General features: G+C 38.3%; 5 protein-coding genes across 6 annotated transcripts; 1 reads left to right on the top strand and 4 right to left on the bottom strand.

Moving 5' to 3' along the window:
- Nucleotides 1-20,721: 20,721 nt before the first annotated feature.
- On the bottom strand, nucleotides 20,722-26,612 carry LOC126712944 (uncharacterized protein At4g13200, chloroplastic). The gene is made up of 3 exons (XM_050412497.1): nucleotides 26,272-26,612; nucleotides 22,846-23,000; nucleotides 20,722-21,178 (listed from the first exon to the last, which is right to left on the bottom strand). The coding sequence occupies exons 1-3, from the start codon at nucleotides 26,498-26,500 to the stop codon at nucleotides 20,912-20,914; spliced, it is 651 nt and encodes a 216-aa protein (XP_050268454.1). The 5' UTR covers nucleotides 26,501-26,612; the 3' UTR covers nucleotides 20,722-20,911.
- A 9,982-nt stretch (nucleotides 26,613-36,594) lies between these two features.
- LOC126712943 (DEAD-box ATP-dependent RNA helicase 15) lies at nucleotides 36,595-43,257 on the bottom strand. Of its 2 annotated transcripts, XM_050412495.1 has the most exons (12): nucleotides 43,077-43,257; nucleotides 42,855-42,973; nucleotides 41,960-42,060; nucleotides 40,994-41,166; nucleotides 40,651-40,882; nucleotides 40,416-40,534; nucleotides 39,821-39,877; nucleotides 39,552-39,736; nucleotides 38,112-38,256; nucleotides 37,944-38,027; nucleotides 37,797-37,860; nucleotides 36,595-37,215 (listed from the first exon to the last, which is right to left on the bottom strand). In XM_050412495.1, the coding sequence occupies exons 2-12, from the start codon at nucleotides 42,968-42,970 to the stop codon at nucleotides 37,205-37,207; spliced, it is 1,287 nt and encodes a 428-aa protein (XP_050268452.1). In that variant the 5' UTR covers nucleotides 42,971-42,973; nucleotides 43,077-43,257; the 3' UTR covers nucleotides 36,595-37,204. The 2 variants fall into 2 exon arrangements, with proteins under 2 accessions (XP_050268452.1, XP_050268453.1); XM_050412496.1 differs by lacking the exons at nucleotides 42,855-42,973; nucleotides 43,077-43,257 and having other exon boundaries at nucleotides 40,994-41,302.
- Nucleotides 43,258-56,341: 13,084 nt separating this feature from the next.
- Nucleotides 56,342-58,374, top strand: LOC126712942 (protein BUNDLE SHEATH DEFECTIVE 2, chloroplastic-like). The gene is made up of 5 exons (XM_050412494.1): nucleotides 56,342-56,508; nucleotides 56,617-56,711; nucleotides 57,077-57,140; nucleotides 57,490-57,586; nucleotides 57,942-58,374. The coding sequence occupies exons 1-5, from the start codon at nucleotides 56,451-56,453 to the stop codon at nucleotides 58,018-58,020; spliced, it is 393 nt and encodes a 130-aa protein (XP_050268451.1). The 5' UTR covers nucleotides 56,342-56,450; the 3' UTR covers nucleotides 58,021-58,374.
- Nucleotides 58,375-58,501: 127 nt separating this feature from the next.
- LOC126712939 (probable carboxylesterase 6) lies at nucleotides 58,502-60,720 on the bottom strand. The gene has a single exon (XM_050412492.1). It carries the CDS (start codon nucleotides 59,570-59,572, stop codon nucleotides 58,637-58,639), a length of 936 nt encoding a protein of 311 aa, XP_050268449.1. The 5' UTR covers nucleotides 59,573-60,720; the 3' UTR covers nucleotides 58,502-58,636.
- A 140-nt stretch (nucleotides 60,721-60,860) lies between these two features.
- Nucleotides 60,861-64,545, bottom strand: LOC126712940 (SPX domain-containing protein 1-like). The gene is made up of 3 exons (XM_050412493.1): nucleotides 64,116-64,545; nucleotides 62,901-63,027; nucleotides 60,861-61,559 (listed from the first exon to the last, which is right to left on the bottom strand). The coding sequence occupies exons 1-3, from the start codon at nucleotides 64,404-64,406 to the stop codon at nucleotides 61,120-61,122; spliced, it is 858 nt and encodes a 285-aa protein (XP_050268450.1). The 5' UTR covers nucleotides 64,407-64,545; the 3' UTR covers nucleotides 60,861-61,119.
- Nucleotides 64,546-71,784: the final 7,239 nt, after the last annotated feature.

Below are 71,784 nucleotides of genomic sequence, written 5' to 3'. Positions count from 1 at the left end.
AAAATTTATGATTTTTTATCCTTAAAAGATATTTGGGACCATCTTAAATTTTTTTAGGCTTAACATAATTACACTTCGGACAAAATTTAGCAATAAATTTAGTTGTAGATTAAGACTATAACTCCACTCAATTTTTTTTATTGGATGTGAATTTTGGCAAATCCACCATTAGATTACATTTTTTTTCTTTAATCCTCCATGCATGCTTGTAAAATTTCAAAAATATCAAATATCAATAGCTATGTTATCACTCAAATCTTTTAATTTTGAATTTTTGTTGTCTAAAATTATACATAAAAAATAAGTATAGATTAAATAGTAGATAATTTCTTATTGACATGAAATTTGACATGTGTTTTAAGAACATAAAAAGCATTCAATTTAACATTTGAATTTTCAAAATATGTAACTATATATGTTAATTTGTTTAGTGAAAGTTGTAACCTTAGGCTACAGCTTAGTTTGTAGTCAAACTTTTCTTTAAACTTTGATCATTTTAACAATATATGAAGTCCTTACAAACAAAAAGAAAAAGCCCAAGAAAATTTGTATGGAACTAAAATTTTGAAAAAGATGTAATTTGTAGCATTAATAATAAGACTATCGTGCAAAGATTTCAAAATAAGAAAATTCAAAAAGGAAATTGTAAGACTTTATGCCTTTGTGTGTGTATGTGGTTTTTTTTTTTTTTTTTTATGGTCAATATATGAAGTTCTATTTTTATTAAATTTTGTATAATTTAAGTTTCTTAATGATCATCCTAAAAAATATTCCTGGAACCACCACTGATCCCATCAAATAAAATCTTTATTTAGAATCGTGAATTCTGTATTCTTCATGATCCTACCATCTATGTCCAAAGAAAGAATGGTTGATCTGCATAAACTTTAAATTGTGAAGATTAAGATGTTTGATAGGTTTGTGACTTGTGAGAGTTCTTGATATAATTTAAGTTTCTTAATGATCATCCTGAAAAATATTCCTGGAGCCACCACTGATCCCATCAAGTAAAATCTTTATTCAGAATCGTGAATTCTACATTCTTCATTATCCTACCATCTATGTCCAAAGAAAGAATGGTTGATCCGCATAAACTTTAAATTGTGAAGATTAAGATGTTTGATAGGTTTGTGACTTGTGAGAGTTCTTGAAGGAGTAAAACATGTTTTAGGCCTAAAAAAAATTAGTTTCTTGTGGTGTATTAAATGTGTTAGGAGTTAGATGTTAGCTAAATTCATGATAAATTTATATATCATTGTTAGGCTTTCATATTATAATGTACAAAGTAGTAAAGGCTAAAGTTGAAGATTTTGTTCACTATGCAAGAAAGACAAGCTTGGTATTGCGAAGATTAAGCTCGATCATGCGAAACTAAAGTATTAGTCATGCAAGATCCAAATAGAAACTCTCGACAGAGTCTCAATAGAGTTTCGGTCAATTAAAACCTTGTCTCAGTAGATTCTCTTCAAGAGTCAATTTTGTGACTAGTTCAAGCCTGAATGAACCCTATAAATATAAAAATCCTATGTCAACCTTGATCTAAAAGGAAAGAAGACAACTACCAAAATACACATAAAAATCTATTGAACATATTCTTTGTCTCCCAACCCTCTCTAATTGAATTATTCTTGAGAGGGGATTTTCACACAAATTAATTCTAAGATCACCTACTAAGTATTTGTTTGGGATGTGATGAAAAGTCTGGCTTATTTGAGTTTTTAGCTTCTTTTTGGTACTATTCATAGATCTCATTACACTAAAATGGGTTCCATTGTACTATTCGGCTAGTTTTTAACCTTGTTTTTTATAGTTTTAGCAAAAAATTTTCAATTTCAGCTAAATAAATTGTTTTCAAACAGACCCTAAGTATATTAGACTCCCTTATGAAACCGCAAAGATGTCGAAAATCTTCAAGTGGCCTTAAAGTAACCAAGAAATTGGTTTTGTGATTGGTGATAGACTTGCAGCGTTGGATCATTGTGAAGACACAGGTTGGATTAGCAGTTGCAATAGGAGCAAGGAGATCAGATATAGTGTCCAATTACATGTACTGGAGGTCTTGTAAGTTTGCTTCTATAGCAACTTTTTTCTGGTGGATTTGGTGAGCTGGGCTCGGCCCATAAGTGTTTTTTCCAATTAAGTTTTCACTTCGTTGGACAATCCCTTATCTCAAATGTGTGGTTGTTCTTGTGATTTTTTTTTTTACAGCCTTATCCATATCATAATTGTAATTGGCTAATTAACTATTTGGACTACTAATTGTAAATTAATAAAATTGTTAGTAAATCATGTTTAGGGGGTCTAAAAACCGTAATTTTCAACTGGTATTAGAGCTTTCGTTCGCGTTATTTGGATTTATTTCCTCCATGTGATCCTTGACCCAAATATGTCATATACAAAGCACAATTGTTGAGTGTCCCGCCATACTTTGATGACAATAATCATTCAGATTGGAAGGTTCACATGCATGCATTCCTAAAATCCATCGATGAACGAGCTTGGTTGGCCATTGATAAAGGGTGCACCAAACCAGGAACACCCTTTAAGCAGTACTGGAACAAAGAACAAATAGCTAAATCTAAATTTAATAATAAGGCTTTGAATGTAATTTACAATGCAATCTACCTAGATGAGTTTTAAAGGATTTCTACTAACCCAATATATTCTAGAAACTTCTCTTGAAGGTACTAAAGTGGTTAAAAACTCTAAACTCCATATGTTAATCCCCAAGTTTGAAGCCTTTAAGATGGAAGAAGACAAAAGCTTTAACGAGTTTTATGCGAATTGAATGATATAGTGAATTCAACATTCAATTTAGGTGAGAAGATCGACGAGACTGAGATGGGTAGGAAAGTTTTAAGATCTTTTCCTTTATAAGATTCTGTCCAAAGTTCACTATCATAAAAGAGAGCAAAGACTTAGAATCTCTTAAATTAGACAAACTTGCCTAAAATATTTAGCCCTGTTAGAACATATGTGTTTCACTTGTTAGAAACTTTTGTCACTATTTTATGTAATTGGCTAATCCTTTGACAAAACGCACTTTACTTGTATTTGGGTAGAACTAGGATGTGTTTAATACTTCAAGAAACTTTGTTTCAAAATTAAGTGTTGAAGTCATGCAAGTTTGTCCAAGATTCAAGTCTAAAAAGTGTCTGCCATTAAAGCTCGACAACTAGCCATCTGTCAAGCTTGAAGAGCTGTTCCAGCCCCATGGCTCGACAGTAGCTCGACAAATAGGTATCTGTCGAGGTTTATGAAAAACAGAGTTTCAGATTTGTTTTGACTCCAATCTGTGATTATGTGTTTGGGTTTTCTTTTCTCACAACCCTAGACATATAAAATGATTATTTTAAGGGTCGTCAAACAAAACACAAGTTGTACAAGTGTTGAGCAAAAGTTTGTTCAAGCAAATTGTGACCAGAAACAGAGTTTACCCTAATTCATTGTTCTTGTGAAGAAGTTGTTGTGTTTGTGCACCATAGGGTTTTGTGACCAAAGCATCTTCTTAATCTTTATCGTCTAGATGAACTGAAGAACTTTGCAGCCAACAACTTTCTCTATTTGGTGATTGAAGTCGCGTACTAGGATCCACGCAATTGGTTAGTCACATACTAGGAGCTGTGCATTACAAGGAGAGATTATCACTACAGAACAAGTCCAATTGGGTATTGGGGTAAGGGTTCAACTGTAGGTTGGTATAAGGTACTGGGATTCCTTTACTTGTAACCGCTTGTTGTGATAATAGTGGATTCTCGGGAGTAGTGACCTTAAAATCACTCGGTGAAGTTTTTGTCGTGTTGGTTTTTCCCATTCATAAATAAATCACCGTGTTAATTTATTTTCCGCTGCACGTAGTTTAATTGGTGATTTGTTTGTACTACCACGCATTTGCATGTTAATTTGATTAATTAATAAACTTGGCTAATTAATCAATTAATTTATCACAAGGGGCCAATTCGTTTTTTGGCCTATTAAGCCCAAAGGTCACTACCATAAAAGAGAGCAAAGATGTAGAATCTCTTAAATTAGATGAACATGTAGGGTCTTTACAAACTTATTGTTGGGTTAAGATAACTTGACTCCGGTTAATTAATTCAATTACTCAAGTTGATTAATTAGGTTTAATTTCATGCAAATCGTGAAGGCACCAACAAATCACCAAAAATACTAAGTGCAACGAAAAATAAATTAGACACGGTGATTTGTTGACAAATAGGGAAAACCTCGTAAAGCAAAAACCCCACCGGATGATTTTAAGGTCACTCTCTCAAGAATCCACTAATCAACAATCAAGCAGTTACAAGTATAAAGAATCTTACCAACTACCCTAACCTATCCCGAAATACCAACCTATAGCTGAACCTTCGCTCCAATACCCAATTAGACTTGATCTTGTAGTAGCCTTCTTTCCTTTGATGCACAAACTTCCAATTTATGACTAACCATTTGCACAAATCCCAATGCGTGACTAACTCCAGCAACTTGAACAGATGTTGTTGGCTGCAAAGTTCTTCACTTCATCAATACTGAAGATCAAGAAGCACTTGGTTACAAAACCTTTTGGCATACAAACGCAGTAGCTTCTCACAAAGAAAATAAGTCTCTTGGTCTCTATATCCATGTGTGACGGCTCTTAAAATAAGCCTTATATATGTCTAGAGTTGTGAGAAAAGAAACCATAAACAATTGCACAAGACTAGGCCAAATTTTAGATCTAGAAATTCTGAAATCATAGTTCTCGATAAATCGAGCTACTGTTGAGCTATCTATTAAGCTTCACATTAATTCTCAATAGCAGGCTTATGTCGAGCTATCTGTCGAGACTTAATGAATAGCTTTTCTTCACTTGTTTCTTGGACCAATCTTCATGTCTTTAATACTTGACTTGAACAACATGTTTCTTGAAGTACTAAACCCATCTTAAATCTACCAAATTACAATTAAAGTGCATTTTGTCAAAGGATTAGCCAATTGCAATAAAATATGACCCTAACACTTTTGAATTTACCCTTTCCCTCAATAGGAAAAACAAGTCCATAAACCTGAAAATTGTTAAGGAATAAGACTCTTACTTATCCATTGATGATGATGCTGCTAAGAAAAACTTAGTTCTCCTAGCTAAGAATTTCAAAAAATTATTGAAGTTCAAGAAAAGTCAAAGGGATCTAAGGACAACGACAACATGCTAACAACAGCAGTTACGTAAGCGACATTAAGTCATTAAGTTACTGGGAGAAGAGAGAACGATTATTAGATTTGAAACCCAATTTTTTTCTCAATCCGAAACAACCCAATATAAACCGGGACAAAATAGAAGTATTTTTGTGCCGACTTAGGTACTGAAACGAAGAATACGGGTTGTACCGATTGATATGGTACAGAATTGACTTCTTTGATTTTGAAACATTTTTAGGGCTATTTATTGTGTGTGAAACTATTTTCTTTTAAGCTTTGGGATGGTTCCAATTTCCAAGGATATATATATCTATATATATAAGTTGGGTTCAAGTTACACCCAGTATAACTCTAAGTAATGTTACAACACCTAATAATTTATTATAGAATTCATATTTTGAAAATTTTAGCGTTGAATTACATATTCTATATGTTCTTAACATTTATGCCAATTTTCATATCAATTGAATGTTATTTACCATTTGATCCAGAAACTCATTTTTTATACATTATTTTATACTACAAAACTTGAATTTAAATTGATTGATGACATGGCTATTAATCTTTGATCACCTTGAAATTTTGCAAGCATGGAGAATATATGAAAATAATATAATCTAACGGTGGATTTGTCAAAATTCACATTCAATTAAAAAATATTGAGTGGTGTAACATTTCTTAAAGTTACACCAAATATAACTTGAACCCAACCCTTAAATTATGATGCAACTCATTCAGGGTCTCGTCATTATTCATAAAAATCAAAGTGATCACACTATTAATATAAGTTTCAAAACTACAACAAACTAACTTTCAAACTAACCCAAAAGAATTTAACTTGGAAAAGAATCTAATGCATAAATAACACATCTCGCCATTATTCATAAAAATCAAAGTAATCACACTATTAATATAAGTTTCAAAAGTACAACAAACTAACTTTCAAACTAAACCAAAAGAATTTAACTTGGAAAAGAATCTAATGCATAGATAACACATTCTCTCTCTCTGTCTCTGTCTCTCTCTCTCTCTCTCTCGTTAGACATATGGCCCAAGTTATCAGCACATAGCTACTAAAATGTAAGAAAAATTAATATTGTACTGAAATAGGTTAGAGAGTCCTGCATTTGGTGAATTTCATTTTGTCAAAATCATACTGCCCAAGATTCTCATGCCGTTGATTTATCATTGGAAGGGTAAATAGATTTATGTTTATTACTTAATTTTTGGTTCTCTCATTTGCATGCATTACATCAATGATCGTGAGGATGAAAAAAAAAACAAAAAAAGAGAACTTAAAATTATGATTTTGGGAGTTAGAATTGTTGAATCTCATACAACCTCAAGATTCTACAACGGCAGATTAACAATCACACACAAAGAGAGAATGAGAGAGAAACTATGAGAGAGCAAATGAGAAAATGCTTTTGTGTATTGATAAATATCTGCCTCTGTTCTTTATATAAGATAAATAGAGGAGCGGAAAACCATAACAGAATAACCAACTTCCTAACCAATCTAATCATGACAAGTGGCACCACTATACAACTAACTATCAACTACTCTATGCTATGTACTATACAAATGACATTCTGTTCTGTACACTAATATAATATCAATTACTAAACTATAGGTAGCTTACGCAGTAATAAACTTGCATTGTTTCATCAATCTTGCTTCAGTTTTTAACACTCCCCCTCAAGATGAATTATATATGCTAATCAAGTTCATCTTGGAAAGCAAGTGAAAGAATTGCTTCTGCCCAAGAGCTTTAGTAAAGAAATCTGCAATCTAGTGCCGTGTAGGAACATGAAATGTTTTAATAACTCCATCTTCAGTCTTTTCTCGAATGAAATGGTAGTCAATTTCAATATGCTTTGTTCTTTCATGGTACACAAGATTTGCAGCAATATAGAGGGTCGCTTTACTATCACAATAAAGGAAAGCAGGTTGTGTGTGATTTAAACCAAAAGTTTTGAGCAAAGTAATGAGCCAAACCACCTCACTAGTGACTGTTGCCATAGATCTATACTCTGACTCAGTAGAGGATCTTGACACTACCTATTGTTTCTTACTCTTCCAAGAGATCAGTGAATCACCTAAAAACACACAAAACCCTATGATTGATCTTCTGGTATTAGGGTAGGCTACCCAGTCAGCATCACAATAGGACTTCAATTGCAATTCTGATCTTGCAGACAGGAACAAGCCTTGACCTGGTGTTTTCTTCAAGTACTTAAGGATTCTATAAGCAGCTTGAAGATAAGGTACTTTAGGTGAACTCATGAATTGGCTTAACTTGTGGACTGAATAGCATATGCTAGGCCTAGTCAATGTCAAATACAGAAGTCTCCCTATTAACCTTCTATACAATGAAGCATCTGGAACTGCATCACCAACTGAACTACTGAACTTAGCTGTTCCATGGGAATGCTTGTTGGCTTACAAGCTAACATACCAGCATCAGACGAAAGCTCAAGGGTATACTTTCTCTGACATAATGAAATTTCATTGGAAGTTCTTGCTACCTCAAGACCTGGGAATGATGATCATGGAACCTCCCTTAATGCTAGTAAAGACAGAGTAGTCTACCTTGGATTGAAAAAAACCTTGATCCACAATTGTAGAGGACAACTTTGCAAACCATTGTCTACTTGCCTGTTTAAGCCCATAAAGAGACTTTGTAAGTCTACAAACCTCCCCCTTGCTGCCAAATCCAAGTGGAGGAAGCATGTAAACCTCTTCTTGTAAGTCCCCATGTAGAAAAGCATTGTTGACATCTAACTGAGTTAGATGCCAACCATGAATAGTAGCAAGAGCCAAAAGAGTTCTGACAGTAACAAACTTGACCGCATGAGAGAATGTCTCATAAAAGTCTATAGCCTTAGTTTGTGTAAAACCTTTAGCCACTAATCTGGCCTTATACCTCTCAACAGAACCACCAGCCTTTAACTTGATTTTATAAACCCATTTACACCCAATTGGTACTTACCAGGAGGAAGCTTGCACATAACCCAAGTATTGTTAGCTTGAAGAGCATCAATTTCAGCTTTCATGGCATCAAGCCATTTAGGATCATTCAAAGCTTGAGCATAAGAATCAGGTTCCTTAGCAATGGTTAAGGCAAGGGCAAAAGATTTAGGGAAAGAAGAAAGTTTGGCATAGGAAAGAGTTGAAGCAAAAGGATAAAGAATACATGAATCACCAGAAGCAATGGAATCATCTGATTGAGGAAGTGAAACTAAGGCAAACACATGTGCAAAAGCCAAGTTGCAATGATAGTCTTGAAGATAACTAGGAGGTTTTCTAACTCTAGTGGACTGCTTAACAGGTTGAACAACATGTGGAGACTGAGGAACTTCACAAGGTGTATTAGAGGAGTCAGAATCAGGGTGAACAAGGTCTGGAAACTCATCAAGAGGAATAGCCAAATCTATGGAGAATGAAGGAGTGAATTCTGTTGTAGGAAAAGAAGAACTGGAATCTAGTATGACAGGTTGACTGGAATTTGATATGACAGGTAGAGAAGGAAACATGGAAGGGCAGGAAGGAATAGAAATAGACTTAGAATGTGACATCCAATGTTTAAAAAGAAAGATAGTTTCCTTAACAACAACATCTCTAGAGACAAAACAAGTTTTAGTAGCCAAATCATAAACCTTATAACCCTTAGTACCAAAAGGATAACCAATGAACATACGAGGCTTAGCCCTGGCATCAAACTTAGTCCTATCTCTAGACAAGGTTGAAGCAAAGCATAAAAAACCAAAAATCCTTAAATGGCCATAAGAAGGTGAATGTCCTAACAGCTTCTCATAAGGAGTGATATTGTGAAGAAGTGGACTAGCTGTTCTATTAATCAAATAAGTGGCAGTAAGAACACAATCACCCCAGAACTTGAGAGGTAAATTTGCTTGAAATCTCAATGCTTAAGCCACAATAAGAAAATGTTGGTGTTTTCCCTCAACAACTGAATTTTGTTGAGGTGTTTCCACGCAAGACAGTTGGTGAATAATCCCTTTAGAAGCATAAAAGGAGTTCAAAGCAAACTCGGGTCCATTGTCTGATCTAATGACCTTAATAGGAAGTTTAAACTGAGTAAGAATGAGATTATAAAAGGATTGAAGTAATGATGAAGCCTCTGACTTATGTTTCATCAAAAAGACCCAAGTGCACCTAATATAGTCGTCCACTAAGGTGAGAAAATACCTAGAACCATTTAAAGATGGTGTGGAATATAAAGTCCCCAGATATCAACATGTATTAAATCAAAACATGCAAATGAATGAGAAACAGAAGTAGGAAATGATAATCTCCTTTGCTTGGCTAATGGACAGATAGAACAAACAAAAGCTTTATTATTGCAAGAAATGATGTTTGGTACAACAGATTGTAACAAGTCAAGTCTTTTAGCTGAGGGATGACCTAACCTACAATGCCATAAACTAGTTGTATCAACATAATTCACATTACAAGAATTGAGAGTTGTTATAGTTGGAAAAGAAGATGAAAGCTTGGAAAGAGCATCAGAAACACGTGGTGGCAAACTATCTAGCAAGCTGCTTTGCAAAGTGTATAGTCCACCTTGATTTCTACCCAAACCAATCATCTTCCAGAGTTGTAAGTCCTGAATGAAACAGTATTGTGAAAGGAAAATACAACAACAAGAAGGATGTTGGGTCAGTTTACTAATGGAAATCAGATTAAAAGAGAAACTAGGTATGCAAAGCACATTGTCAAGAATTAAGGTAGATAATAGTTGCACAATTCCAATATGTGTAAATTTAGCCATGTCTCCATTGGGAAGCCTAATAGAAATTTGTACTACAGAAGTAATTGAAGTGAAAAATGCTAAAGAATGAATCATATGATCAGTGGCTCCACTGTCAAGGATCCAATCAGTGGACTGAATATGAGAAGTACAAATAGATGAAGAAAAACTAAGTATTCAAGAGAGGGAACAGACCATATACCTGATAGCTCATGTCCTTGAAGATCAAATGAAGGCTGAGTGATGATATTTGCAACCTGATGGGCATCTGCAGCTCCCTCAGAAGGTCTTTCAGTACCAAAATGGCAATTGGAGTTCAACAAACCAAGTAACTACTGATATTCTAACTTAGTAAGGCTAACACCTTCACTTGCATCATCTTCAGAAGCAATAACATTGTTGGCAAATGGTGGTAGAGCAGCTACAGCTTTGCCTTTATTAGTCTTGAACTTATAGCCAGGAGGGTATCCATGCAACTTATAGCATTTAGGCGAAAAACACATTTTGGTCCCTACATTTTCAGCCGATTCCCGTTTTAGTCCCTAAGTTTTTTTTTTACCGCTTTTAGTCCCTCTCCTGAAAAACGGTTCCATTTTGGTCCCTACCGTTACATCATAAACGGATATTACTGATGTGACAAACGGCATGCACTGTTGGCCTGACGTGGCCATTAAAATAATAATAAAAAATGTCACGTCAGCATTTAAATTAAAAAAATTAATTTATTAATTTTAACTAAATAAAAAAAATTAAAAACGGAATTAAAAACTAAAAATCATATGAATTGAGATCAAAGTGTGTCTTGAACAAGAACACCAAGAACACAAACTCAAATCCAAGAACACAAACCCAAAAATTTAAAAAACAAACAAAAGAAAGAAGAAGGTATTTTTCACTATTTATCCACCTGACACTTCTTCTATTAACTAAAACTAGAACCGGATAATAAAAAAACTCTCCTTCCTCGAAAACTCATCTCTCAAAAACGTTAAGTCCCCAAAAACCATCTCCCCTAACACTATTGAAAAAACAATCATTAGCGTAAAAGAAAAACACAAACTGAAAAACCCTTTTGAACCCATAGCTAACGCATCAATTTCTGGGTTTGGATCGTTGAATCCGTAGATCTCAATCTCTCTATCCTTCCTCATTCTCAAATCGGAGCTTAGATTTTTTTTTTTTTTTTTTTTTTCTGGAGAACCAAACGGTCCTCACTCTCAGATCGGCATGGAGCTTAGATCAGTGTGGATTGTGAGATATCTCCATTGAGTGAAACGGAAAACAAATCAGTAAGTTGTGGTTTGGGTAAGTGATTGTTCTGATTTGGTATTTGTTGGGTGGTGGATTTCTAGGTTGATTTGAGCGTGACCAGAGCTGGGTGTGTGCTGTGATGTGTGCGTGGGTTTGGATCGGTGGGTTTGGATCGGTGGGTTTCTCAGTGGGTTTCTAGGTTGATCTGGGCGTGACCGAAACTGGGTGTGTGCTGTGATGTGTGCGTGGGTTTGGATCGGCGGAGATCGGAGTGGGTTTGAACTAATGCTTTGATGGGTTTTTTTTTTTTTTTTTTTTTTTTTTTTTTTTTTTTTTTAATTTCTGGGTTTGTGTTCTTGGATTTGAGCTTGTGTGCTGTGATGTGTGCGTAGGTTTGAATCGGCGGAGATCGGAGTGGGTTTGAACTAATGCTTTGATGGGTTTTTTTTTTTTTTTTTAAATTTCTGGGTTTGTGTTCTTGGATTTGAGCTTGTGTGCTGTGATGTGTGCGTAGGTTTGGATCGGCAGAGATCTGGGTTTGAACTAATGCTTTGATGGTTTTTTTTTTTTTTTAAATTTCTGGGTTTGTGTTCTTGGTGTTCTTGTTCAAGACACACTTAAATCTCAATTCATATGATTTTTAGTTTTTAATTCTGTTTTTAAGTTTTTTTATTTAGTTAAAATTAATAAATTAATTTTTTTAATTTAAATGCTGACGTGGCATTTATTATTATTATTTTAATGGCCACGTCAAGCCAACAGTGCATGCCATTTGCCACATTAGCAATATCCGTTTATGATGTAACGGTAGGGACCAAAATGGAACCGTTTTTCAGGAGAGGGACTAAAAGCGGTAAAAAAAAAACTTAGGGACTAAAACGGGAATCGGCTGAAAATGTAGGAACCAAAATGTGTTTTTCGCCTAGCATTTATCAACCACATGACCCATAGCACCACAGTGAGTACATTGGGACCTACCTTTCTTAGCATTCTTAACATTCTTTGTTATTAATGCTGCTGCTAAGGTAGCTGCTATGTCAAGCTACATCTTCTTGGCAGCACCTATCTTCCTTTGCTTCTCATCTTGAAGTATAAGAGAAAATACTTTGCTTAATGGAGAGATAGGATCCATAAGCAAAATTTGACCTCGAACTGCTACATAGGTATCATTTAACCCCATCAAGAGTGAGATGGTACAATCCTCTACTTAATGACCACAGGTACAAGTTCTGTAATTGACAAATCATCCCAAAGTCCCTTGAACTTAGTGTAGTAAGCATTGATGGTCAAATTGTCCTATGCCAAAGAATTCACCTCCTTTCTTAACTCAAAAACTCTAGGACCATTACCCTGTGAGTACCTATACTACAAGTCTACCCAAACTTCCATTGTTGTCTTGAAGTACACCACACTAGGTTGCAAGTCCTTAGAAATGGAGTTAAACAACCAAGCCAAAATAGTGCTGTTACACTTGCGCCATGCTGTATAGTAGGGATGATTCACAGACTGTGGCTTTGGTATTGTACCATCAATGAAGCCTAACTTGGTTTTAGCATCCAAAGAGATAAGGACTGCTCTACTCCAAGTATTATAGTTCTCCTCAATCAAGTTGGACCACAAGAGACAAATCAGGGTTATCACTACTAGACAAGAAATAGGGGCTAGATGAATTTTCCCATGGTTGCACAGTTGGTGCAGAGGCACTCGAATCACTATTAGTCATTCTTAATCCAATGAAGGTCACAATTCACAAATCAATCAGAATATCAAGACAAGAATTGATTTTGTACAAAATCAACTCAAAATTTCCCAATAACCAAACACTATGATCAAAACAAGACCTTGATGAATGAAGAAGTAGAATCACTGAATCCACAAACCCTAAATCAAGGATATCAATTTGTTATTGTGAATGAAAGAATCAAGATTTTAATCGTGTTCAAAGAAAATCAAGATTCTAGAAGAAATGAGTTGATGCAGAAATCAAAAGAAACACACAAAAAAGTATTTCTACTTGATTCGAAGAAAGCATCAAAGAAACAAGAAATTGAACTAAGAAACTTAGAGAGTACTAGATTGAAGACTCTACAACTTAGTTCGGCTCTGATACCATGTTGAATCTCATACAACCTCAAGGTTCTACAATGGCAGATTAACAATCACACACAGAGAAAGAATGAGAGAGAAACTATGAGAGAGCAAATGAGAAAATGCTTTCGTGTATTGATAAATATCTACCTCTGTTCTTTATATAAGAGAAACAAAGGATCAGGAAACCATAATAGAATAATCAACTGCCTAGCCAATCTAATCATGACAAGTGGCACTACTATACAACTAACTATCAACTACTCTATGCTATATACTGTACAAACGACATGCCGTTCTATACACTAATATAATATCAGTTACTAAACTGTAGGTAGCTTAAGCAGTAATAAACTTGTACTATAAACTTGCATTGCTTCATCAATCTTGCTTCAATCTTGCTTCAGTTTCTAACAAGAACATGGTAAGTATAGAAGGCAAGGCACAATAGGCATAGCACAACTTCATCTTTGATGGACATTATTTGTAGAGGCAAATATTACACTTTCAATATCACAATCATCAATACCATTCAATGGTAACGTTGTTGGTTAGGCAAGGCACTTCAAGTATGATGCTGCTAGACTTTCCCTCGGCATTTTTGCAAGGGGCAGATACTGGATCTCCATTGTACGATGCTATATATGATGACTCTTGGTCATCACATTATTTCTGGTGCACGTTGGAGTACAGTTTTCAAGATCAATGGTGAGTTTGGCTAAATACCCTAATACAGGGAATGGCTTGAGGATGTCCTTTCTCGATGTGAGATAATTATTCACATGGCTCATATTTTTGAAGTCATCATTGCATCTTTATACACAAGATCATAATTAATGTTGATGTCATTCGTGCATTTTGTGAGGCATGGTGTCCAAGCACCAACACTCTATATACTCCTCTAGGCAAGATGTGTATCTCTTTGGAACTTATATCAATTTAGTGACTCTTGTCATTGGCCTTTTCTTATGATGAAGTGAATCATTCCTTTTATATGAAAAATTGACTAGACATAGTGAGAGAAGTAGAGTCATCCCCAAGAGCTATGAGTACTTATTTACTGCTTTCCATCAAAAAGAAGGAAAGCCGCATGTTTTGCTGGATGATTGGATTGCCTTCTAGTTCAAAGGGAACTTAGAATACACAAAGCCAACTATTCAAAGGCAAAAGAAATCATGTCATCCTAAGCCACCTTTTTGTCTTGCTGGCTATACACGTTTGCGTTTTTGAGTGAAGATATTCACTCGAAAACACAAACATGCAAATCCAACAAGAGAGGAAGGCGGCTAAGGCAATCCAATCATCCACAAAAACACTCAGCTTCCATTCTTTCTTGCTATGATATGGAAAGCAAAAAATAAGTATTTCCATCTCTTTAGAGACTTCATCATTAATAAAAATAAAAATAAAATTTAAAAGACAATGATAAAGAGCTTGTGAAATCGATATGAGTCCCGAACAAAGATAAACATCTTGCCTAGAGGAGTAATTTAAGTGTTGGTGCTTGGACACCATACCTCATAGAATGCACGAATGACCTCGACATTATAGTCATGTGTATGAAGATGCAATGATTGCCTCAAAGATATAAGCCTTGAATAATTTTCTCACTTCAAGAAAGTACATACCCAAGCCATTCCTAGTAGTAGGGGTATGTAGCCAAACTCGCCATTGATTTTGAAAACATTACCCTAACATGTTTTACCAGAAATAATGTGACGACTCGTCAATGAACTTAACTCAGGTGTATTCTTATAAATGTGTGGTGCGCAAAGACCATTCCCTAGAAGGAGAAATTAAAATCTCTGAGATGCGTCGTACGTCCACTCTATGACGTCTTTTGTTTTCTTAAGTTCAGGCCCTTCCCTTTTCGAAACTAAACCAATAAGGAGCTTTAGGGTAAGCAAGGATAATTCTTTTTCAACCACATCATTTGAAAATAAACCAAGAATTTTCGTCTATGGTAAACTGATAGGCCAAAAACGAATTGACCCCTTGTGATAAATTAACCAATTAATTTAGTCAAGTGAATTAATTAAGTTAATTCACATGTAAATGCATGGTAGCACAAACAAATCACCAATAAACTAAGTATGCAGCGGAAAATAAATTTAACACGGTGATTTGTTTACGAATAGGGAAAACCTACATGACAAAAACCCCATCAGGTGATTTTCAAGTCACCACTCCCGAAATTCCACTATTATCAAAACAAGCGGTTACAAGTAAAGGAATCTCAGTACCTTATACCAACCTACAATTGAACTCTTACCCCAATACCCAATTGGACTTGTTCTGTAGTAACAATTTCCCCTTTTGATGCACAGCTCCCAAGTACGTGACTAACCAATGCGCGGATCCCAGTACGCGTCTTCAATCACCAATTAGAGAAGGTTGTTGGCTGCAAAGTTCTTTAGGTCATCCCAACGATGAAGATCAAGAAGATGTTTGATCACAAAACCCTACGGTGCACATACACAGCAACTTCTTCACAAGAATGATAAATTAGGGCAAAATTTTGTCTCCAATTACAAATTGCTTGAACAAACTTTGCTCAACACTTGTGCAACTTGTGAATATTTTGACGGCCCTTAAAATAATCCTTTTATATGTCTAGGGTTAGAAGAAAAGAAAGCACAAACACATAATCATGGATTAGAATCAAAACAGAACTGGAATTATGTTTTTCATAAAACTCAACAGATATCTGTTTGTCAAGATGCTGTCGAGCCACAGGGCTGGAACAGCTTCTTAAGCTCGATGGATAGCTAGTTGTCGAGCTAGCTGTCAAGCTTTAATGAACAGCACTTCTTCAGCTTGAATCTTGGACAGACTTGCATGTCTTCAACACTTGATCTTGAAACAAAATTTCTTGAAGTATTAAACACATCCTAGATCTATTCAAATACAAGTAAAATGCGTTTTGTCAAAGGATAAGCCAATTACATAAAATAGTGACATATGTTCCTAACAAGTGAATCACATATGTCCTAACATAAATGTCACTGTAAGAACATCTATGTGAAGGGGAATGTCTCTGTAAAAACATTCGAACATCACTATATGAACATTCATCTGGCAAGGAGTTTCTGAGCTAACCATTGGCAACTAGTGATGGAAATCTTGTCGCAACATTCTTGTCTTACAAGATGAAAATCGCATGCAATATCACTCCTGCATTGGAGAAAAAAATAAATTATCCATGGTTCTAGGTCCTAACACATATTGGAGGAGCTGCGAGTAAAGGAAAAAATAAAAACAAACAAACAAAAAAAGACCCTGTATAGGAAAAGTTGAGTACGAGAACATAAATTCGAGAAAATGATCAATGTTTGTTCGAAGTTGTGAAATTTGCCGTCAAAATCAGAAGGAACAAGGGGGAATCAATAACAGGCAGAGACTAGTTTCTAGTAGCAAAACAAAAACAAAACAAAATATAGGTTGCATAACAACAACAAAAATTTGTTTAGTGGAGCTGTGTCCAAGGTATGGAAAGTGACATGAAAGGACTGAACAAAGAAGGTCTAAACTTATTCTATGATGAACAGGTTTCATGTCTGTCCAGTTGACTAAGATGGAAGCAAAGATTGTATTCCACAACGTTTTTTGGGCAGAGGTGGAGTTACTCGGGCAGAAGAGGGTCTTCTTCTATAGCCAAAGAGGTGGCGACTATTGAAAAATTAATAAATAAAAAACACGAGGAAGAAGGAGTTGGCCTCACCTTGCAGCGAGTTTGATTATGGAATTCAAGCTTTTGCAAACAATGATAGATGATCAAAGCAAACCCATATAGTAAATACAAAGGTTAAGAAAATAAAAAATTTGAAACAAGGTATATTACCGAATGAAGAATAAGAGATAGATGTTGCTAATTGTGTACAAGAGGAGTCCATTGTCAGGCCTGTATTGAAGAAAACAATAATCAAGATTAGAATTTTTAATATGTAATGAAGAACATCTATTTAAGGTGTCTCTTCAAAGGTGCCTATTGAAGGGCCACACCTCCTTATCTATAAATAGTAATCCATATTTATGTTAAGAAAGACTCCCTTCACTATTACATAGAAATTCACAAGAATTCTTTCAAAAATGTTACTTGAAGAATTTTTAGTTTAGTTGTATCCTAGGAACAAATTTGCTAGAACCCTTTAAAATCATTTTAATGGGGACAAATATTGTGTAAGGAAGGAGATTCATGCCTCTAAGTTTTGGTTTATCAAACTTTTATTCATTGTTTGGATTTATTCCAACATAACAAAGTGCCAAGTGGCATACCAACTATAAAAAAAATGGTTCAAGCCAAACAGAACTAGTAAGGAAAAAAAAAATTCAAGATGTATCTGCTAATATACCAATTCAAAGCAAAAAGGCAACGAAAAGTACCTCTCCAATCACACCAAATTTTCAAGCTGAAATTGTTGTAAAAATGTTGTACTTATAGCTTTATCCGTCTTTCAAAGTTTGGGCCAATCCATTTTCTTTTCTTTTTTTTTGAGCAATTCTATTTTGGGAGAGTTATTGGTGCAAAAGATTATGTTAGTGATAGGTGTGCTATAGCGTGGAGACACCAGCCTTCACGCCATTATTTATGGATTGTCACGTCATATTATTAAGTGTGCGTTTGGATTAAGATTAAAAATTAAAATTATTTCATTATTTAGCTTATTTTTACTACTATTCATGGGCCCCACTGCACTTTTTTGGCACTATTCATGAGTCTCACTGTACTATTTCAACTAACTTTTATCTTTATCTACAGTAATTTCAGCAATAATTTTTCAATTTCAGCCAAATAAGCGATATCCAAACACACTTTAAGTGTATATATCTCACTATTGTCATTTAGAAACTAACGAAATTAAGTGTCACTGAATGAAAATTACAAAGAATATTCAAGAGTCAATCACATATCAATACATGTCGAGGTCTTAATTTAAAGTGGCACAAGCAGTCTAATTACATATTGTCATGTGTTGATGTATGGGCAAATCAAGTGATGTCTTATGTCCCTCGAAGAACAAGACTTACAAAGTCCCATCATTTAAGTTATAACACATGTCGTTAATCAAAATTAACTATCTTTAAACCTTCTCAAGACTCCTATAAATAGAGACCCTCACCAATCTCAAGGGATAGACTCAAAAGTTTTGAAATTCTACTAGAATCAAACTCTAAAGTATTCAAGAACTGTTATTTATAGGCCTAAGGCAGGTGCTATAAAAAATTTTCTTTAGTTTGTGACTTCACCATCTTCACTTTTTCTTTGGTCATTTGAAAAATCTTTTGAAGACACTCTTAATTTGATGATCTGCATTTCCTTTACTGGAGCACCGGTTTATATTCTGAAAATTTGGAATGCTCAGATACTTGCAGAGTCTTTTCCAACCCTTTGGTCTCCAACTTAGACTTGTTTGTTTGATTATCATTATACATTCGCTGTGATTTAGTTTGACTACTAGATTATTTTGAAGGGTTTGAATATAGGTAAGTTTCCGACACTGGTGACTCAGCAGGAATTCCTGGAGTCGAAGGTTAATGAAACAAAAGCAATGGTGAAGTTTAAACTTAAGAAGGTTCTTTGTATGAGTGTTGCTGTTGGGAATTGCAGAATGGAAGGAAGCAGATCTTCCAGAACGAGCAAATGAGTGTCAACTTCCTTGTTTCGTTGTTGAAGAAAAATTGACACACTGTAAGCTCAAAAAAATATAGATTATACTGCAATCTAACATCATGCAAACCAAATACCCCGTTAGTGTTTTATCTTCACATTGTCCCCGTACGTGTTTTATCTTCACATTGTTGAGCGTCGATCAATTTTGTGTATTTGGAGTGTGCTTAAATAGGTGACGTACTTGCATATGAAGAGTACCATGAGAGTTATCCAGGGGAAGAACATAAGCAAAATGTCTAATGAACACTTTTGTTATTGATAGGCCAAGAATGTATTGACCCCTTATGATTAATTAATTGATTAACTAGCCAAATTTATTAATTAATCAAATTAACATACAAATACGTGGCAGCACAAACAAATCACTAAATAACTAAGTATGTAGTGAAAAATAAATTTGATACGGGTGATTTGTTTACGAATGAGGAAAACCACCGAGACAAAACTCCACCGGGTGATTTTAAGGTCACCACTCCCAAGAATCCACTATTATCACAACAAGCGGTTACAAGTAAAGGAATCACAGTACCTTATATCAACCTACAGTTGAACTCTTACCCTAATACCCAATTGGACTTGTTCTGTAGTAACAATCTCTCCTTTTGATGCACGGCTCCTAGTACGTGACTAACCAATCTGATGCACGAATCCCAGTACGCGACTTACTCCTTTACACGAATCCAAGTACGTGACTAACTCCACAGCAACCCTTTGATGTTGTAGTGGATTTGCAGCAGCTTCACATAGAAACACCAATAAAATCTTCAATGTTGGTATAAGAAACTTTGCTTGGTTATAGAACTCAAAGGCATACAAGAAACGCAGCAAGAACTCTTTCTTCTATAGGAGGAGGCTAAAGTTTCAAAAGAAAACCTTATGAAACTCTCTAGGGTTAGGTTTTTCTTTTTTCACCTCCTTTAAATAGAAGCTTAATGGGCTCTCCTATTCTAAATAGGTTTACACAAACCTTAAGCTTTCCTAGTCCAATAAGGATTATACAAATCCACAAACCTTGGGTTTTTCTAGTCCTATAAGGATTATACAAACTCATAAACAAATAGCCTTTTAGAATAAAAACGTTGCTGGCTATAGTCTGAATCCCGTAAGCTCGATAGATCGAGACATCTGTCGAGCTTTAATGAATCTCAATAGATCGAGCTTCTATCGAGAAGGTATCGAGACCTGCAAATTGCACTTTTCTTAAGCAGTTCTTGAGCAATTCTTGAGTAATCTTCATGTCTTCAATTTAACCACTTGTAATAATCATCTTGAATCTACTTAGATTTACTCAAATACAAGTAAAGTCCGTTTTGTCAAAGGATATGCCAATTACATAAAAAAATGTCCCTAACAGTTATTATTATTTCCCTTATTAATGGTAATTGTGTTTAAGTAGCTATTAATATTTAAATCTTTATTTAGGGAAATTTATGTAAGATATATATTATAATGTATGTGAATTTTGTGCATAATTTTTTTATAACAATCCATTAATTCATTGTTACTATAGTCATCCTATTAAAAAAGTGTATTAATGTGGGAAAGCGCATTCTACACTTCTTACTAAAGTAAAACAATTTCATTTGGCATAATTATTTTTTTTAGTAAAAGTTCAAACATAATACCGAACGCAATTTATCAAAATAAATTTAAACATAATACAATCTATCAGTACACTCTGAAAAATGTATTCAACTACTAGGATGCATTCCAACAGAATACAATCTCAAAGAGTATTAAACCCAACTTAGCATGGTGAGAATTTTAGTATAAAAACCATCTAGTATAGATAGCTGATCAGATTCATGGAGTTCCTCGTGTTTGGCCCATTCTTTTGGCATAATCAAACTTGAGTAGTTATTTAGTGGACTAGACAATTATTAAAAGTGGGGTGAACTATATCACAAGACAAATTTATTGTATTATATTCTAGAATAGGTTACACTCATAAATCAGTCATCATTTGACACCCCTAAAGCAGGTTCCTGCTTATCAGCAGGACCTCTATCTGGCTGGGACATGGGGGTAGTCGGACTCGACAATGAGGATGGATTTGCAGCACTAATCTCACTGACCGTTGATGATGCAGTAACAGAATCAACACTATCAGTTGCTGGTGTTGTATCTACTATAGTAGACTTCGGAACTAGTCCTTGTGCCTCCATGGCCTCCCTTGCTGCTTTCTCCTTAGCTTTTTTGGCTCTTTCCAACACATCTTCCTGCATATCATCAATGAATGAAATATTCTCCTTTTAAAACAGTGATGGATTGAATCTACAGTACCCAAAGAACAGATATGCCATAATGAAAGGTCTTCCATTGCAAATTAAGAAAAATGTGCCCCAAGTAAATTCGATAAATCGTTGTTCATGATTCTCCTGGACAAAAGGAGTTTTAATTCCATTTATAAAATCAAAGAACTAAACATTTTCCAAATAATATATCGGCATATGGCAAATGGGGTCTAGGCAACAACTGATCATTGTTCTTCATGATTCTCCTGGACCAAGGACTTTTAATTCCATTTATAAAATCAAAGAACTTATCATTTTCCAAATAATAGATAGGCCTATGGCAAACGGGATCTATGCAACAACTACCTTTGTATTTCCCCACATATGGCTATTATCAAACATTCTGAATCCAATAGTGTTCACCAATCCCTAATGAAAGTTTTCTAGAACAATCTAGAAACTTCATATACACTGAAGATCCTATTATCAGTTAACTTTGTGCACCATCCACAGATTGAAACAAAATCCACTTACATTTTCGGCTTAAGTGCATGAACTTTGAAAGAAACCCACGAAAAAAACTTACCACCGAAAATCTGAAACCGAAGAGCTATGGGAGACTGGGAAGGGAACTGGAAATAGAGCAGCTCAGATTGGGAATGGTATTAGAGCAGTTGGATTGGGAACAAGAGGAACAAAGCAAAGAAATGCAGAGATTAGAAAGGCTGAAACTGATTTGGGAATTGGTGTGTTTTGTGGGTTTTCTTTTTCTTTTTCCTTTCTTTTTGGTGTGGATCGAATTTGGGTAATATCCACACCCGACCTCATAATTTCGAATAAAACCCACCTAATTATATTTACCCATGACATTTTGTAAAATGCCCGACAATTTTGAGTAGGGTCAGTTCGGGTACCCGTTACCGTGGGTAAAAATCCGGGTGGAAATCAAGTACAGGTGCTTAATGGGTATTGGGATCCGGGTATCCATAAGTAAAAGTTTCGGGTCAAGAACAAGTATACCTGACCCAAACCTGGTCCATGGTCATCCCTACCAACTCCTAAGAGAGAGGGACACAGAGAGCTCTTCATTTGGCATATTATAATACTAGATTTACAAACAAAGCTCCATTTGATTTGGAAAGAAGATTCTAAAAATGGTTTTAGAAAATCCTACTTTTTGCAGCACAAGAATGAGAATGAATGATAATAACAATTGAGTTCATCAAGATTATTAAAATTGGATTCTTTCATCATTTCTACATGCCACTTTTCATAATTTAGCTAAAAGTACTGATTGCTTGCCAAATAACAATATTACAGTCACCATGCTATGCAGCTTTGTCCAAAGATGGGCACAATTGTGATCTTTAATTTTGATTTACAACAATATATTTGGTGGAAAAGTGTTAAATTTCTTTAATAAAGACACAGAAGCTTTTACTTAGTTACTACCTCTTTTAACTTATCTTTTTTTATAAAGTACCTCTTTTAACTTGTCTGCAATAGAAATCAGCATATATGTGATCTTCCACAAGATTTAAACTGTAAAAGAAGCTAGTATTGAAAAGAAAGACAGTAAAATGACGTAGAAAGTAGCTTAAAACCAGAAAGAAATCTAAAGAGAATCTACTGCAGTTTGAATTGCCCACTACCTGGAAGTCCTGTATTTGCTTTTGTTGCTCAGCTTGCAGCCTACCAACTGCACTCAAAAACTCTCCAACTGTAGACTCAATACGTTCATTTAAGGCTTCTGCTAGAGCTTTTCCCAAGAAAAATGCATCCAGAACACCTCTGCTGTCACTATCACCTACAAGATTGAGAATGAGTAACTCATTAGTCATTACAGAGATAATAAAGGAAGTGACATTCTATATTAGAAATGTTATATAAAAGATCAGCAACATTTTTTAGCAAACTTTTTTCAATAAATCTAAGTTTCCTTCTTTCGTCCATCACTAACTCTCTTCATGTGAAGTGAATCACATGCTTTATCAAAGAAAAATCTCTCCATGTATGGGCTAGAGATGGTATATGTAGAATAGAAAATAACGTTCTGCATCACATCATGAAACACAAATTGGTAAGGTCTGTAACACTAACCACCCCCCCCCCCCCCCCCCCCAACCCCCCCACCCCCCAAAATAATAATAATAATAACCCAAATCCCACACACACAAATGAAAAAAAAAAAAAAAAGACTATACTGGCAAGTGAAGAAACGAAAATTGAAAAGAGAGGCAAAGGATATTGTTGTAAGATGCAAAACAATAATATAGCAAGCACCACAACAGTAACACACAATTTAATGTGGTTTGGCAAACTCTATGCCTACGTCTACAGGCAATGCCAACAAAAAATCCACTATCAATAATAAGGATTACAACCACACTCAAAAAGTCTCACTAACTGTCACAAAAACTAACCCAAACCCCTAACACACCCAAAAGCTCCCTCATACTACCTCACAAGACAAAACTTAGCCTTTAACTCTCTCACAAGACAAAGCTTTACTCGTAACTCTCACACCTTAAACAAAGATGCACTACCAGTCTACCACTATATTTATAGGGACTAGAACACCTCCCTACTTTTCTTTTCAATGTGGGACTAACTCTTTTAATAGGATTAGTGCACCTTCTTTTTATTTGACTAGCCAATGTGGGATTCCAAAACCAATAAAGAAATTTTTAAACTGCACATATCATGGATTGGACTTAACAGATATTAATTATTCATGTCATCAAAATCTGCTAGATCAGTACCTGTTTTTAATTAGAAAAGGAATGTGTAGAAATGGTCCTAGTAGGCCTCCTCACAAAGATGTCCCAAATTACTAATTCAATGAATTTCTTTCCAGCTATAATATTACATGTATAAATTCACACCGTTAAGATGATCCTTCCATCAAAAATGAGAAAGTAAGACAAAAGTTACAGAGAAGCTAGAATAACCTACAAATGACAAATGCTTTTCATGGCCCTGGCAGGTTATATAACGAAATCTTATACTGAACATCCTAGGGTTATTCCCTACAAAGGCACTTTTTAGAGAGAGAGTTTCTTGAATCATGAAAGTGAGCCACTTTGTGGTTGAGTGGAACAACAGGCCATCTTGAGACAATAACTTGTATTTTTTTGTGCCCCTGGACTCTGAAAACCAAAATGAAGATGCATTTATTCTATTAACCCCGTCAAAAGAATTCTGTTTTGGTTCAAGAAATATATTCTAAAGTAAGTCACACACTTTAGTTAAATATATACCACCTAGACTCAATCATCAGCAGACTCAGTGTTGGCAGCCCATCAACAAGTCTAGAAATGTCCAAAACTTAAAGAGTTACTTTTGCAATTTAGTTGTGCCTAGGATCAATGCCTTTAAGGTTCTACTCTCCAAGCAAGCTTCCCTCAAATCAGATAGTACATATACAATAAATTCAGCATTCATATATTCCCTTTTCATTATGATCACAAGTCACCAAAGTATCATTAGTCTGCGGACTTATCGAGCCAGAGTTGCATCATGAAAAATGCATGAACCGACCCCAGCTTCATCAGTACTAGCTTAAGGGTAATTTAAAGCCCAAATTTGTAGTAAAGCCTAAACTAACTGGTTGCTAGCAAGAATTAGTTCAAATTTATCTCACCCACAATTGCACCAAAAGAAATTCATTCACTGGAATAAGAGTTTTTTATTCACATAAGCTATGTTCAAAACACCTTAGCAGTTTCCTACTTTCCCCAGGGAGATTGCTGATTTCATGATGCGCACATTCACTACGTCTCTGTTTAAACAAAATTCCATGATTTCCCTGATGAGAAGCGATTTATGGAACTTTTGTTAGATCATTTTGAAATCCATCCATTGCCTCCATAATGATCTGCTAGACTTCCCATTTCTTATTAGCATTAGCCAATAGCCAATTTCATGACCTCGTCTACCAACTTCAAAGTTCATCTCTTTGCAACTACAAGACTTACTAGCTCCAAATTTATATGAAACTCAGTTTCCGTAAAGAAGAATACGATGAGAACCAAAGCATATTTCACATATTACACAAAAAAATTAAGCAGAAAATTAATATCAGACCTATATAGTTACAAAGGGAGGAAGAAAATTACAATGGTAGCCGAAACCAAAACTACTCTCTCAGCTGAAATTATTATATAGAGAATATATTCTAAGAGCAATTCTAAAGTGGTTGGAAGCAAATCTCAAACAATGAGGGAATGGGAAGGATGTTAAGTTGCTTAGAGGGGAAACTAGTGAAACAACTCTTCAAAATCACTTTTGGAATTTCAGTTCTAATCAGAATGATTTGTTAAATCCTCTCAAAGACCCTTTACAAATGCCTTGACTTTGCTATTTATAGATGCAAAGTTGTGTGGCTTACGCTAAACTTTTTCTAACTAATTCTTGGTAATTCTGGGCTAAAATCTTTAACAAACTAATTCTTAGCCAAGCTTTCTTAAATATGCCAATTACAATTTGTGACAAAAAGTACTCTAAACTAATTGTTACAAGAAAATTGTAGCCCAAAGGGTACCCTCCAGGTCCCCTTTAAATTTCAATCTCCAATGAAAAAAAAATGTTACAAAAAGAAGATACAAGGTGTTATACAAGTGCATTGCATCAAACTTCGATACAATCACTGAAAAGACAAAAAACACCAACTTCTCTCTATGTTGAATTATAGAAATTAGAAACAAGTTATTCATCCCTACACTTTTTCTAAGAAACCCACTGGCCACTAGATATATAAGTTTAACAAGTCACCACTTGAAGGTCATATTTAATGAGAAATGTTTTGTTCAGATAAATTAGTTTGGATTAGGATTAGTCTTATTGATAGATTATTAGTCAATCATGAATAAATTCAGATATTGACAATAAATTAAGAACAGCCATAACCCATGAATTTCTAAGTTACAAATTATTAGCTAGTCTAGCCTCCCTCAAAGTAGTCCATTTTATCAAATCAAAAGGCCTGGTCACCTCAAAGCAACCAATAAAAAATTGGGTCTTTATCATTCTACTACAAATAAAATTTGAGGAAAAGTAATGGGAATTAATAGTAATACCAGAGGCAGAACCACCATCAGCACCACCAGGTCTGTTGCTGCTATTGCTGTATATTCGACTTCCTTTGGGTCCAGAAAATCTGAGACCTTTGAGCTTGAGATTTGGGGAAGACAAGGTACGAGGAATGAGTGAGGTGGGTGCATAGGAATAACTACTATATCTGCTGGTGGTTGGTGAAAAGCAGCTTTGTAAGGAAGCTGCTGCTGAACCCAAACCCCCACTACTCATTTCTCTCTTAACTTTTCTGTCTCTTTTCTTTCTCACTTTTTCCTTTGTCTATGAACTATCAAAAGCAGTAGAAAATAGGTTTCTCTTTGTCTTTGACCTGCAATAAAAATCTGTCTCTTTTCTTGCTAAACTAAAAATCTCTGTGTTATATATAGGAGTCGGAACTCGGAAGAATGTGAGAAATGATTTCCAAAACAATACTTTTACCACAGTTTACAGGGGACAAGTTGTTACTTATTGTTATTAGTGTCAAAAATAATAATAATAATGGTACGGTTTAAATTAAAATTAATAAAAACTTATTATCTAAAAAAAATTTTGAGTAAAATATTATCTAAAATTTATTGTGAAAATATTGTAGATATAACACTTCTTAAAAAATTTAAGTAAATTTATACTTTTTTTTCATATTTATTGAGGTATCAATATGTGATCAATAAACATTAAAAGTGACGTCAATTGCAATGTCATGTAAAGTAAAAAAAATTATTAGATCTACCAGGAGGATTACTGATGTAGTCCTCTCTGACCTTCCAACCAATAAAATGCTATTATTTATACAAATATGACATCACCTAGTAATTTTTTATTTTTTATTCCTTCTGCTAATTAGGAAACTCACTTACACATTTGCACATTTGCATAAATGGCATCGTCTCATTGGTTGGAAGGACCACATCAGCAATCCTTCCTGTAGACCTAATAATTTCTTGTAAAGTAAGATCCACTACTCATGTGAAAAAAAAATATATATATTGATTATACACCCAAAATATTCTATAATTACCACTAAATTACAATATTATTGAAAAAAAAAACACTAATGAAATTTGAACATATCATATAACTTATTAAACAATTCATGTGACTAATATAGGTAGTGTGATTTATCACTTGATAATTTTATCACTCAACACGAAGTGGTTTTGATGGTATTTTCTTTTTCCTAGATTTATGGTATATGTAACATTGTTGAAAAAATCTTGTAGCTCTTTTTCTTTTCTTTTCTTTTTTTGAGTTTGGAATGTATCTCCACATATTTATTTGCTTTCTAATTAATATTTCAACAATGTTTAATAAAAATATAAACAGCTTCCAAATTTTCTAGTATAAATTCAAATAAAATAAAATACTTGTAAAGAATTTACTAGACTTAGCAGCTCCTTAATTCTTCTTCACAATATTCCTCCCATTCAATTATATCTACAGATTCAAAATCCATGAGTTGGTCCAAGCTACACCAGGTAAAATTCAAGGTGCACTTCATTGACAATGAGAGACGGTTGAGCTTGAGATATGAGATTGAGAATTTGGTTACGCTAACGAAGGGGTCACGCAAAAAACATGCACATTTTGGAGTCACGCCCAAAATGCTGATTTATTAGTGTTGTGCAAATAAGCCCAACCTTAAATCGTTTATTAGAATGAAGACTAACACTACACACTATTTCCCAATTTTTTGTCACAATTTTAATGTGGTAGACTATGAGTAGTTATCTACAACTTATCCATAAACCTACTATTTTTCCTCCACCACTTACGCTCTGTCACATAATAATTGTGGCAAAAAAGTTGTGAGGTAAGTTATAGTACTAGATTTTCTCTAAAAAGAATAATGTTTGAATGACAATTTATAAGAATATCTATGTGTATTATTTAAAGAAACATGTTTGAAACCTTGAGCTCCAACCAAAAAATAACATGTGTCTCGTCATATGCAAGTAAAATGCATTTGACTCACTTGATTGGTTATATATATATATATATATATATATATAAGTGCTTGATTGGTTAGATTAAGTGAATCATGTGAATTACACATGATGTAATACATATTGTAGGGGCACGATTTTGGGGCTCAGGCCCAACAGGCGGGTGATTCTGGCCCAAAAGTCCCTCAACAATGAATTTGTAGAGAGTAGGTTTAAGAACTAGGTCTTTGACAGAGGAAACGCAGTTACGACCAAGCCATGCAACCAGTTGGACGTAAGGATATTCCTTCAAACTATTGGAGTAATGGTCCCTGGGGCAGTTTCTTATACTTCTATCTCCTTTCTCTTTCTCTATCTTTTTCTTCCTTCTGCTTGCGATCCCCTTTCCATGGGGATCTCCCTCTCTTATATAGCATCCTTCCTAAGATCATGTCCCTACACTTGTCAACCACCTGACCCTCCACTTGAGTGCCTGTCCCATAGGTCATCCTTCCTTTTTTCTGTGAGTTGCACTGGCCAAGATGATTCTGCGTTCCTGTCCCTTCCACATTAATGCGGCTGGAAAAGTAGTTCCTTGGCATTTAATGCGGCAGTTGTGGTTGCCCCCCTTCCTGAACGTCACGCACTGTTCCTTCGTATTGGGTGACCTCTCGCCAGGTACGGAGTGCGAATTGGACACTTAATTGGCGAGTCCGAGGAGGTATTCCTCCTCGGACGCCCCTAAACAGGCCCGGCCCATCATGGTTGGGATGGGATATCCTACGCCCGTGCCTTTTCTTCTTATCGTGGCTGGGCTTGGTACATGAACTACGGCCCAACATCAACTGACAGATTTTACCCCCCACACATATCATCCAAACTTTTTCACAAAACACACCTTTGACACTGAGAGAATGAATTAATTTAGTGGTAGGCATTATTTTAATTTTGATTTTGATGTGTGAAATTTATATGTGTGTACTCTAAATTTTGGGACGCCTAATAAAGAGGTTGCAATTTGGGTGTCTTAGATATGGGTAAGATATTAAAGTTTTTAGGCATTATTTTTGAGATTATATTTGGGGTAATTGCCTTAAGGACATAGATTAAAAAAAAAATAACAAATACTCAATTATGAGTTATAGTTCACATTTTTTAAAGAATAAAATACAAGTGTTAGTTATTCATTGTCTTACACATACAAATTTATTGTAGTTGTTTAATAAAGTATTAAATATGCCTAATCAGTGTTCTTACAATATTCATTAACAAAAACCTTATTTTTTGAGATATTAAAGTTTAGCTTCATTACGTTGGAACATTCACATCTAGCTACTAAAGAAAAAAAATTAGCTCACCAAAAGATTACTTTTTCTATTTTAGATATCTACTTTAATAATACATCTCATTCTTCTCTTACCACTCTATTTAAATATTCATTTCTTATTATGTCTTTATAATTGTTCCCAATAGTCATTTTTTATTTTTATTCTTTAGTACAAAGTGGAATAAAATATGCATTTTAATTTTTACATTTACAGTAATCATCTATATTTAGATGATATTGTACCAATGTGTACAAATTTGAACTATAATGCATGATCAGATGTGATTGTATTTTTGGTAATTTTTTACTACAAAATCATCTAAAATATATTTATATGCATTTTGCTCTCCCGATGTGATACCATAAAAATATGAGGTAAATCAAACTTGTGGGGCCCGACAGCAGATGGACCAGATCCACCTGTTCACAGGAAGACTTAAGACCCAAGCCGAAGAAGATAGTAGTCCAAGCCCAATAACGCAAAGCATCCATGTGCCAGAGAAGCCGCCGAGGAGGGTATAGCCCTCGGCTGGCCCAGAACTACACTAAGGAAAGGGGCAAAAGTGGCATAGGGATAATCTTGTAAGAAATCTGAAATATCTAGGAAAGGCTGCCCATACTACCTGTCCTAGACAGAGCTTTGCCTCTCACAGAGTCGTGTTCCTTTAGCCTACTTACCACTCCCCAACAACTCAGGTCTAAAACTGATGGGACAAGTATCAGTCTTGAAAGGGTCGACCCTACACGTGGACGAAGGAAATTGAACGCATGCGAGTATAAAAGAAAAAATATGTAACCTAAAGAAGGGGCCTCCAGTCCTACGGAAAAAGGGGGAGGTGCTTCAAAGGAAAAGAAATTGGAACCATGCATAAATATCTTAAGAAATCCACAGCCGGGTAAACACGACTTAGCTTTTCGATCCCACTCTCTACAAATGATATTGTATGGGCCCATTTACGTGCGAACCCAACCCAACTGCAGTTCCGCGCAAATCGTGTGCTTACAATTGGAGCCGTCTGTGGGGATGGCTTGCGTGTTAGCTCGAGCGGTGGCGAGTTTGAGTTTCTGTCGAACAAGAGACTATGAGGATGCCCGTATCACCGGCGACGCATTGTTGTTATTCCCAACATAGGCTCCTGCTAGGGGCTACGTTCCACGGTGTCAACGACATGGGCAAGCTTAGGGGCTTCAAACATCAGGCCGACTTCTTCCACCTTATTCGAGGAGCAAAACCTTCGGAAGAAGAATCATACAAGTTTTGGACAGAACCAAGGCCTTGCATGGTCCTCGGACCCAAGCCTCTGGGGAAACCAACTACTTAAAAAGAATCAGACAAGTTTTGGATAGAACCAAGGCCTTGCATGGTCCTCGGACCCAAGCCTCTGGGGAAACCAACTACTTAAAAAGAATCAGACAAGTTTTGGACAGAACCAAGGCCTTGCATGGTCCTCGGACCCAAGCCTCTGGGGAAACCAACTACTTAAAAAGAATCAGACAAGTTTTGGACAGAACCAAGGCCTTGCATGGTCCTCGGACCTAAGCCTCTGGGGAAACCAACTACTTAAAAAGAATCAGACAAGTTTTGGACAGAACCAAGGCCTTGCATGGTCCTCGGACCCAAGCCTCTGGGGAAACCAATTACTTAAAAAGAATCAGACAAGTTTTGGACAGAACCAAGGCCTTGCATGGTCCTCGGACCCAAGCCTCTGGGGAAACCAACTACTTAAAAAGAATCAGAAAAGTTTTGGACAGAACCAAGGCCTTGCATGGTCCTCGGACCCAAGCCTCTGGGGAAACCAACTACTTAAAAAGAATCACACAAGTTTTGGACAGAACCAAGGCCCTGCATGGTCCTCGGACCCAAGCCTCTGGGGAAACCAACTACTTAAAAAGAATCACACAAGTTTTGGACAGAACCAAGTCCTTGCATGGTCCTCGGACCCAAGCCTCTGGGGAAACCAACTACTTAAAAAGAATCATAGGGGGAAACCAACTACACAAAAGCGCCATTGGAGCTCCCTAACTCCCAGTCGACTGCTCGGATGGATTATTTATAAATCATCAGCCTTGGACGACATTTACGCGCTTATCACAGAATGTCCAACTGATATCCCGGTTAGTTTCTTAAGTTTGATTCATTACAAATTATCGGTATGATGCTTGATAGTGCTGACAGATGAGATTCGATTAGATCATGCTTCAAAGTAGCTTTATCACAAATATTCTCAAAGCAACACATACATAGGGCACATTCGTTCACAAAGTCGTGTTGCTCATTAGATCAACGCTTAAAACATGTAAATCAATTTCCATTTTTATTACGATGAAGAAATAGTACAGTGTACAAATGAAAAGCTGGAATCAGCCCACGTCAAAGCTTACTACATAAGCAAGAAAAGAAAATACAAGAAAGCTGGAGAAAGCCGAGGAGGTATGTCGGAGGAAAGGTTGGCTACAGCTCCGAGACCTTATTCTTCCCCCGCACCCTTACATGCCCATAACTCAGGCAGCCAAAGAGACCCAACTTGAACCTGACACCGTTGAAGAAAAGGTGCAGGGAGTTGAAGGTGATGGGGCTTTCTCTAAATATACACCTGCCGCAAAGCAGAGGCGCTGATGGAGGAAAACCCTTCTTCTGCCATACCAAAGTGTTGGCATGAACAGAGCCTGCTTCGGATTTTGGCTAAAAGAGGGAGAGACGCCGTTCTCCCCCGGTGGAGATGGAAAACTCTCCTGAACTTGTGCTTCCTGTGCCCATACCTTACTGTTATAAGCCTCATGAAGACACGGCGCTTCTGCGGCGGAGACATTTCTTTCTTCCCAACCCTCACTTTCAACATGTTATGCCAAGAAGGGAGAACTCCGGATAGGGAAGCTGTGATGTGGGAGAAAATCTGAAGGATTTGTGCGTATATAAAGCAACTTTCTCTCCTTCCCATTTATTGGAAAAGACAAGGTGATGGCAGTCAACTCATGTGGCGTCCCGAGAAACGCTACAGACAAAACAGTCCTGGCTCAACTTCCAACATCAACTGCAACCACAAGATTAAAGAGCCTCGTAAAGGCGCACTTCGGTCATCGTGACATCAAAGAGTACCACGTGGCCAGAAGTTGCAGAAATATCTCTTAATTCATGGGCTAGGTGGATTCGTGGCCCCGGGGCCGCTTTGTGTAAGGGCCCAGGTACTTTGGCCGACGCCGAGCAGCGGCCATGACCGAGGACAATCACTGTTGGGCACCTCGGGAAATGCTCAAAGATAGGGGAAACCAAGTACTGATGCAGACATTGGTCTCAGACAGAACCTAAGGCTTGCATGGTCCTCGGACCCAAGCTAAAAGGGAAAACCCAGTACCGATAAAAACCCAAGTCTCGGACTCAAGCCTCTGGGGAAAAATCAAGTACATAAGATAAAACGCATACGTCCTAAACAAAACCCAGGTTTTACAAAGTCCTCGGACTCAGGCTGCTTGGGAAGTCAACTGCCCGAATGAAGAAATTTCTCGGCTTAAATACTGGAAAAGGTTAAGGCTCGCGTATCATGGAGATGGCAGAACGACCTAATGATTGCCAACCTAAGGAGGCCATTCATCCGGTGGGTAACGTGTCCTCGGATAACTACTTCTTACACCTTATCGAGCATTTAATGCCCATCACGGCTAATTTTAAGATAAGTCTCACTCCTCACTGGTCGGATTGTTATGTTGAATAATAATCTTGTTAAAGTTATCGTGGCATCTTTTTAGGAACGATTACCTTGTCCTTAATTATTATTGACTCAAATGCTATACTATTATGCCGAGCAGCGCTTTCACATTTGCTAAAATATATAAACAAGACATACGAAATAGAGTAACAATCACTTTTATTAATATGAAAAATTGTTACAACATACAAGGAAGGGCTTAAACAAGCCTATACAAAAAATGAACTGCTAAAACAGTAACAACATCCGTAACATAAATAAGTAAACCATCAAGTGTCTTCTGAACTCGCCTTCAAAGTCTCTCTGAAATCTATGCCTCAGAACTGTTCATATCAGGAGAAGATCCTTATACAAAAATAATGGAGGAGAAGGAAGAAGAATTAGAAGACATGGAAGCACTTCAGCAAGCTCTTGTCACTGAAGAATGCGAGGGAAAAAGAAGATGGAGGACATGAGCGGGAAGGAGGAGAAGAAGAGGGAAGCAATGAAAAGAAAGTAAAAGGAGCAAAAGAGGGAGAAGGGGAGCCATATTAGGTATGCTCATGAGAGAGCGGATGGAGATGACAAGGGAAGTTTCCGACCCAGTCACACCGGAAGTAAGGTGTGACGAGTCCCTGCTTCGGATTTTGGCTAAAAGAATGGGGAGACAAATCTTGAGTCTCCGCCATCCTTGCCCTGACCGAGCCATCTCAAGTTTTGTTAGGGCATGGCGTTTCTGGGAAAGGAAGGATTCATTCATGGCCGACTACTATGGTGGGTGTGTTATTGGATTAGGAGTAACCAAATGGAAGAAGTAAACCACAAGAAGGGCCTGAGGGATTCAGATATGCAAGAATCACCTCTGGATCTCTCTCTTTATATAAGGGAGTAAAACAGGGGCATGTAACCCGCTCTGATCCTCGAGGAAATCTGCGAATAAATGCGCATTCATTCCATTCCCCCACGTTATCAGTAACCGTAAGATTTGGGGGGCCTCGTAAAAGGAAGATATTAAAAGCTCACTACGAATAACCGAACGGTATAAACGCATCACGCGCAAATCGAGAGAAACATCTCGTGGACCGGCACATTCCTTGGGGAGGTGAAAAGTCGCCGACGTTGATCAAGGGCCGAATTTAATGAGCCGCTATAAATGCTCAGTATTATCAAAACCCTCCTATCCAACTAAGGAGTTGGACAGCATGGTTTTGAGGGGCTATTGTGGGACCCGACAGCAGATGGACCAGATCCACCTGTTCACAGGAAGACTTAAGGCCCAAGCCGAAGAAGATAGTAGTCCAAGCCCAATAACGCAAAGCATCCATGTGCCAGAGAAGCCGCCGAGGAGGGTATAGCCCTCAGCTGGCCCAGAACTACACTAAGGAAAGGGGCAAAAGTGGCATAGGGATAATCTTGTAAGAAATCTGAAATATCTAGGAAAGGCTGTCTATACTACCTGTCCTAGACAGAGCTTTACCTCTCACAGAGTCGTGTTCCTTTAGCCTACTTACCACTCCCCAACAACTCAGGTCTAAAACTGATGGGACAAGTATCAGTCTTGAAAGGGTCGACCCTACACGTGGACGAAGGAAATTGAACGCATGCGAGTATAAAAGAAAAAATATGTAACCTAAAGAAGGGGCCTCCAGTCCTACGGAAAAAGGGGGAGGTGCTTCAAAGGAAAAGAAATTGGAACCATGCATAAATATCTTAAGAAATCCACAGCCGGGTAAACACGACTTAGCTTTTCGATCCCACTCTCTACAAATGATATTGTATGGGCCCATTTACGTGCGAACCCAACCCAACGGCGGTTCCGCGCAAATCGTGTGCTTACAAAACTTATCCGATATGATGAATGAAGAAAGGTTGGAGAGATATATATATATATATATATATATTGGTTATATAAAATAAGAAAAATACTCAAGTATTCAAATGACAGACAAATTTAGGACCAAAGCAAAACTCAAAATGAAACAAATATCACCACCTAAAAGAATTTAGCTAACGATATATAACTAAATTAGCTCACCACTCAATGAGATACATATTATCACTACTCAAAGAGATACATAAACCAAAACTCATCACTCAAAGGAATCTACCCAAGGGGTAAGAGTTAATTTAGAAGAAATTCATTTTTTTAAAAGCACAAAGGCTAATTTTCTAAAAAGCCTCTATATTCTCTTCGTTCCAATAAAATAGTTTTTTATAGTGCTAAGAACAAACCTCTAAGTATAAGAAAACAAAAATAGAAATTTGACTTGTAGAAACTAGAAATAAAATAAAATACTTATATGACTATGAGAACTAAAACATAAAGGCTGAATATTTCCTAGGAAACCTAAAATAAATGATCTTTAACTTCTTAGAGAAAATGACTTATTATTCTCCAATTATCTTCTGAATTGTTGGAAAATTCTGTTCAAAATAATGACCTTTTGCCACATAATCTGCTACTTCGCTCTAGTGTTACAATTCAAATGCTCTAAAAATACCGATGGGTTGGGCAGAATGATTGGGCGGTCCGGCAACTTTGGGGTTCGGTCAAAGTAGTTGACTGATGCATTGGTTTTTAAGGAGCTGGGAGATTTTAACTGCTTGGGGCCTTAACTTCAACACGGGTCAACTTGGTGGCTAATAGAATAGGAGAGAGTCTTTAAGACAAATAATTTGACACTTGCTGATGTGATATATACTAGTAGGCAAAAAAGTAATGTTAATAATGAACAAGGATGAAAACCAGAAAATACTTGCCAACTCAATTACTCCGTGATTCTCAAGTTGGGTTTCTAGAGGTTGTACTCAAGAGGTTGTATTAAGCTTTCTTCTTGTGGGTTGAATTGCAAAAAATCTAGTGATTGGATGATTTTTGAGTTGATGGATTGGATGATTTTTGAGATGATGGCTTGTATTGTATGGTTTGGGCTTGTTGCCAGTGGCGGGTGGCTTTACAGACGATATGGGTGGGTCGTTTGACCGGTTTCAGGGTATGGTTTCATGTGTTGCTTGGCTGGGTAGATCTGATTACCGTGGCAGATCTAGATCGCAGTGACGTTTCAATAGCTCTAAATAGACCAAATTTTGCTCTAATATGCTTGGATTTGCATTTATCCAACGGGTTGTGAGATAGAAAAATGTTTACATTTTACTACAAAACAAACACTAGTTTCCTAAGCATTTTCAAGTAAGCAACAACTAGAGGACTAACAAGTTGTGTATCAAAAATTTCTTCAGGGGCTGATCATTCAAGTTCCCCAAAAGAGTTTTAGAACACAAGCCAGCACCACAACATACCTATATATATGGCCACAAGCCCAACTCAATTAAATGTGAGAACGGAAGGAAAAAAAAATGGAATAAATTTTCTTTTGTTTTGTAAAATCAAAATGAAAATAAATATAAATGATTGATTTCTATTCAACCCCACATCTTCAATCTTCCCAAAAGGTAAAGAAAAGAGAACATATTCTATCAGCATTTCTACTCCTACCAAACACTCAAAACAGAAAATCAGTCTCTCGTTTTCATTCTGTGTGTATCCTTTCCTTCTTACCTAACAAAAGCCTTGAGAGCACTCAAAAAGGATCCTGCAATTATACAGATGTATCTGATTACATGCAGCTTTTAAACGAGCAGAGGGTGGCCGATGACAAGTACTAAATGCAATCGTCATAGTGGGGCTAACAATTTTCGTAATCCTAAGATATCAAGTTTTATTCTAAGCTCCAGCTATAAATGATTAAAATGAAGCCCTGATTAATACAAAATACTTCAAATCAACGCAGCAAACAAAAAGCAACTAGTGCAAAGCCCTAATAGCATAAACTCTAAATCCTCACATGCTATGCGACCAGCAACAGTTTTTAAAGGCTACAGTAACTCCGATGCAGAGTACACCAAGTCAATTGTTTCACATCAGTTTGAAACATAACACAAAGGGTCTGCAGCACGCCCGCCAATTTTATCCAAGTGATGGTTCCAACGTGGATATGTCAACCTATGATGGCACTACAAATAACAAATTTTAAAACAGTTAGTATATGCTCCTAGCAAGACTTTTTTTGCAAAAATATAACACAAGTGTACTAACAAAATGCTATAACAAAAAAGCTAGTGTTTTCTACAGCAAAACATATGATAAGGAAAAACGCCAACATTCAATTCATAGAACTAACAAAATGGAAAATAAAACAGAAAGAATAAATTGGCTAATTCACGTATATTAAAAAAAAAGAGATACTTCTAGGTCATGAAATCAACTGGGATACACTACACGCTACTAGGGAAAGGTGTGGTGGGCAGGGTGGAGATTGATACAATGTCCATCAGCATCTTTCCCTCGTACAATGGGAAAGCACACACAAAAGGCAGAATTTCGTATAATTTATTGAAAAATACAATTCATGCTAGCAAACACGCAAACTCAACCGAAATGAAAAGACTTCTGTCACACCAAACCGCATAATTATCAAATATTTGAAATCCAAATTGCCAAATAGGTTCCAATATACCCTCATCAAATAACTAATGTAAAGCTGGGTTCAAATAAATGAAAAATGGATGGAACCATTAACACGCATGAGACTTACTGTATGTAGAGGTATCAATCTGTTCAGGAAGTTCTTTTATATCCACCTCAAACCTCATCTGAACCTGCAACCATCCAACCAAAGAAAATTAGATCCACCAACATTTGAGCAACAAAACAATAAAATGTAAAATACTGGATGCCATACATTATTGAGAACCTCCGAATCAGAAGCAGATGAAACAAACGTAATTGCAAGCCCTTTGGTGCCGAACCTACCAGCTCTACCAACCTGTTAGAAGCAGCCAGAAATCTCAGGAATGACAATGTAAAAGAAACAATATCAGATAAATGATCATAATTACTTTGTACGTACCCTGTGCAGATAAGTGTCTGCCGAATCTGGCATGTCATAATTGATGACAATGTTAACGCGTTCAATGTCTATCCCCCTACCAACCAAATCGGTGGCTACAAGAATCCTTGACTGCCCTTCCTTAAAACCTTTGTAGCGCGTCAACCTTTCAGAAAATCATGTTATTCCACATATTAGACCAACTCTTTTTTTATAAGTAACAAAAACTAATTGAAAAAAGGAAGAACCATTATGTACACATGATATATACAAAACTCCTAAAGAATTAGAATTTCGAGTTCTCAAAAACTAGGATTTCAGCTCAATAACCACGACCTCTAAACTGAAGAAACAACAGAAAAACCAGAAAAGCCAAACACATTTCAACCTAAAAGATAATAATTAAACATAGGAAAATTGAAGAAACGCAAAATAAATGTGTCAACCTGATAATATAAAAAATAAAATAAAAACATCATAAATCTATACTATTGCACAAGAAAAAATCATTTGTACTTGGGAAAAAAAAAAAAGGTGGTTTTGTGTAGTTTTGCTGCTCAACTGCTATGAACATTTCAATTTTATTCTTTTCCTTCCAATTGCAACAACGTTACAACCGGACATTTAGCAATGATTCGATGTTACCCTCTATGATTGGAGCTCTAAGAGAACCTTACAAGTTACAAGTAACACCACATAAGTAAACATGGCACCATTTTAATCCAGTTGCCGTTCTGCCACATAGAAACATTAATAAAAAATAGTTTTAAATTTTTTTTTTTCTTTGAACCCCAAATCTCTTATTTGACGATAAGAGACTATCAATTGGGCTAGCTGGACCCCACAATGTTAACTTAAATCAAACAGGTTTGGACAAAAGGACAACATTAAAAACAATGTTAAAATCTGATTACTGAATTTTAGGACAAGAACAAAATTAAAAATATCAATAGAAGTCGGAATATCAAAATTGAACTTCACCCAAAATAATATAACATTGTAGCATACTGAAGTGAAATACCCCTTAAAATTTTAAAACATAAGAGCATTAACAATCCCTTATAGTTTACTTACAAGTCTACAATAAATATGATACAAAATTAATCCATAAAGGAGTGTCTTAAGAAATAACATATCCAGGGTGCATCATAAACACCACAAAATCAAGCACAACTTCTAAGCCACACACAATAACAATGACTGCATGCAATTCTTGGAGAAAATATTAACCAAAATAGTCCAAGTACACGGAGTATACATGGAAACAAAAATATCTTGCTCTTAAAGTACAAAGATCAAGCATATCCAAAAGAGTATACATAAAGGAAATTACTTTAGACAGAGAATGGTAAAATTAGCCATATAAAGTATAAACTATGAAATACAAAGCAGAACAGCAGCATAAAATAAACAATAAAAATCAGGGTGCATTATTATAGATAAGTAGCTTCTAATACAAACCTTTCCTCCTGGGACATCCCAGAATGGATGCATATGGAGGGAAAATTGCACTCCTTCAGTAGCTTGTTCAGTTCAGCCGCTCTATTAACACTTTTGACAAAGATAACAACTTGATTGAAGTCCAGTGCATCGAGGAGGTCATTCAACTTGCGGTTTTTCTCTGACTCACTCAATTTGATGTAGTGCTGCCATTATAAGTGTCAGAGGTAAGAAATATCAGCAAAGACCAGAAAGGTGAAACTTAAAAACAACTTTAAAATATATAATACCTGAACAAGACCATGCAGGGTCAACTTGGCCTCGTCGTCAACATAAATTTCCATTGGCTGTAAGGAACAAATGTCACAGTAAATCATATTAGGGCCTTTCCTCAAGCTATGGAATCCAGAACGAAATTAATGATGGATGCACATCCTGTGAATCAAGATCCTGCTCCATCTGCTTTGTCTCCTCGCAGGTACTTTCCCAGTCATGCCAATCAAGAACCATTGGCATTCACAGAAATCTACTGCTAAACTGACAGCAAAATCCACGAAGATAACCACCCTCCCCTATTCCCCTCACTTGAAAGTCAAAGCACACACCCAACATCCGTACTCATAAAGTAAAAAGATTAAATGCGTAAGAAAAATAAGTGCAAAACAAAAAGACACTAATCCCATACGATTTTGGGACCACCTAAACATTTGCCACCTTGTTACTCAAACCTCCCCATAAAATGACTGGATATAACACAACGCCAATAACATGCTAACAGTGATGGAACCACCAGACCTCTAATTTCTATAACTTGACTCTCGGAGAAAGTGGGCATAATGAAAAATAGACTTCTAAATTCAAGTAGTACTGGCCATGGAACATTACTTCTTGCATAAATCTCTTGCAAACTGGGCGGATTTCTTTGCTGAGTGTTGCAGAAAACATCATTACTTGTTTATCATGAGGAGTCATCTTGAAGATCTCCTGCACATCTCTCCTCATGTCTGCATAAAGTATAAATCATAAAATGATTAAAGTTAATCCCATTAATACCAGAAAACTTGACATTGAAACAATAAATTTAATCAAATCAAGGTTAGAAGGTGGTTATGTCTTATACCAAGTGATTCAAGCATCTTGTCACATTCATCCAGAATAAAATGCCTCACATTCTTCAAAGAAAGGTCCTTCTCTCTTGCCAGTGCCAATATTCTTCCAGGCGTTCCAACAACAATATGAGGGCATTCGTTTTTCAGCAAATCCTTGTGAACTTTGATGTTGACACCACCGTAGAAGACAGCAACCTTTAGATCAGGCAAGTATGTGCTGAATCTCTCAAACTCATGACAAATCTACAGAGTTTTGAATGAAAAAATATGAGGGACTAGACAAACTAATAATCTTAACAATGGAAAGCAAACATGTTTTATAAGCCTTTCGAAAATGGAAGATATTAAATATACCTGGTATGCTAACTCCCTTGTATGACACAGAACAATTGCAGAAACTTGGCCGGCAACAGGTTCAATCTGCTGCAATGTTGAAAGAACAAAAACAGCAGTTTTTCCCATTCCAGACTTAGCTTGACAAATGACATCCATACCCAGAATAGCTTGAGGGATACATTCATGTTGCACTGATGAAGAACCAAAGAAAATTGGATCGAAGGAACCATCGGTAAGTAAAATATAACCTCTCTGATCCTTTTAATGGAAAGGGTAACCAAACCACATAAGTTTCCCGAAATCAAGTTTATGACAATAGTATATTACCTGAAAACAAAAATTAAAATAAATTAGGGAGCAAAAACCAAAAAATAGTAACAAATAAACACGCAATACAGGAAAAATTCACATAGGCTAAGATACAAAACAGGTGAAAGAACTGTTTATATACACAGAACTGAGCTCAAGTAAACACCAAATTAAAAAGACCAATGTGCTGGCCAAAACAGAACGGGAAATATTTCATTCAGACCAACAGTATTCACTGGAATAGAAATTACAATAAAAGAGACCAAGTCAACATATTTCCCTCTTACACACTAAAAAATATGTTTAGGGAAAAGAAAAAGGAAATCCATAATTCATCTACAGAAAATTGATATATGAATAGCATACATGAGTTCAACAAAAAAAATAGAATCCCTATAAGAGTGCTGCTAAAGCATAATTCATGCCGACCACAAAATATTTGAAAAAATAAATCTCATAATTTCTGCCAAAGCATAATTCATGCAGAAATACAGGGTCACAGGTCACAGAATATTTGATAACAAGCTCTGAATAATTAGATTTGTTGTCAGCCAACCACTAATCCCTTTTTAACCTTTTATTCCAAATTTTCCTTAAACTAGCAAAGGTTATAAGGTTATTAGACGATATAGCTTCACCAACAAAAATAGTTGAGAAAATGCTTAGATAGTTTGCCTTCAGAAGGATGCTCAAATCCCGAGTCCACAATAGCTCGAAGAAGCTCTGGCTTCAAAAGAAAGTCTCTGAATCCTGAACTGTGAATTCCAACATAGCCCCTGCAAAGAAGGAAGAATCACATTTATAACCAACCATAGACCAATATTGCTATGGGAACTTGTCATGGTTAGTATACATGACTACCAACTAAAAGAGGAAAAGAAACATCCATACATCAAGTTAAAAATGCAATAATAATCCCACCCAAATGTGAGATATGGTTCAAAATTGTACTAATAACATTTTTTTGGGTGGAAAAATACACAAAATCCCTCTGTGATTTCTCTGTAAAACACAAAACCCCCCCTGAAGTTTTGAGTTCAACCTGTGGCATTGTTTTATGGTAAACCATTAAACATCCATGAAAATCAACCATGAATTGGTCATTTGATCACACGTCCATGAGTTGATTTTCACATACAAAATAGCACAGCAGGGTTTTTTCCTCAATGGGTTAATGATTTATATGGTAACCACAGGGAGATTTTGTGTTTTCCTTTTTTTAATAAAATGAAAGCAAGAGACCATGTTAGACACAGAAACTTTTTTATCAAAAAAGGGAGACTTACTCGTTCCTCAATTTTCTGAGAAACCAAACACGGTTTACAATAGTGCCAAAAGAAACAGTTTGATTCTCCTACTCCTCCGTTTGAAACTAACTAGGTCTTAACAAAACAAAAACGAATACATTCAAAGTAACGTTTTCTGTTCCATTTTCCCATCATAGCCGAGCAAGCAAACAAACAAACAATGAGACATCTATTTCCTAAACTATCTGATAAAGCAAACAGGCAACATATAAAGCAAAATCAAAAAACGAAAACAACAGCACACAAGAGCTACTCTAACTCACTTCTTGACTGTTTCGCCGTTGACTTTGGCTGCGACGGAGGCCGGGGCATTGGCTTCTTCATCATCGTAATCAACAAGCTCTTCTTCGTAACCATCGTTCTCCCTGGTCTCTCCCATATTCTGTACAAATACACAAAACAGATTAGCGATTAGGGTTTCGGAAAATTAGGGTTTGGAAAATGAAATTGAAGGAGAGAGAGAGAGAGATTAGAGCAATCTTTACCTGAGAGGCTGTGTGAGAAGGTTGGAAATTAGGGTTAGGGTTAGGGTTTGGAGAGTCTGCAAATGAAAAAGGTTAGCTGAAAAATACTAGGAGAGAGAGAGAGAGAGAGATAGGTCGAAGAGAAAGACAGTAGAAACAACAACAACACGAGCGCACAACTCCAGAGTGAGTAAGAATAGGGTTTGGACTGTCATTTTATAGAGAGCGATTTCGGTGTATTGACCGGAATGCCCTTGTTATCTGTCAATCATATCTTATCTATGGAGCGTGAATATGTATCCATATCATTCGAAAAACATGTTTGGTATCCATTTCTCCGATTTTTTTATACAATCATAAATAACCCTATTATCTAATCAAAAACCAATTTAATAGTAAAATTCAAACTAATGATCACATAAAGTGAATAAATAGTTATTAATAAAAATATATAGTTATTAATAGTTATTATTATCTTCTCAAAAAAAAGTTATTATACAAAAAATGATAATTATAGTTGTGGGGTCCGGCCCAAAATAATGGGCTAGTTAAATACAGGCCTGTCCGAGAAGCATCGTGTCCGAGGAGAAGTCATAGCCAAAACATTATTCAAGCCCAACTACGGTAAAAGAAACCTGTCCGAGGAGTAACACCTCCTCGGACACTACGAAGTCCAGACCAAAAGCTCGCCCCAACCACTGCAGCTCATCCTCTAAGCATATAAAAAAGAATAAAACCCAAAATATCTCATGGAAAGCTGCTACCGCCACATTAAATGTGTCACAACCACCCTCTTGGCCGCATTAATGAGGAAAAGACCCCTGAACAGTACTACCTTGGCCACTGCAACTCACAAGGGAGTGATAAAGGTGTCTGATAGGACAGGTGCTCAAGTGGGGGCTTAGATGATCAACAAGTGTAAGGTTCAAATAAGAATGAGAGAGTTATATAATGTAATGGAGTCCCTCAAAGAAGAGGACGAAGAAAAATGTATTCAGCACTCAGGAAATAGAATCTTCTGTGGAGTATCCATTCTGGTGTTTTTATTCCTACAACAACATTTTCCATACCTCAGACCGACTAAGCTCACTGAGGCTAAGTTCTTTGACCCATCCTCTACAAGTATTTATTGTGTGTTGCGCCTTGGGCCAGGGCCTGATCAATAGGGTTTGGGCCAGGAAAATCGTGCAACTACAATTGGCGCCGTCTGTGGGAAGAACTAAAGCAATCAGCTAGCACAACGGTCGAGTATGGCAGAACTAGGCCCACACCAGGAGAATCCTCACCAGGCAAACTCCCAATAGACACAACCCGTCGAGTCCTAGAGGCAAAATAACCCCACCAACCCAGGCGGCAGGGGGAATCGTGAGGGAAGTGTGCATACTATCCGGACGAGCCAAAGTCACACTCAGACAGGTAGTCACGTGTCCCGGAGGCGAGATAGTCATCAGGCCATGCAATGGCAGATAGATGACCTGAAAAGGGAGTTACGACGTGTGCGGCGAAAACAATCCCCCTCTAACTCAGACGAGTCTTCTAATGCAGAGGATGCGAGTTACCGACGGAGGTCAAGGACCCCCCCAAGTGAAACCTTTTCCTACGAAAGGGAACCACGCCTTGTACGGAAATATGAGAACCCATCCAGCAAGGGTTCAGGGAACGATGTTATGAAGAAGGCGCTAGACCAGGTTTCAAGATCACCCTTCACGTATAGAATTGAAGGGGCTAAGCTGCCTCGACGCTTCAACCAACTGGCGTTCGCCATCTATAACGGCCGAGCAGACCCGGTAGAGCATGTGAGCCAGTTTAACCAGAAAATGGCAATCTACTCGCAAAATGAAGCCCTAATGTGCAAAATCTTCCCATCCAGCTTGGGATCAATGGCGATGAGGTGGTTTAACAGCCTGAAGACAAATTTCATAGGCTCCTACAAGCAGCTCACTCAAGCTTTCTGCTCCCATTTTATCACAAACACCAGAGTCCCTCGACCCCTTAGTTCATTATTGTCCTTATCCATGCACGAAGGAGAAACCCTGAAAGCATACTCGGATAGATATTGGGAGGTGTATAACGACTTAGATGACAACCATGATGATGTTGCTATCAGCACGTTTAAAAGCGGCCTCCCCACCGAGCATGGCTTAAGGAAATCCCTCACTAGTAAACTAGTTGCCGACGTTCATCAGTTGATGGATAGGATCGACAAGTACAAAAGGGTAGAGGAAGATCAGCTGCAAGGAAGGGGAAAGGAAAAGGTCATTCCCCCCAAAGCAAATGACTTTAGGTCGGAACAATATAACCCTAGACAGCCGAGGAGATATTTCTCGCAACAGGCTGGACAGAGCCACCCACAAACAGTGAATGCCGTGTTCAGGGAGTCAGTACAACAGGTGCTGGAGAAAGTAAGAAACGAGCCCTATTTTAGATGGCCAGGAAAGATGGCCGGAGACCCTTCCAAACGTAACCAGGACCTATACTGTCACTACCATCAGGACCATGGGCATACCACTGAGGATTACAAGAATCTATGGAATCACCTAGATCAGTTGGTCCGAGAAGGGAAGTTGCGTCACCTTCTGCACCCCTCGAGCGGACATCCCGGTCAAGCAATACCAGAGTCTCGAAAGGATGTGTCCCTAAGACCCCCTACTGGAACGATACATGTCATCCTCGCTGCACCAGGAAGAACTGGGCCACCCATCCCTAGGGTACTGGCTGTTGATCGACTCCACTCCGAGGACAGGCATAGGGAACCCAAAAGGTCGAAAAAGCGAAGCTCTTTAATACTGGGATTCTCGGACGAGGATAAGAGGGGAACCATTCAACCTCACGACGATGCCTTGGTGGTTACGTTAAGAATTGGAGGCTTCGATGTGAGAAGGGTGTTAGTAGACTCAGGAAGTGCGGTAGAGATAATGTACCCTGATCTATACAAGGGGCTGAACCTGAAGCCGGAAGATTTGGCAGCTTATGATTCCCCCCTTCTCAGCTTCGAAGGGAGGATGGTTACACCGAAAGGGCAGATCCGGCTACCCGTGCAGACTGGGTCGAAGGTGGTGGAGGTAAATTTTATCGTGGTCGACGCTTACTCCCCCTACACCACAATAGTTGCCAGGCCATGGATCCACGCCCTAGAAGCTGTATTCTCCACACTCCAACAAAAAGTAAAATACCCATCCAGGGGACAAGTAGAAGAGATCCGAGGAGATCAGGCCGTAGCCAGGAAGTGTATGGTTGCCGCCATCTTTCATCTGCCCGTTGCCGAGTCCTCGGCCCCACAGAGCTCATAGCAACCAGCCTCCTCGGCCAGGCAAGGGGACGGGCTAGCTGAGGAGATAAGGTGTGAAAGTTTAGATAAGATCGCTGTCAACAATGACCCGGACAAGTTTTTTCAGGTCGGCTCTGAATTGCCTTCTCAAGAAAAAAAGGAACTGGTCAGATTTCTCAGAGGAAATGTCGACGTGTTTGCATGGGACGCCTACGACGCCCCGAGAGTTGATCCTAGCCTTATTTGTCACCACCTAAACGTCAACCCCTCTTCCACTCCGAAGAAGCAGCCATCCCGACGCCCTTCAAAGGAACATGCTAGTGCCGTAAGAGACGAGGTGGCAAAACTGAAAAAAGCAGGGGCTATTAAAGAGGTCTTTTACCCCGAATGGTTGGCAAACACGGTGGTGGTAAGGAAGAAGACAGGGAAGTGGAGGATCTGCGTGGACTTCACGGACCTGAACAAGGCGTGCCCAAAGGACCCATTCCCCCTACCCCGAATCGACAGGTTGGTGGATGCAACCGTGGGTCACCCTCGGATGAGCTTCCTGGACGCCTTCCAGGGCTATCATCAGATCCCCCTTGCGCCAGAAGACCAGGAGAAGACGGCTTTCATGACGCCCATCGGAAATTATCACTATAAGGTGATGCCGTTTGGGTTGAAGAACGCAGACTCAACCTACCAAAGGATGATGACCCGGATGTTCGAACCACAGCTGGGCAAGATCATTGAGGTTTACATAGATGATATGGTTGTAAAGAGTAAAAGGGTGTCCGAGCACGTGAAAGACCTCGAAAAAGTCTTCGCTATCTTAAGGGAACACCGATTGCGGTTGAACGCTTCCAAATGTTCATTCGGGGTCGGGTCGGGGAGATTTTTAGGGTACATGGTAACCCAGAGGGGAATAAAAGTGAGCCCCAATCAAATCAAAGCAATAAACAGCCTACAGGCTCCTCAGAACCCGAAGGAAGTGCAGAAGCTCACTGGTATGATTGCAGCATTAAACCGATTCATATCGCGGTCAGCGGATCGATGCCGACCTTTTTACCTCCTGATAAATAAGTGGAAAGGGTTTGAATGGTCGGAGGATTGTGTTCGGGCTTTCCAGCAGCTTAAGGAATATCTGTCACGACCCCCCATCATGTCCAGCCCTAAGGCAAACGAGGTGTTGTTTGCATACATCGCTGTAGCTCCCCATGCCGTAAGCCTGGTGCTGATACGGGACGATAATGGGGTGCAGCGACCGGTGTACTATGTGAGCAAATCACTACATGAGGCCGAGGTGCGATACCTACCTCTAGAAAAGGCAATTCTGGCGGTAGTACATGCCACCCGGAAACTCCCTCATTACTTTCAAGCGCATACAGTCATCGTTCTAACTCAGCTTCCCCTCCGAGCAGTGCTTCGAAGCGCTGACTACACAGGAAGGATCGCCATGTGGAGTGCGTTTTTGGGAGCCTTTGATATTAAATATATGCCCAGATCCTCCATCAAAGGTCAGGTCCTCGCAGACCTGGTAGCGGCGTTTGCTGAACCCTCTATAGAAACAATAACCAAGAAGAAAGACACGGATGGAAAATCAGTTGGCGAAATTTCAGCAGGGGGGACCTTGCATTGGAAGGTCTACGTGGATGGCGCGGCCAACCAGAGAGGATCTGGAGTTGGGATAGTTTTAATATCACCAGACGGTGCCGCCATTGAAAAATTGCTGAGGCTCGGATTTTCGGCTACGAACAATGAAGCCGAATACGAGGCCTTACTTCAAGGGATGACAATGGTTCAAAGATTGGGTGAAAGAGTAATAGAAGCATTCTCGGACTCCAGGTTGGTCGTCAGACAAGTGATGGGTGAGCTAGAAGCCATAAATGCTAGGATGCAAGAGTATCTAGGACAAGTCAAGCGCCTGCAGACGAGTTTTGAGTCATTCAATCTAACGCATGTTTCCAAAAGTGTAAACACTCATGCAAACTCGCTGGCCACTCTTGCCACGTCCTCGGCGCATAATCTGCCACGAATGATCCTTGTAGAAGATCTAGTCAGGGCGAGTCCCATCAGGAGAAACCCGGCCTAAGTCCATCAGATCAGACAGAGTCCCAGCTGGATGGACCCCATAAAGAACTTCCTCCAAGACGATATCTTACCGGAAGAAAAACTAAAGGCCGAGAAGATACGTAGAAATGCTCCTTGGTTCTGGCTATCAGACGACCACAAACTATATCGGCGCTCCTACTCTGGACCGTACCTACTCTGCTACATCCAGAAGAATCTGAGTCTCTACTTGAAGAGTTACACGAGGGAATTTGTGAAAGTCACACCGGAGGAAGGTCGCTGGCGCACAGGGCACTCACCCAAGGATATTGGTGGCCGAACATGCAAAGAGAGGCCCAAGAATACGCTAAGATGTGCGATCAGTGCCAAAGATTTGCCCCGAATATCCACCAACCCGGAGGGGTTCTCAACCCACTCTCTAGCCCATGGCCGTTCGCACAATGGGGTCTTGATATTGTCGGACCTTTCCCCAAAGCTGCGGGGAACAAGCGATACATAATAGTCGGAACCGATTACTTCACTAAATGGGTGGAAGCTGAACCTTTGGCCAACATTAGGGACGTGGATGCCCAGAAATTCATCTGGAAGAACATTATCACCCGCTTCGGAACTCCACGTACACTCATTTCCGATAATGGTCTTCAATTCGACAGTAAGAGCTTTAGGGAGTATTGCCGCAAGTTTGGGATCATTAATCGATATTCCACCCCCACATACCCCCAAGGAAATGGGCAAGTCGAGGCCGTGAACAAGGTCATAGTAAACGGACTGAAGAAAAGACTGGATGAGGCAAAGGGGAGATGGGTAGAAGAGCTCCCGCATGTCTTATGGACCTATCGGACAACGCCGCGACGTTCAACCGGTGTGACCCCCTTTTCGATGACTTATGGGGCTGAGGCCGTGCTCCCAATCGAGAACAACATCCCCACACTGAGGTCTAACTCGTTTACCCCAAACGGTAACGACGAGTTATTGAGAAGAAGTCTAGACCTAGCCGAGGAAAGAAGGGAAAAAGCCACGATTCATATGGCCTATTATCACCAGAAGCTGAGACAAGGGTATGATGCCAATGTTAAGCTGCGACCTCTAGGTCCAGGTGATCTCGTGATGAGAAAGATTCTCGGCAGCGCAAAAAACCCCTCTTGGGGCAAGTTGGGGCCCAATTGGGAAGGACCATACCGTGTCACATCCGTGGCCGGGATAGGCGCTTACTACCTAGAAGATCTGGATGAAAAAACCGTACATCGACCATGGAATGTAAATAACCTCAGAAGATATTGTTATTAATGAAAATGGCTTTGCCCATGTTTTGTTTCGTGATTATCCTCTGCCTGCTGATCTATCTACAACTATTCATAGTTTTAAACAGAACCTAAGTCCTGCATGGCTCCTCGGACCACAGACTTAAGGGAAATTATTACTCATGACAATTTATATAAGTTTTAAACAGAACCTAAGTCCTGCATGGATCCTCGAACCACAGACTTAGGGGAAATTATTACTTATGGCGACTATTCATAGTTTTAAACAGAACCTAAGTCCTGCATGGCTCCTCGGACCACAGACTTAGGGGAAATTATTACTCATGACAATTTATACAAGTTTTAAACAGAACCTAAGTCCTGTATGGATCCTCGGACCACAGACTTAGGGAAAATTATTACTTATGGCGACTATTCATAGTTTTAAATAGAACCTAAATCCTGCATGGCTCCTCGGACCACAGACTTAGGGGAAATTATTACTCATGACAATTTATACAAGTTTTAAACAGAATTTAAGTCCTGCATGGATCCTCGGATCACAGATTTAAGGGAAATTATTACTTATGGCGACTATTCATAGTTTTAAACAGAACCTAAGTCCTGCATGGCTCCTCGGACCACAGACTTAGGGGAAATTATTACTTATGACAATTTATACAAGTTTTAAACAGAACCTAAGTCCTGCATGGATCCTCGGACCACAGACTTAGGGGAAATTATTACTTATAGCGACTATTCATAGTTTTAAACAGAACTTAAGTCCTGCATGGCTCCTCGGACCACAAACTTAAGAGAAATTATTACTTATGGCGACTATTCATAGTTTTAAACAGAACCTAAGTCCTGCATGGATCCTCGGACCACAGACTTAGGGGAAATTATTACTCATGACAATTTATACAAGTTTTAAACAGAACCTAAGTCCTGCATGGATCCTCGGACCACAGACTTAGGGGAAATTATTACTTATGGCGACTATTCATAGTTTTAAACAGAACCTAAGTCCTGCATGGCTCCTCGGACCACAGACTTAGGGGAAATTACTACTCATGACAATTTATACAAGTTTTAAACAGAACCTAAGTCCTGCATGGATCCTCGGACCACAGACTTAGGGGAAATTATTACTTATGGCGACTATTCATAGTTTTAAACAGAACCTAAGTCCTGCATGGATCCTCGGACCACAGACTTAGGAGAAATTATTACTCATGACAATTTGGAAAACTATTACCTAAGGGAAATCATTTTAAGGCGTGCGCGCAGTCTAGCACCATTGCAACCCTCATTCAAATTCGTTACATGACATCCTCTTCACCTTGACCGTTTATATCATTATTAGCGTTAAATAAAGGGATGATGCTAGCATAAATCCATAAAAACGAAGGAAACATTCTATATTAATATTCCGAGATCAATACAAAAAGAGAGGTCCTTACAAAAGAGCACAAAAGCAGGACGACTCTCGTTCAAAAAATAATAATAATAAAGAGAGGAAGGAAATATAAAAATTAAAAAGCCTAAAGGCTAAGCCTTGGCAAAAGGATCTTCTTTCTGCTCTGGCTGAGGAGGAGGAACCTCGATGGTAGGGTCCGCAGCCGGATCCTTCGATTTGTCAGGCACGGGGACTGCATCAGACACCGTCAAATCCTGCTCAGAAGCTACTTGGACGCCGTCAGGATTCTCTCGGATCTCCTGAGGGTAGAAAACGTTCTCAGGCAGTCTTAGCATCGAATCCGCAGGAACTCCTGCAGCATCAAGGGCCTGAGCCCATGAGATGCTGCAGTAGTCCCTGCACACCTCGGGGATCTCCTCGGATAGCCTGGCCTCCGTTTCTTGGACCCCGAGCTGGCGAGCAGCATTCTTTTCAGCCTCCGTAGCCTCTCGGATCAGCTGAGCCTCCTCTTTGACCCGCCGCAGCTCGCCCTCGACTTTTTGCAGAGCAGTCTTGAGATCCAGCACTGCCTGCTTCTCGGTGGCGAGGTTGATCTGGGTCAAATATAGCTCTTTACGCTGGTCCTCTGCCTGGGTCTCGGCGCTTTTCAAACCAGCCTCAGCACTTTTGCACCGTTTCTCCGACTCCTTGAACTTCTCCGTGAGTTCAAGGTGATCGTGCTTGAGGGACCCCAAGGCTTTCTCCATCTCCGTCCGAGACTGAGCCTCAGCCTCAGCCTGACTGCGATTATCACGACAAAATTCCTTAGCCACAAATACCTGCTGAGTAATCTGCGAACGAAACAAGATCGATTCAGAATTTAACAGGGTTAAATAAATTAATAAAACAGTAAAAGGATTACTTACCATCGCAAGATCCCTTTTGAGGGATAGGAAAATCTCGGGCTGAGAGAACCGCCTATAGGCTTCCATATCCCGAGGAAGTAGTAGGGGTTGCTCTAAGGCATCAGCCACGTACCCTGCTCGGCCCCTGTTGTACTCTCGGATCGACGAGTTGTAAGGGATGGCAACCCCATCTAACTCCAACTTAGGGCTCCATGTACGCGGAGTAGCGCGCACCTCAGCACGGTTCTCCTCGTCCCTGCTCTCCGAGGAGTTTGCCCTCTTACTCCTCTGTCCCTTTGTAGCCTTTTGCTACTTAGCAGGTCGGGAAACCAGTTCACCCTCTTCAGGAATGTCAGCCTGCCTCTTCTTTTTTAGGTCGGGGATAGCCTTGAGGCCAGGATCAGTAGGGACCTGAGGGGCGATTGGAGGAGGGTCTTGGGTTTGTGCCTTGGCAGGCGCCTTTGAGGACTGACCCTTTCCTCGGCTGGACATCAACTCTCGCAGAGACTTTCCCATATCACCTCCTTCTCCGTCCGAGGAGTCGTCCGAGCAGGTTATTATGATTGGACCACCAGCCACGGAATTGCGGTCCTACTCTCCTTCAGGATCAGAAAGCTCAACCACGGGGTCTTGCTGAACTTCCTCCTCAAAATAAAACTCGTCTATTTCTTCCTCAAGGGAAAGACGAGATGATTCGGTTTGCCCCTCAACTGGAACAGCAACACCAGGCTCGTCTGGCGGAGGTAGTTGCTCTGCTAGATAGGGATGTCAGACGTCGGGTAGTACGACTGGTGGAAGATCACGTCGAGCTAGGAACCCGGTCTTGGACACGTCAATCCTAGCCAACCTCGGACTGCCAGCCCTTATGGCGTGACCAATAGCTTGGAAAGAGCGGCTTAGAGGTTGATAGCCCAGAACCAGATGAGCCGCACGTAACTGTTCGTCCTCAGTAACGTAAATTTCCGACCTCAGAAGGTAGTTCAGCGCCGGCACATTCACGAAGTTTAGCCGAGGAGCGACGTGAACTTTATCTGCAAACATCCAAGAGAAGTGGGATTAGTTCATGAAATTCTCCAAGTGTAAAGAAAGCAAGAAAGATAACCCCCCAACACTAAACCCTTTCCCCAAAAGGATTGGCCCTAAAGACGCCGCACCTGGGATTCCTACCCGAGTCGGACAATGAATACCATCGAACCACTCCCCCGAAGTAATAAGGAAATCATTCTTCACGGTCTTATTGGATACGGGAAGACAAGAGATCAATCTAACAACCTCGGATCGGGATTTAAGATAATACCCTCCGCTCTCGAGGCGGTGACACTCGTACAGATGAACCACGTCGTGCCAAGTAAGGCCTAGATTCATCCGCTCGTCTAAGACATCTACACAGCCTAGTATCTTGAACATATTTGGGGCACACTGATACGGCGTCAACCTATGGTTGAACAGGTATTCCCTTGTAATCCTACGCATGGGAAGTGTCATCCCTCCCTCTATGAAAGCAATCATGGAGATAACAACTTCTCCCTCGCCTCTATCTGTCAATACTCCTTCAAGAGGACAGTACTGCAGCCCCACCCCCGGGGGAATGTGGTATTTTGCCCTAAAGGCCTCCATAGCGGCCGGAGTATTTACTAATTTTTCGAATTTACCCATCTGAGCTGTACTAGAAGAATGAAAATAAAGACCGAGGGAAAAACAAAGTCCGAGGAGGAAGTCGAAGCGACAAAGGGAACGGAACTTACAGGTATCTTCTCAAATGATCGATGAGGAGATCGGAAAGCTCTTCTATGGAGGGTGCTTCGCAGAAATGACTATGAAGATCTAAAGAAAGGATGTGCTCAAGGATTTCTGGGCGCTGGAGTTCTCTGGAGATCTCTATTCTGATGTGCGGATAAAAAAAGAAAAAGGGAGCCTGTCTGACGTCTTATATAGCCGGGAGGAGAGAGAAAAGATCGACCTCGCCTAAAAAGTCGAGAAATAATGATGGCCGTTCGATCCACGTCTCACCGTTGGATGAAGGGGACAAGAAGCCTCCGGAAGTAAATGGCCGCGCCTCGTAAATTGTAGCGCGTCCAAAGTAACTGCCCGCATGCGCGCCCTAAGCCCTCTTTACTTCCATCCTCTCACTGACATCAAAACCCCGCTTTTCTCCTCGGAAGGAGATAAAAACCGAAGTTTTGAGGGGCTATTGTGGGGCCCGGCCCAAAATAATGGGCTAGTTAAATACAGGCCCGTTCGAGAAGTATCGTGTCCGAGGAGAAGTCATAGCCAAAACATTATTCAAGCCCAACTACGGTAAAAGAAACCTGTCCGAGGAGTAACACCTCCTCGGACACTACGAAGTCCAGACCAAAAGCTCGCCCCAACCACTGCAACTCATCCTCCAAGCATATAAAAAAGAATAAAACCCAAAATATCTTATGGAAAGCTGCTACCGCCACATTAAATGTGTCACAACCACCCTCTTGGCCGCATTAATGAGGAAAAGACCCCTGAACAGTACTACCTTGGCCACTGCAACTCACAAGGGAGTGATAAAGGTGTCTGATAAGACAGGTGCTCAAGTGGGGGTTTAGATGATCAACAAGTGTAAGGTTCAGATAAGAATGAGAGAGCTATATAATGTAATGGAGTCCCTCAAAGAAGAGGACGAAGAAAAATGTATTCAGCACTCAGGAAATAGAATCTTCTGTGGAGTATCCATTCTGGTGTTTTTATTCCTACAACAACATTTTCCATACCTTAGACCGACTAAGCTCACTGAGGCTAAGTTTTTTGACCCAGCCTCTACAAGTATTTATTGTGTGTTGCGCCTTGGGCCAGGGCCTGATCAATAGGGTTTGGGCCAGGAAAATCGTGCAACTACAATAGTAATTCAAATTCACCTCAAAAACGACACAATTTACTTCTCTCTTATTTCACTTCATCATACTTCTAAACCTCCCTAGTCCAATCAAAAGAGAAGGATATATTCACATGTCATCCAACATTAGTAAAATACAACCTACGTGTCATTGGGGGAGAATTGAATTACATTTTGATTTTTTTTTTTTTTTTTAGAAGATGAACCTTCTAAATTTAGGGATGATGAAAAATAGAGAAGAAAAAAGTTGGGAGAAAATATTTTTTGTAGGTTTTTGGTTGGAGGGAGGAGGGGAAAGAAAATTAGTAAGGTCCGGATATTTTTTCTCCAAACCCATCAAAAAGTTTTCTCTCTAAAATAAGGAGAAAACTGAAAGGAAAATACTTAATGTTTTGAGCTAACAAAAATGTCCGTGTGCATTTGCACATGAGTTTGTCACTTCTTGCCAATTTGCTTCTTTTTTTTTCTTTTCTTTTTTTCCTTTGGTTTTTGTTTTTGTCTCTCCGTTGTACTATTTGTTTCCCTTTTTTTGTTCCTTTATTTTTTTTTTTTTTTTTTGTCTTTTCTTGTACTCCTCATTTTTTTTTTCGCTCATATTCCTTTGGCTTGGTTCTCTTTTTATTTGAAGCGTCCATTCACAAATTTTCAATAAAAAATGTGTGTGTTACTTTTTTGTTTTATTTTAATGGGGACATAATTGTAAATTTATATTAGCTTTAATTTCCATCTTCTCATTTTTTCTTCTTAACTAAACAAATAAGTTTTCCATCTCTCAACTTTTTCATCATCCCAACCAAACACAAATGAGGAAAAACTAATCTCTTCTATACTCCCACTTTTCTATCTCTTCTCCATTTTCTATCATCTCATTTCCATTTTTCCACCCTCTAACAAAACAGTCCCTGAATATATTCAAAAAATACATAATTTTTTAACTTATTTTTAAATTAATACACGTAAAAAAAAATGAATTGAATTCATGCTTTCAAGATTTGAAAATCATGAATTTAATGGTGTGTCCAGTTTTACAGAAATGTAGTGTGCTTGTGTCTCATAAGCCATACCTTAATAGGTTACTTATTTTCTTTTCTTTCTCTTAAAACATTTTTTGTCTATTGAAAAAAAAATCTGAAAATTATATGTTTAACTTACAATTTCAAAATTAGTCGTGAATATTTGAATAGGACAAATCGTCCGGTGGATAAATTTGTTTCGGAACAAAACAATAAAAATTAAGTTAAGGATTCACTTTTTTAACATTTCAATATAAAATAATGAGTTCGGCTCACATTTTTTATAATGTTTCAATTTTCGAATAAGTTTCATAAATTTAATATTTTCAATATTTTTTATTAAAATAAAAATTTCAGCCTAATCAAGCAAAATTACCTACCATTACAAAATCAAGCTAAAAATTCACAACGAAACCGAGACCATAAATCTGTCTATTTGGGCTTGTGCTCCAGCCCTGCCTGGCCCTACACGCTTTTCTCACTAAGGTCCAAAGCCAATCTTGAATCCATGGGCCAACACTGCGCCACGTTTCAATGTGAGAGAAAAAAAAAAAAAAAAAAAAATCTTGTTTTCCATTTCCAACCAGTTCCAACCGCCAACTAACTTACCTTACCTAGACCAAATTCAACTGGAACTTGGTTCTCAAATCTTCAATGGCTTCTGTTCTGTGCTCAGCACCCATAACTTCCTTCAATGCTACACCAAAACCAGGTCTCTCTCTCTCTCTCCCTCTCAATACCCTGAAGTCACTTATAATTTAGCAAATTCATTGTTGACTTCTGTTTTGCTAAGGAATTGTCTGTTCATTCCAATGATCAGGGAAGTGTATGAGCAATGATAACAATCAAAAGCATGCTCAATATGATGTGTTCCAAAATTCTCCAGCTGCTAAATTTGGCAAACTGAAAGCTAAGGTCCTGCCTTTTCACATTTAAATCAGTTCCAATAGTTGGGTTCTTTATGGTATTTAAATTTAGAGATGCTACGTCTACAACAATTTTACAACAAATTATAGATGGTTAATTTTTATTGGTTCAAATTTGAACCTAACACTAAGATTACTTTTTTACCCCAATAATAACAACCTGTAACAACCTGCTACTTAAGATTTGTTGTAAAAATGTTGTAAACATATCATTTCTCATTTAAATTTGCAACTTAGTGGATAATATAATTGAGATGTTTATTGGTAAGAATATATATTGCATTTTTTTTTTTGTTACATATTATGATTTTGATTTGTGTTTCTCTTTTCACGATTTCACCCTTATCCAAGTAGGCTGCAAAAAGTAATCAAAGTGGCAAATCGAAAAGCATTATTTGTGCTGATTGTGATGGAAATGGTAAGCTTAAAGTAGTTGGTACATCTTTGATTATCAAAAGATAAACAAATAAAATTGGTACATCTGAGAATACAAGTCCTTTCCGCTTGATCTTTGTTCACTAATTTAAGATGACTATGGGACTTACTATTGAATGGTTTGTGTTGCTGTTACACTAAAAAGCATTTTAGTGAGCTAACTACATGTTTCCGATGATGAAGGAGTAGAAAATTTCAAAAGAGAATAAATTCTATGGTCACTTGAAAGAGTGCTCATACTTCCAAGTTATGAAAGGAGAAAAGAAACAATTGAAAGAGTATGGAGGTTATATATATATATATATTTAAAAATGTGTACAATGGGCATGCAGTTGCAATTCAATGTTCGCAATGCAAAGGTAGCGTAGTGAACTCTGTTGACATTTTCAATGGACAGTTCAAAGCTGGTGACTCATGTTGGCTTTGCGGGTAACTACTTCCAGTTACTTCTTCTTCTTGTTTTTGTTTTTGTTTGTTTTTTTTATTTTGTTTTTTTATTGCCATTTGCATGTGTTATCTGTACTACTACTGGAAAAAATACCACATCACTGCCCTTGTGATCTTATACAATAATTACAATTTCAAGGATGATCCCCAAAAAAAAAAAAAAAAAAAAAAAATTTACAATTTCAAGGGTGGAGACTGGAAAGAATGCTCATGTTAGAGGGGAGAGGAAGAGAGGGCCGAGAGGATCATTTAGCTTGCACATAGCAGATACAAACATAATTAAGAACTATACAATTCTGTTGCTTATCATTCTTACTATAATTTCTTTCCCTCACAGTGGTAAAAAGGAGATGTTATGTGGAAATTGCAATGGAGCAGGTTTCCTTGGAGGTTTCATGAGCACCTTCGATGAATAGATTTTTTGTTGTTTTTCTGCTATTTCCGAAGAATTGAAGTTGAGAGCTGGATGATGCAGCAGGAGTGCTTGTGCCATATATAGAAGTCTGATTTGGTCCTCAGTAGTCAGTACCCTAGAGCAGTTGTATGTTAGTGAACACATGTATCAACATAGGAGGTTTTTCTTGGAGCATTTATAGCTTTTGTATGATATTGTGGCATGTAAATCCTTTCTCTGTTTTCGTCTAAATATTGGGCATGTATGTTAGAAAGTACACTGGTGCTAAAGCAAGCAGAAGACAATGATAGTTTCCCCCTACCCATTCCTGTGAGAACTAAACCTACTCATTACTGTGAAGGCTAGATTTCTGTTAGTTATTTCTTCTCATTTGTATTACATCACCAGGTTGCATTTAGGGCAGGAGATTGGAGGATTCTGCATTCTGCAGTGGCAGTGCAAGTTTGGAAAAACAATTTGTACCTATTTTGGATCCACAAAATTGATAAAAATTCTCATTCCATAAATTTCACTAATAGCATTTTTCATTTATTTAAAATTCCATAGTCCATAGTCCTTTGATTACTAAATTCCAATAAGAAAAAAATATTTCGAATGTGCATATTGGATGTTAATACTTAATAGCTCTTCATGAACTCATCCATTTGTTGTTGGAGCAAGCGAGTCGCCTCAGATTTAGGATGAAAAACATGAAACACATGCGGCTCTCCCTCAGTCTCCACCAGCCTCACCACTTGAACCCCTTTCTTCTTCAAAAATTCTGCATACATAACTCCCCTTTCCTTCAAGAAGTCCAAGCCAGCAACAAAAACCACCACCCTAGGAAATTGACACCATTCAGACGCAGACAATTCTGCCTTCTCAAAATTACAACCAAAGTAATCACGGTTTGATCCTCCTGGTATACTTAGTCCCCAGAACATGTCATTGCTTGCCACATTCCCTGCTTCTCCTTCAGCCATCTCGTTCTCAGTCCTCTTCTCACTCCCAAAATAAGGATGTATCAACAACAATCCCTTGATTTTTACATTACAAGTTTTGTTCTGAATTGCTTTGATGGCAAGATGGTGTGCAATGTTCCCTCCAGCACTGTCGCCAGAGAGAAACACACGTGAAAGGTCAGCTTGCTCAAGCCATGGTTCAGACCTTACTTGGTGACTAAGCCAATCTAGTGAGCTATAACAATCTTCATATGCTATAGGGAGACGATTTTCTGGAGCTAAACGATAGTCAACAGAGAGAACAATGGATTGTGATGCCACAGAGAAATCTCCCAGGAAATGATGGTAGCCAAGCCATGTAGTCGAGCCAATGCAAAAGCCACCACCGTGGAAATAAACCACAACAGGAAGCTTACTTGAGAACCCCTGAGTAGGAGTACTAGGAAGAAATAACCTTCCAGTAATTGGCTTTGATGAGTCAATGACCACATCCTTGAACTTGTGTCCATTAATTGATTCAGTTGAGGCCGGGACAATCTCAGGATCAAAGCGTTTTACAGACCCATCAGAAAATACTTGAAGGAAACCAGGTGCTTCTGCTATTATGGACATTGTTCTTACAAAGGCGGGGGGAGAATCGAACACTAAGTTCTCTGTCTTGTTTCTAAGAGTTTGTGGGGGTAGTTATAATAGGTTCATTGGAAATGTGCTAACTAAAATAAAGCTTTAGTATAATGGCAATGGGTTGGTCATGACAAGTGCATTGGGAATTTGGGAGTATGTTTGTGAGAAGTTAGGTTGGAACTTTGAAGTCTTTGAGATTGTGGGTTGATGGAATGGTAGAATGACCACAAGGAACATGCCAGGTAGCGGTTGTAGTTGAACTCTGATGACCTTCTGCTTATGATACCGAACACTGCCCCACTTGTTACTGGAGATTCATTATTTGGGAACTATTTTACAGAAATAGAAATGTCTATTGAACAAATTTAAAAATAAAAATAAAAATTCAATAGTTGGGAGAGAGTGATATGAATATTGAACGTCTGGAAACAGTAACATACTCTTGACCATTGAACAACATTCTCTCTCTTTTTCTTTTCTACAGACCCCAACATACTCTTTTTTTCGTTTATTCACTTTGCAAAAAATATGTGGAGAAGCAACATGTCCTGTTGTTCCACTCATTTTTGTTTTTTGGTTTTTGTTTTTAATAAACATAAATAATAATTACAAATTTGTTGAGGGAGACTACACCTTCGACGTTTTTACTTAATCTAAAAACTTGGGCTCTACTCCTTTTTTTTTTATTTTTTTCAGCTCTACCCCCTTTTTGTTTCCCTGTTTCATTTTTCTTATCATATTTTCGGGTGTTGATGACACAGAAAGAGGATTGCATTCTCAGATGCCAAAAACAATTACCAGCAAGCAGTTCAATAAGAATAAAGAAAGAAGAGGGCGGGCTAATGCACTGGAGAAGGTATTTAGTATCACGGTGATATACTAAATCTCTCTTACAGGGGTGGACACCCTAGCAAGAGATATATGATACATCAGTGTCTAAAAGCAAAAACTGAATGCACTGACAGTGGCACCTAAACGTAACAAGCCGCAAGACAACATGCTAGCGCGAGAAACAACCCTAAAAATTTTGCCAAAAGCAGAAAATGAGAATCAAATAATAATGATTAAAATTATCAGAGAGAAATACAATCTCAATGAATTCGTCCGGTTACTTTTCATCAAAATCAAAGCCCATCCAAACTCCAAAACTAGACATAGCCACAGCCCAGATAGCCACATCTACAACAAATGGTTTGGCAAAGGAAAAATCAATGGCAAACCAAAATTTTTCTCTGCATGCTATTGTTCACCTCATTTCACATTGAAAAAACAAAAGTAGGAAAGATCCTCCATTGCACAAACCGATTATAGTCAGATTTCAATAAGTAGTGGTCCTTAATATTCAAGCTAAAAACATCATTTTGAAAAAATAGATCAAAAGCATACCAAGATCTGAAATTCTCTACAAAAGAGGGAAAAAAGATTTTCCAAAGTACCATCCAGAAAGTGGTTATTAGCATACAATTGTGTTGGTATCCAGTGACAATGGAAAGGGAAATGTACAAGGGAAGGGGAGAGAGAGAATTACTCTATAACTATTTGGCTGCTTGTTCTAGGAGAGGAATATTTTTCAACTCCGTTGCATTGTTTTGCAGAGGGGGCAATGAAAACTCACTCACTGTTGAGCTTCCACTCCGAATCTCTTTTACGGCACGCAATGCTGATAACGTTAGCTTCATGTACATGCTCTCCATAGTCTCGATTTCTGCGAGTTCTTTGGGAACTTTAAGTTGTTTTTGTTTACTTTCAGTCGCAGCCTTGGGATCATTCCCTTCTTCCTTATTGGTTGCTTCAGGACAGCCTGATGGGTCATCATTCTTGGAGAAAAGATTATCAAGCACACATTCACACTCTTTCACAAGATTGTTAAGCACATCAGTTGAGAAGAATGGTTCTTGCAAGACTTTTTGGATAAAAGGCAGGCGAACAAGAGCACCGCTTCGCTTGTCATATTTCTTCAGTATCTTCACTAATCCTGTGTATATCATATCACAGCTATTACTAGGAAAGAAAAGAAATGCGCACTATGTTGTCAGAATCTAAATTTAAAATAAATAAAAAAGAGGTCACAAGAGCTGACAGTCAAATATTAACCATCCATTTGTTGATCAATTTCTCCTCCAGGCCTCCCAAAAAATGTTTCTCTTCATGACATCTAATTTTGCATATTTATCTCATATCATATCAGGCTTGCTAACTATATACAAATTAAACTTAACCTGGATTTTCAACTGATCCAATTAGTTTTTCTATCAACTGGATTTTAAATTTATTCTCTTGCAACCCTTCCTTCAGGATGCAGCTACCCCTTTTTTCCCTATCTTGAACACATAGACAGCAGCCTAGCAAATGTACAATAATGTAATCCAAGAAACCAATCATGCCCAAACATCAATCACATTAATTTGTGACATAGCAACTGTTATTCATCAAAATGTTTTTCTCCTTTTTGTCAGCTTCATTCATGTTTCTCTTTCCCCAAAGAAAAATTCAGCAAAAAATACAAATTTTGTAACAAATGGGTGTTAAGTTACATATTCATGACCATCGTAAGATCCTTGATGCTTGCATCAAGGGACACTCATTTTTGCCAACTTGAGGAAGTCTATGTTTGCTTAGTATAAGAGGATGCCAAAATATTCTCATAAACATTAAATAAGCCACTTTTTTAGTACAAGAATTCTGATCAATTTGTAGGAAAAAATTAAGACGGATCAAGAGAAATAGGCTCCCACACCCTCACACTCTCAAAATGGAATTTATATTCAAGTATGACATTCTGCATGTAATGTATGCATTTTTCAGTGCTAGATTAGTTCATGCTAATCATATGAAGGTAAAAAATCACTGAAGGCTTCCAACACTCACTCTCTTAAAAGCCATTCTGCCTTAAAAAAAATTTATAAATATTTTCATAGAATTAGCATCTTCCTATGCTACTAAGGGTTTCAGCTACTTCAAAGGAGAAACAATATATGGTTACTCAAGTTTTTCTTGCAATAATTGTCAAGGATCAAAAATTCAAAATTCAACCCATGATATTTCACAAGTTTATCTCACCACATTGTCTATATTGACCTACATGTAAACATGGTATGCTATCTTATATGATACTAACAGTTTGTTGGATTAGTTCTAGCTTATTAGTATTATTTTGCATATCTATAATTACAAGAATCAATGATTGGTTATTTCTCACAAGCATTTGCACAATCAGAATTTGAAGTTAGTCCAGACCACACATCTCTATTGACCATATATTACTTATTTATTCACTAATGACATGGCCCTACACATCCAGGAAAGAGAGAAGCACCTGTGTAGTTAAGTGCACTGTAATTCTCTAAGAGAATCATCTCTCCGTGAAAATCCACTACTTCTCTCCCTACTTCAATCAACTCTTCGCTTGAATCTTTGGCCTTTGCTATACCATCTTGCAGCTCCTACATTCCAACCACAAGCCCAAACAAGTATTTTAATAGATCACTTTAGAACACTTGCCCATGCATATTAAATCCTTTCCTTGCCAAAGGGCATGCCCCAAAGCAATCAATGTATTCCACATATGTAAAGAATCAAAAAAAAAAAAGAAGAAGAAGAAGGTAAATGTAGAAATTTCCAGAGACCTTGAAAAACACAAATAAATCATGTGAAGAGCAAGGTGTTTAGTGCCATCAAATATGATGCTTAGATGGTGGTGCTAAGAATGCATGATTTCGTAGGACAAACAAGTACTTGAACATACATGCAGATCAATTGGGAAAGAAATTAATTTAGATTATATAAGAGCACCTCAAGGGACATGGAAACTTAAAAAAACTAATATAACGGAAATCGGAATTGATTAAAGTGTAAGAACTAGCAAAGCATTAATTGTGGAATGCAAATTATAATATACCATATAGACACAATGACATTGAACAAATCAAAGAATATGAAATGGTTAACCATCCTCTTTCCTCAAGGAATGGAAATCATTATTGATTGGGCAGTAAACCAAGAAATGGGAATGATAATTTGATTAAGGCAGGCAGATTGCAGTATTTGTATGAGGGGTTTTAAGCTACAACTCCTGGTGTAGTGAGCTAGACTATTGTCTCTTTTGTGTTCTTTTGCTAGTCAATATTGTCATAACAAAATGACTCTTGCACTTAAAACCAGAGCAGACCATGAACTATAAGAACAAAATATAGATCAATCAAGCAATCTCATCTGCTTCCCATTGCTTTCATTTTCACAAAAACCAAAAACAAACCCATTTTTTATTTTTTATTTTTAAATATCAGCTTTCCAATTATTCTTCTTCATTCATGATATCTTGTTGCAGGGACCACATCCGAATCTCATATTCAATATGGTCATTTAAATTGCCATTAAAAACAAAAATACTTCAAAACATTTAAAAACCCAAAAACGCAAACGCTCGCAAAGAAAAACTCAATCCTCCATAACATTCTAAAAAGGAAAGTACCCATAAACAAACAATTCCTCAATTTCCCATGTCTCTAAAAGACAAAAAAAAACACATTACCTTCCATCTAATAACGTACTCCTCCTCCTTGTCGACAAAGAAAGCGTTGAACTTGTCGATCTCGACCTCCAAAAGCCTGAGAAAATCGACGAGCTCCTTCGACACCTGGGTCTCGCTTTCTTCGTCGGCTGTGGAAATGGGGTGGTCCAATCTGCGGCGTTTATTGTTGGGTTGATGGGTCGGGTAAATAAGCTTAAGCTGCTTTTTGAGGTCCTTGTAGGACAAGAACTTGTCTCGCCACTCAGGCAAAGTTTCCTCGATAAGGTTGCTTAGGATTTTCCAGAACTTCATGTTGTCGCCGCGCCGCCACAAAACCAGAGATTGCAGTTTGCAAAGGTTCGATAATGGATAGTTATTATATATATGATTATATATATTTGATAAGAACAACACTGTTGTTGATGTTGGTATGTTTATAGTTATCTGTATCTCATGTTGTTGAGATTGGAATATTCGGAAGGAAGGTGTGAATTCGGGAATATACTCTTTCGGAACAGGAACAGGATAATCTTTCGGAATTATTCTCTGCCACTTGCCCCCTCTCTTCCCTATTCTCTCTCTCTCTCTCCAACCAACGTGCCAAAAAAGAAAAAGCTCTTTTTTTTAATAGAATTGGATAATTAAGATAATTATTCATTATTGGTAATTATAATTATATTTTTATATAGAACTATCTGTTTAGTATTAGGAGTAGAACTTATCTAAAACAAAATTATATATTATTTAGAGAAAATATGACATAAAAATGATAAAATGATATACTTTCCAGCTTAGAAATCGATATTCTAATAAAAGATTTAAGGAGTATTTTTTTATATTTTTTATTTAGAGAGTTTCATATCTTGCATAGTTACAACATTAGGAATTCTATCTTAACCATTGTCCCTAACAAACTCAATAATAAGACCAAGATTTAAATCTAGATTAAAAAAAAAAAAAAAAAAAACACATCCTCTAATGTTATTATTTTATTTATGTCAAAATTTTTCAATCATGCCAGTTTTATGTTCATTTTTTTGTGTTGGGTTTTAATGTCTTATCTCATGCTTGGCTATTTGAATGCACCAACATTCTTTTTTTTTCTTTTTTTTTTATCCACTTATGCTATGTCTCTCTATAGTCTTAGGTGTAGTTACCGGTTTGTAGCCAACCCATCAACCCGCCAAAATTGACTTGAACCAACCCAACCCACCGGATTGGGTCGATTTTTAGGGGTTAGCGGGTTAGGTTGGGTTATGCAAATTTTTTTAACAGTTAGTCGGGTTGAGTTTTGGACATGATAATCACAAACTCGCCTAACTCGACCCGAATATTTAAATTTTAAATTATATCTATTTAATATATATATATATATATTTAAAATATATTATATAGTTAATAATTTTTTATTTAATTTTTTTCCCTATTCAGCTCTTCCTATATAAAATCCAATTGCCTCACAAACCCTAACAATCTTATTTCTCTTTCTACTGCCTCTCACTCTCACTCCTACTCCACTCCTATTTATTTTTAACTGAGTTGGGATACTAGTTCACGTATATTTTGTTTATCAACTCAGTTGAATATATTTTGTTTATAATTGAGTTGAAATATTAGTTCATGTATATTTTATTTATCAGCTCAAGTAGCAAGTGAGATATTTTGTACTGCTCAATTTAATAATAATAATAATAATAAAATAACTATTGAACCCTTGTGACGGGCTGAGTTGGGTTAGAATTTTTTTAACCCATCATGATGAGTTACATTGAAAAATCCCCTCAACTCGAGTCAACCTAATCCATACACACCTTTAGGAGTAGTAGAAGTTGTTTAACTTGCATCTTAGGCTCAACTTGGTTTGGGAAAAACAATAAAAACTTGTACTTTTGTTGGTCTATTTAGTAAACAAGTCTAACTCAAATATAATAATGTGTTTATGAACAAACTGTTATGTATGAGCCTTAATTGAATATATCTAATATTATACATTTATAAGTATACATGTATAAAATTGCTTATATGAACTTGATATTGTGTCAAGTAACGTTTTAACTAAATTCCTAAGTTATCAAAGTAGTATTTGTAATTTATTGATAATATAAATAGTATATTGTGTAAAAACTATATATAATTTTTAACAATACAATTGATAGATTTAATTTGTATAAATTCATAAACAAAAATAATTTTATTTGAGTACCTCAAATAATATAATTTATTTATTAATTATTAGTAGAGATTTGTGAATGTATAAAATTTTTTAGTAGTGGTGTTTTAATACATACTAAAAAAATAATAAGTGGGTTCCAGTTAACTCAATTGGTAAAATCTCTAATGGTTAAATAAGAAATTTGGGATTCAATCTCCGCATATACTAAAAACCAATTGGTATCTTGATCTGATGATAAAAAGCAAAATCACAGAGGCAGATGTCATAGATTGAAACTCCATAAAAATGGGGGGAAATTACACTTTACCATTCTAAACTATACCCCTTATTACACTTTGCACCCTAAACTTTTGAAATGCATATTTTGCACCCTAAAATTATAATTCTTGTTACACTTTGCACCCCAACATCAAATTTGCCGTTAACTTTGATGAAAAAAATATGACACTATATAAAAATACCTAATTTTCCCTCTTCTCAATCCTTTAAAAACAAAAGATAAATTACACTTTACCATCATAAACTATACTTCTAATTACACTTTGCGCTCTAAACTTTGAATTTTAATCCAAGTTAACACACTTAACGTTAGGGTGCAAAGTATAATATGGGTCATAGTTTATGGTGCAAAATGTGCATTAAAAAAATTTAGGATAAAAAGTGTAATATGAGGTATAGTTTAAGGCAATAAAGTGTAATTTTTCAAAAAAAAAATATATATAATTAAGTAGATGGTGAGCAAACTCAAGCATGTTCAACAATTAAATAAACAAAGCTTAAACATGTGACCTAGTTTGTTGATTGTAAGGACACGATTTGTAACGACCCGCAATGGTGTTAGGTTCGCACGTAAAAAGGCCCAAACAATATCATTTGTAGAGCGTGGGTTTGAAAGGCTAGGCCTTGGTCACCAGACGGTGGGTTTTTCGTGGTGTTCATACATGGTTAAGTCGTCTTCGTCCTAGGAGTCTTTCTCCTGGAGGCAGGCTGGAAGGCTCTGGTTTTTGGTCATTTTTCCCAGCCCCCTCTTGGTGCACTAACTTTTACATTATATAGTCCTTCTTGGTTGATCTTAGCCCTCCACTTGTTGGTCAGGCAGGTGCTTACTTCTGTACCTATCCCATCAGCTGTCCCCTCTTACTTTCTGTTAGTTGCGAGGATCGAAGTTACACCATCCAAGCGTCTTTTCTCATTAACATGATCAAGACACTGCCCGGCGCATTTAATGCAGAGGGGACGTATTTTCCTTGAACCTATTTTGCACCGTACCTCCACGTGGGCCCTATTCCACTCACATCCCCTTCAGGGGACTATTTGGGGATATCCTTCACTAAGATGTTGCTCTTCTCATCAAAGTCTTGGAGTGCCGAGGATAGGGTCGTTCTCAGCTATTCCCCTTAACCCATCGGCCTTTGATCACTCGTCCTTGGCACACTACCTCCTCGGCACGGGCCCTGAGCCCGGATAGAGCGTGGGCCGGATCATAAGCTCCCCGGCCCTACAATAGCCCCTCAAAATCCTGCTATCCGACTCCTCAGATGGATAGGAGGGTTTTGATGACATCATACATCTGCCAATGCCTGTCCATCCTTGTCACCTATCGGTTCCCGAGACTTTTTATCTGCCCGAGACACGTTCCTAGAGCCTTTGGAAGGCGAAACGTGGCCTCATTAAATACGGGCGGCTTTGTGTTTCCCACGTTCTACGGCATGATGAAGATCGAACGGTCGTGATCCCTTGGTCTTTATGGGCGGGAAAATTTGTGCAGTTACCCTAGAAAGTATAAGAGATTTTTTGGAACGGATCTGTCTCTTCAGTTTTGCACTTAAGAGTTCTAGCGCGTATATTCTGGGTTCATCTGAATTTTCGTCCAAATTCAAGTCTATCTCCAGCACAAAAAGCCTATCCGAAGCGCCTTTCCTCTTTTATGTAAGTTCCCTACCTCCATTAACTCGTGCTTTCTCTTTTCTGGGTTTATTTTTCGTTGATTCCCTTTCTTCTCCCATCGCGGGTTGGGTTTGTTTAGTAAATCATGGAGATGGCTAAATTGAGACTGAGGAAATTAGTCGATACTGAAGAGGCGATGAATAAGTTCATCGTCGATTATAGGATTCCTCCCAACGTAAGTCTGAGGCATTGTAAGATGGGGGAGTGGCATTATAAGAGGGAAACGGGCGCGGTAGTAATTCTCATCCTCGCCTTTGTAGAGGGGGGTATGAGAATCCCTATGGGGCCGGTAACGAGGGGTTACCTCAGGCACTTCCGATTAGCCCCCACCCAGTGCGCCGGCAATGTTTTTAGGATTCTAGGTTGCGTGGACGCTTTAAACGAGAAGATGGGGTTAAGACTGACCCACCATGATGTGAACTGGTGCTATAATCTCCAAAAGTTGAAGGGGAAAACCTTTTACATGAAGACAAGGGACGAAAGGATTCGATTAATCCAATGCCTCCCTGACTCCAACAAGGGATTTAAACAAGGATTTCCTTATCGTCTCTGGTGAATGGCACGATGGCAATCCGTGCCCCATAGTAGAAGGAGAACCAGGTGGGGTACTGGGAATGGAAGGGCGATGAGCCTTAACGCCATTCTAATCTGATGTTGTTTGGAAACTAACCATGCATGTGTGTTTTTCTTTTTGTAGATCCACACGCCTACCAACGGCATTTTCACTTAGTCAACCGGGCGGACTTGGAGACCGTCTTACAAGCAGCAGTTTTCGTAAATGACGGAGATGGTCAAGTCCGAGCAGCTCACAAAATACTAGGGTACCCTCCTGTTCAGAAGTCATTTGCGGACGCAAGGCACGTGATCAACGCCAGCCGTCCTTGGCTTCCAAAAATTACCGTGGTCGAGACAGGATTTTCAATCTCCCAGGAACCATCTGTCCCCGAAAACATCCCACCGGTGGGCCCTTCCTCATCTCATCAAGTAGCAGAGGACGAAGGCGAGCTAGATCGGCCCGAGGAAGGTTTTGGGGTATTTGACCTAGCCCACCAACCCGAGGATCCTTCTGGTGATATAGGTGACCCAGCCTTGTCCGAGGCGGAATTGTCATTGGTAGGCACCTCTTCTCAAGCCGAGATGGGACTCAAGAAAAAGCCCCCGACCCCCCTACTCGAACTCCTCGAGGGCCAACCTGGGAAGGATACGCAGGGAACGCCACAACCCAATGCTCCTTCCCCACCACCTCAGCCTCAGATTGTCCAGACTAGGTCATCTTCCACCAAGTCACAGCCACAATCCCCCCGCCCCAAACTTCCTGCTACCTCCCAACCAGCTCTGCCTCCTCGGCCGGAAGGCACTAATTCAAAGAGAAAGAGGAGCCCCAAGGGCAAGGAAACCATGGACGGGGGAAAATCCCAACCTTCTAAGGAGAATGAGGAGGCTTCGCGCACAAAACAACTGAAGATTGGACACCAAAGTAAGGGTAAAGAAACTGAAGTCCAATCCTCTCAAAGCAAGGGAAAGGGGATCGAGGCCCAGTCCTCGCCAAGCGCCTGGCTTCCTGCCCCAATGCTCCACTGGAGTCCACTACTGGAAATTGCATCCATGAGGGACCTTGGAGATGGCGAGGGTGGCTACGTGGCAGACGCACTAGGGAGAACCATGCTACTTCCCACTGACATGGATGGACTGAGGAAAATGAGGATGCAGGAGGTCTTCCTCAGTACTAAGAGGTACTTGGGCATGGTAAGGTTTCTTGAAACCTAAAACTTTATTAACTCTCGCTCCTGGTTTGTCTTTAACTATACATTTATCTCCCTTGCCAGGCTCTCCAGGCCATCTATAGGATGGAGGAAGAGGTGAATAATAAGAGTAAGGCGGTCGAGAATGAACGCACCAAGCGCTTAGCGGCCGCGAAGACCCTCCAAACTTCTGAGGATGACCTCACCAAGGCCAGGGCTGACCTAACAGTCGCTATCTGTGAAAGGGATAGCGCATCGGCGAGCTTAGCTAGCGCCCAAAAACAGGCCGAAGACCAAACAAAACGTCTCCTAGAAACCGAGGATCAGTTGCAAATAGCTAAAGACCTGATCAAGGATTTAGGTAAAAAGCTGGCCACGGCCGAGCATGACAAAGGTGTGGCAGAGTATGCCCGTGACGAAGCCATAAGGGCCAAGCAGGAGGCCGAGTTTGCCAGAAATGAGGCTGAAGTTGCCAAGGAAACGGCCGAGGATGATGGTTATAATGCGGGGGTAGCTGAAACCCAAGCCATTCTTAAAGCCCAGATTCCTGGAGTATGCAGGCTTTACTGCTCCCAGGTTTGGGAAGAGGCATTGAAGCGAGCTGGGGTGAATGCTTCATCCGATTTGTGGAAGGCGGAGAACATATTCTACCCTACAGCCATCCGTGAGGCTACTTCCTCCAGCTCCGTGGCTATGGGTGACCAACCCGAGGAAGGGGTCACTCAGTCGGAAGACTTACAGGTCGGCGGCTCTCCTGGCAAGACGCTCAAAGAGGGAAAACTTCAGGATGTGATAGAAATATCTCAGCATACGGATCCTGAGGCACCCAAAGAGGTTACTGAGCCCAGGGTTGGCACTCAGATGCCTAATGCTGAGGAGCCAGCCATACTTGCCCAGCCCCCAGAGTCAATTCCCCTTGCTGTGGTCCCCAAAAGTACCGATGTTGACCCTGTTCAGCCTTCCCCAGAAGGGACTATCCTCCAGGGCGTCGAAGCTGTTCTCGTTCCGCCTTCCCAGGACGTGGCCGACGCAAAACTAAAGAAATAGAAACCCTGGCTAGGCTCCGTATTTGTTTTTAGTTTAACGATTAACTTGTTTCTTTTTCATTTCGAAAACTTTGTAATCCATTAGTAGTTTGAACCTATTGGACATGTATATATGAAATCTTTTTCTCCCTTTTTCCTTTTGGTTACTTGTTAGTTGCCTTTGTCGATACTTACTATTGTTTATGAATTCTGAACTAATTTATCTTAACACGTACGAATATTTGTGCATGCGATACATTTAACATCGTGTTTCAAAACCCTAGCTTACCTGCTCTCGCAGAGCCTTGGACTCATTTCTAACCCTCATTCAACGAAGATATAGGTATCGTTTTAGATGTCACGTGTAGTCGCTAAGTCCTGCTTAGTGCCCAGGTTTCTTTAAGCAGTTGGTTTCCCCATAGGTTTGAGTCCGAGGACCATGCAATACCTTGGTTCTGTCCAAAACTCGATTGATATTAATAAGTAGTTGATTTCCCCATAGGTTTGAGTCCGAGGACCATGCAATACCTTGGTTCTGTCCAAAACTCGATAGATATTAAAAAGTAGTTAGTTTCCCCATAGGTTTGAGTCCGAGGACCATGCAATACCTTGGTTCTGTCCAAAACTCAGTTTTCTCATCTAAGTAGTTGGTTTCCCCATAGGTTTGAGTCTGAGGACCATGCAATACCTTGGTTCTGTCCAAAACTCAGTTTTTCTTCCAAGTAGTTGGTTTCCCCATAGGTTTGAGTCCGAGGACCATGCAATACCTTGGTTCTGTCCAAAACTCAGTTTTCTCATCTAAG

This window comes from Quercus robur, chromosome 2, assembly GCF_932294415.1.
Source record: "Quercus robur chromosome 2, dhQueRobu3.1, whole genome shotgun sequence".
Taxonomy (NCBI): Eukaryota; Viridiplantae; Streptophyta; class Magnoliopsida; order Fagales; family Fagaceae; genus Quercus; species Quercus robur.
The sequence above is the reverse complement of the archived record's forward strand: the minus strand, read 5'-3'. Positions and strand labels throughout refer to the sequence as shown.

Bases quoted from the DNA above. Each gene is read 5' to 3' on its own strand.
- LOC126712940 (XM_050412493.1), bottom strand. From the start codon at position 64,406: ATGAAGTTCTGGAAAATCCTAAGCAACCTTATCGAGGAAACTTTGCCT. The intron at 63,028-64,115 runs GTAATGTGTTTT...GTTGGAATGTAG, and splicing joins AGTACGTTATTAGATGGAAG to GAGCTGCAAGATGGTATAGC. The intron at 61,560-62,900 runs GTGCTTCTCTCT...TGATATACACAG, and splicing joins CAGTGCACTTAACTACACAG to GATTAGTGAAGATACTGAAG.
- LOC126712943 (XM_050412495.1), bottom strand. From the start codon at position 42,970: ATGGGAGAGACCAGGGAGAACGATGGTTACGAAGAAGAGCTTGTTGAT. The intron at 40,535-40,650 runs GTATAAGACATA...TACTTTATGCAG, and splicing joins CAAGATGCTTGAATCACTTG to ACATGAGGAGAGATGTGCAG. The intron at 39,737-39,820 runs GTATTATATATT...TTATAATGGCAG, and splicing joins CCCTGCATGGTCTTGTTCAG to CACTACATCAAATTGAGTGA.
- LOC126712939 (XM_050412492.1), bottom strand. From the start codon at position 59,572: ATGTCCATAATAGCAGAAGCACCTGGTTTCCTTCAAGTATTTTCTGAT.
- LOC126712942 (XM_050412494.1), top strand. From the start codon at position 56,451: ATGGCTTCTGTTCTGTGCTCAGCACCCATAACTTCCTTCAATGCTACA. The intron at 56,509-56,616 runs GTCTCTCTCTCT...TCCAATGATCAG, and splicing joins CAATGCTACACCAAAACCAG to GGAAGTGTATGAGCAATGAT. The intron at 56,712-57,076 runs GTCCTGCCTTTT...TTATCCAAGTAG, and splicing joins TTGGCAAACTGAAAGCTAAG to GCTGCAAAAAGTAATCAAAG.
- LOC126712944 (XM_050412497.1), bottom strand. From the start codon at position 26,500: ATGAGTAGTGGGGGTTTGGGTTCAGCAGCAGCTTCCTTACAAAGCTGC. The intron at 23,001-26,271 runs GTATTACTATTA...TCAATCTTGTAG, and splicing joins TGATGGTGGTTCTGCCTCTG to GTGATAGTGACAGCAGAGGT. The intron at 21,179-22,845 runs GTAGTGGGCAAT...GATGATATGCAG, and splicing joins AGCAAATACAGGACTTCCAG to GAAGATGTGTTGGAAAGAGC.